General features: G+C 43.6%; 2 pseudogenes; both read left to right on the top strand.

Annotated features, from left to right (window-relative positions):
* The first annotated feature begins 47,028 nt into the window (after positions 1-47,028).
* Positions 47,029-48,729, top strand: LOC144829994 (18S ribosomal RNA; annotated as a pseudogene).
* A 14,266-nt stretch (positions 48,730-62,995) lies between these two features.
* Positions 62,996-64,696, top strand: LOC144829993 (18S ribosomal RNA; annotated as a pseudogene).
* The last annotated feature ends 7,393 nt before the right edge of the window (positions 64,697-72,089 follow it).

The raw sequence follows: 72,089 nt of genomic DNA, 5'->3' as shown, positions 1-72,089 counted from the left end.
CAAGTTGTTGAGCATGTCCTGAAAGGATTAGGGATCAAACAGAAATTCCATGCAGTCTTCCACCCGCAATCAGCAGGATTAGTGGAGAGGTTCAACGCTACACTAAAGCTGAAATTAGCAAAAATACTTGCTTCCACGTCTTTGAAATGGCCAGACGCACTACCCTTGGCATTGTTGTCCATAAGATCGGTGCCACATTTACGATCTGGACTAACACCATAAGAAGTAGTATTTGGGAGACCGATGAACATTTGGGGAATTCCTAAGCCACGCCCTGTACATGATGTACCATGTGTTCTGATGAATAATTATTTGGCACAGTTAACAGTTTGATCTCTACTCATCAACAGGTTCGAGAAGCTCTTCCAGACAGATCTACAGGTGAGGCCCACGAACTCCGTCCTGAGACCATGTGATGGTCAAGGTCTTCGAGCGGTCGAACAGTTTGGAGCCGATGTGGCGAGGACCAGAGCAAATGCTCCTTGTGACGAGGACAGCAGTTCGAGTGACAAACAGGAAGAACTGGGTCCATAGCACTCACTGTAACCGAGTGTTGCCTTCCTTGGTGGAACCTGCTGTGCCGACTGATCATTGAGAGCTCTTGGAAACGGAGAAGGGCCATGCTATCTCACCTGACGAATCTGAGGGAGTCTTCCCGGACCACACGATTTCTGGAGCATTGCGATACCAACTGAGACCAAGGAAAGAGCCTGCATTGTCGAAAGGGACTGGTTGAGCTACCACCCTGGGTTGGTGAAACGGAGTGCCGATGTAGCAAGGGGGGGTATCAGTCTTGAAAAGCGACATCCGTCTTGACCATCGGTGAAGAAATCAACGACTGCCCAGGGATAAGAGCTCCAACAAATGTTTTGTTTTTTTACGACAAAATAATCATGTCTGCTGAAAGATCAAAAGTTGCTAAGATCTGCAATAAGAAAATAATTTGTGCTATAGTGTTTGTTGTTGCTATGGTGGCTATGGCAGCAATAACTTTGTTAAGAAAGTGGCTCTTGCTCGACAATTGCTGATTACCACTACTTCTGCACCAGTTGAGCATCACTATTTCATACTTCCTTATCATGAGCAGAAGCATCAATCCTACCTAAACAATACATTTATCCAGATGTTGCATGATACACATAATGCCACGAATACTACTGACTATTGGGTGTGTGGGATGATACCTGCGCACCAAAAGAAAGGAGGAACACCTTTTATTTCTCTTCCTTTCTCTCATAATGGTTCTTGTCAAGCCTGGTTTGCACTTTTGTTTGCCTCTGAAAGGGCCAACATTACAGAGATGACAGTAGGACAGATCAATTATCACCTTAATAAAGAATGTTATCCTGATGAGAATGGTTACCCTCAATCTAGAGGAACAAAATGGGAATGGGAGGAATACCAACCTGACAATATTTCTATGCCACATGTCTTCACAAATACAAGGACTATGAAGAACAATGGACCTTTTGTGATTTCTGTGTCAAAAGCTAAAGCAGGCTTATGTATTAGTAATGTTGGGAGAATTCCAGTGGGGAGAAGTGCATGTACTGTAATTCTGACAATTGAAGGTACCAATAACAGCAGTTTTACGTCTTCGCATAATACATACTTCGTTTGTGGTAATAAGGGATACTACCAACTACCTGTGGGGTGGTCTGGGGTCTGCTATGTGTCCTTTCTGTTGCCCCCTGTGTTTCTGGCACCTGCATTGTATCATCTCAAATTCAAGTTATGCAATGACATTTCCAAAAACAGAAATAAGAGGACAATAAGTATGGATGAATTTGACCAAACTGACAATATGTCGACTTTAACTTGGGTTTATTTTTTTTTGTGGGTGCTGCATTGAACAGCAGGAAGATAAGGCGATTGACTTGTGTTGTAGAAGCTGTTACCAATCAGACAGCAATGGCACTTGGGAACATTACAGAAGAGCTACGAGTTGCGAGGATTGTAGCACTCCAGAATCGTATGGTACTTGATGTGATTTTGGCTGATCGAGGTGGTGCATGTCAGATCATCGGCAGCAGCTGATGTGTTTTCAATCCGGATCACTCGCCTTCAGTATATGATGCAATCTCTAAACTATATAAGATTGCTGCGGAGATTCACCCAGAGACTGGTACATGGACCTTTTCGAACTGGTTGTGGACACTCTTTATTACTTGGGGCTGAAAGCTACTGACAATGCTATGTATACTATTGGTGATACTATTTACATGCAGTATATGTATACAATGTGGTCCCATGCTTTGCTCTATTTGCATCACTGCTTGTACACCTGCTAAAAGAAATGTTGAAGAAATTAAAGGACAACAAATGCTAAATAAAGAGGTCACTGAAATGATGAGCATCGATGTACAGGATGCATATCTAGATTACCCCAGATGAACGAATGTCTTCAGCTAAAGCTAAAAGGGTCAACTGTTTGGCCGCGATTGGGTGAGCATTAGCAGAAGCCATCCTGTATTTAGAGGCTATCTTGTCCGTTTTGTGGAATCCATTTTGTATTTCTGGCAGCCATTTTGTTTACCATGTGCTACCACGTGTATGCCATGTGCTCTGTCCTACCTTGCTGTTGTCTGCTCTTGAAATCTACCTAGAGACAGGTTATATTTAGCCTCTTCCACTTTGCACGTGCTCAGTTGAGCTTGCAGCTGTCCATGCAGCTGCTGTTAGTCTGTAAATGTCAGGATGTGTTCACCAGAATTAGCAACTGTTAGCTCCTCCCACTTGTTGACTGTGCATTTTCTGTATGACCTTATATGTGCCTAAAACTTACTTCTTGTACTTGTACCGCCTTTTTTTGAGCCCGTGTGCGGGTATAAAAGGACCACACAGTAGCTCCTTCAATTCAGAGTGCTACTTCTTACATTGCCAAAGGGTGTTGTGTGAATGTAGTTCCACCTCATGAGGTTAATACACTTTGTATTTTCTATTCCAGTTTCTGTGCCAACTTCTATCCTATTGGTCTGAGGACTTGTGCAGAGAAGGGCGAACCCCTTGCACTGGTAGGCCATGCTGAGGCTCACCACCACAGCCGGTGTGCGTTCCGACCGCAAAATTCGTAATCGGGCTGTCGGACTGTAAACCGGCTGAGTCAGTCAGAAGGGCTCCGACGCGATCGAATGGATTCCAACTATTGGGTGGAGGCCTTCCGCTCGACATCGTAATGAACCCCTTAGTGTTTAACCGTTCCTTTGCCTCCTCAATTTACATCTAGCGGATCTCATGCCTGCTAAACCATATGAGCATATTTAAACATGTAAAAACTTTTCCCCAGCCTATTGATTTCTCCAGAGAGACAATAATACATATGGCAACATTGCTCCCACAAACAGGCGAAAACAATTAAACAACAAAATTGACCTTGAGTATGCAAGAATACATTAAAACATCCAGCTCATAGATACACATTCTAGAAGTGGGGCATTTCAATATTTCTACTAAAACTAGAACAATACCCACTTATACCCAGTCAAGCTGAAAACATCACGGAAGATAAGTATTACTGTGATAGATATTAAATTCAAAATGTCAGAAATATAAAGGAAATTTGAGAATTGAAAATGCAGAAATTCAAACCCAAAGATCATAACATATATCCACATGACAAGTAATACAAAACTTGTCTGCGATAAAAAAAACAATAAACAACAAAAAAAAGATTGGACATTACTGGTAGCAGCTCTACAAAAAAGGAGATCACTGAGTGGATGGCTCTGCATCCCTCAAGACAAAACATAGTTCCTAACATTTAAGTATGCATAAAAGGATTGAAGCCAACAATCAAGTGAAAATGAACACAACAAAAAAAAAATTGACATTACTGGTAGCATCTCTACAAAAAAGGACATTACTAAGTGGATGGCTCTGCATCTCTCAAGACGAAAAATAGTTCCTAACATTCAAGTATGCATAAAAGGATTGAAGTCAACAATCAAGAAAAAGCAGGATGGACACAACCCAATAAGCATCAGAATGTATCAATATATTCCTCAACTACCAATGTATTATGCCTCCAGAGTTCTGAAAAAATTATTCCATAATGCTCCTAGGTTTCGAAACCTTTGGAAATCCAGCAATTATTACATCCTTGAAAGGAAGACCTCAAGGGATTTTTTCCACTTCGGTAGCAATAAGACTCCAAACAAAACTAGTGGAAATGTATACATGACTACTTTGAATATATTCAACCGGAAGAGAAACTTCCGAAAATATTTTTGTGTCTACGTATCTCTAATAATATACACATATTTTTAATTGGGAAGCGAAAAACAGAAACAAAAAATTGCTGACTTATCCAAACTAGTGTCAACTGTCATGCAGTCAAATATTTTAAATACCATATTACTAATGGGTGATTGCAACCTTAACCACAAACAAAACGTATTTTGAAACATTCAAGAGAAATCACATTTATTGTAATGGAAAAATCCATTGGGGGATTCACTTTTACAATCACTGTAAGAAAGTGAATAATTATTTTGAGTGGATATTCTCCCCACTCAACGAATAAAAACACTAGCCTGTCAAGGTGAATCCAAAAACTCACCTGAGCTGAATCCCTGGTAGAAGCAGCATAGCTCAGATAGGCTTAATTTAGGGCAAGGTGTAAAGCATTTATTAAGCTTGGGTAAAAATTTAAATTAATGTGACATAATTCAAGTACCCTCGGGCATTTAGCTTTATGCTTGTTACATGAAATTTCCAAAATTACTCCATTATGTCACTTTGCACAGTTATGTGCCATTTGCACATGCACAGCAGAATGCAGATCAACTGTTGTTCTCAGTGCTTAACCCCTTCCCTGCTAGGCCTCCCCCTGTGCCAAGCCTTTTTTTGGCTATTTGGGGTAGTTCGCGCTTAGGCCCCTGTAACGTCTTGACCACATACGGTATCCACACCAAATTTGCGTGCTTTTTTTCCAACATCATGGGGATTCTTAAGGTACCCAGGGTTTGTGGATTCCCCTGAAAGTGACCCAGAAATTAGCCATAATACAGGTACATTTTGTTTTTTTCTGGAACAATGGAAAAAAAGGGCTAAAGATAAAAGCGTCTGTTTTTCCCCTGCAAATGGTATAAAAAATGGGTTGTGGTGCTAAAATCACCATCATCCCAGCTTTCAGGGACAATCATACTTTTGTCAGAAAACCAAAATGTTTTACACAGTTTTAGCATTTTTCTGGGACATGGCCTATTTTTGCTATTTTTGTGCTTTCAACCTCTTTCCAGTAATGGTAGAAATTGGTATGAAATCAATAATGGATCCTGGAAAGCTATATATTTTGGAAAAGTAGACAAAATTCCAAATTCAGCAAGGGGTAATTTGTGTAGATCCTTCAAGGTTTCTTTATAGAAACTAACCGTTGAATATAGGAAAAATCGAAAAGTAGTTGAAAAAAACAGCCATTTGTGTTAATGTTTTCACGTGTAACTTCTAATTATGACAGCTGTTTTGGAGCAACATACGGGTACATCCGCTGGACCTTTCGGATTGTGGGGATATATATGACTTGTAGGTTCACCAATAACCCAATTAACCCAGAGCCAATAACTCAGCAGCATCATGCTCTTTTTTTTTTATTATGTACCAGGTATATAGCAATTAATTTGGGAAAATATATACATGGAAATATCGGTGTGAAAGACACCTATGTATTATTGAAATTGGAACAAAATATAGAGTTTAGAAACAGTAGATATTTGCACATTTCCGAAAATGTGAGTACCTGTTAGACTTGGGGGTTTCTAGTTGGCACAGGTAGGTACTTGTGACAAATAGCGACCCTTGCCTCTAGTCAGGATAAGGGGATTTCACTCCTAAAATAACCCCTGCTCACCCCCTCGGTAGCTTGGCATGAGCAGACAGGCTTATCTCAGAGGCAGTGTGTAAAGCATTTGTGACCACATACAGTAACCCAGTGACAACACTACAGATGGACACCACACCAGGTTTTATATAAAAAATAAGTATACCTTATATAGAGTTACCACAAGACCGTAAACGACAAAAATACACAATACTGTTACTTTAAGATGGTAGATTTAGCTTTGTTAAGTTCAGTTCTTAAGATGCGACACTTTGCGTCAATGTACCTTAAGTTGTGTTGTGCTTCCACGACAAGCAAGATCGCAGCGAGGGAAATGAGGCAAAGTTCAAGTACAAAAAAATAAAGACGTTAAGATCTTTCAGATGCGGCCCACTTCTCCGGAGATGCGAGAAGTTCTCGGTTCGATGCGTGGACTGCAGCGGCGACACCCTTCTTCCACAATGTGACGGCTGCAGCTCCACTTGCGATACTCTTCTCCCACGATGCGTGAAGCTTCCGCACGATGCGAGAACTACAGCGGCGACATCCATAATGCGACGGCAGCAGCTCTGACAGCGGTGGGCTTCTCTGGGATGCAAGGCACTTTTTATTCAATGCGGAGCAGTGAGACAGTTCCAGTAGCAACACCCTCCTTCAGAGTTGCGACGGCAGGCACAGCGACGGCGACACACTCCACCTCGTTGCGAGACTCTTCTCTCGATGCGGTGCAATGCAACAGCTACAGCTGCGACACCCTCCTTCGAAGTTGCGACGGCAGCAGCAGTGACACGCTTCCTCTTCATTGCGGCACGCTTCTCTCAATGCAGTGCAGTGCGACAGTTCCAGCGGCAACACCCTTCGGAGTTACGACGTCAGGCACAGCGTCGGCGACACGCTTCTTCCTCGATGAGTCGCGCTTCCAGCTCCTTGCAACATAAGGTTTGTCAGAAGGCCCAAAACAGCAGCGTGCACTTCCAAAAGAACTCTGGGGAGTTGGGGGTTGAAGTCTGTTGTCCTTGAGACTTCAGCAGGAGGCAAGCTCTCTTCCAAGCCCTTGGAGATCCTTCACAAATTGAAAGTAAAGTACACAAAGTTCCTTTCTCCTTCCTTTGGCAGTAAGGCAACCAGTGCAGGCCAATCCCCCAAGCAGCACTTCAGCTTGGGAATAGTCTCTCCTCAGTTTTTTCAGGTCCCTTTGCTTAGTAAAGGTTTCTTCTTGTAGTCCAAAGTGATCTAATTTCTTGGGATCAGAGTCCCAATATTTATACCCCAAAATCCTTTGTTCTCTGAGGGGAGAGGGGCCTTTGCCCAGTCCAAACCAGTTCTGAAGCACTCTGTTTACCAGACTTCTCCTTTCCTTTCACAGTGCAGGGCAGAAACATCAGACACACCCCAGGAGGTGGAGCCAGCATTGTGGAAGGCAGGCACAGCCCTATTCAAGGTTCAGGTGCAACTCCTTCCTCCCATCTAGATGCAGATCTCTCTATTCACCACTGGGCCTGTCTCTTGGAATCCGCAGTCCTGTCACTTACAAAACCAGACAAGGAATACACAACCTAGCAGAAACAGGCTTTGGATAGTTAGACACGCAAATTCCTACTTTGTAAAAGTGGTATTTGCAAACACAGAATGTTAAAACCAACTTCTCTAAAAGATGTATTTTATCATTCTGAGTTCAGTCATACTAAACTCGAATTTCTACCATGTTCTCTTATACAGTTAGGATTATAAACATGCAATAATCTAACAGCCAATTCTGGCTTGTGGATAACAGGTAGCCTTGCAGTAATGAAAAACAAAAATGGCTGAAATTCACTATTAGGGCATGCCACACACACCAGGGCTTGTCCTACCTTACACTTACATGCACCTTGTCCCTGGGCCTACTATAGGGGTGACTGATATGAAGAAAAGGGAAGGTTTAGGGACTGGCAAGTGGGTGCACTGGCCCAGTCAGTGTGACAGTACCAGACTGCACACAGGTTCTGCAATGGCAGACCTTAGACACATTTTACAAGGCTGCTTCTGTGGTTGGCACAACTAGTGCTGCAGGCCCACCAGCAGCATTCAGATTTACACACCCTGGGCACACTAAGTGCACTAGACTAGGGTCTGACAAGTAAACCAAATAGCCAAACATGGATCCACTGATTAATACATCAATTTACAATAAGGAGCACTTGCACTGTGGCACTGAATAGCAGTGGCACAGTGCCCAAAGCATCTAATACCTACAAAAATACATGAGGCAACAGCAACAATGGAAGGGAGACCCACACCAATGGTGCCCGGTCTAACAGTACCCATACTAGCATGATACTTATATGTCATTTTTCAAAAGGACTTCTTTTTTATATATTGTCTATCACTGGAAGGCAAAAATGCATTGAAAGTCAATAGGTAATAACAGTTGCTCTACAATTCTGTGTTACCCGATAAAAATGGTACCTCACTTGTGTGGGTAGGCCTAGTGCCCGTGACAAGAAATGGCTCAAAACGCAACGTGGACACACTTTATTTTTACAGTGAAAACTGACCCTTTTTTTGTAAATTGCCTAGCTGTATATTTTGAGCCCTAGCGCAGCTGGCACCTAGGGAAACCAAGCAAACCTATACATTTTTCAAAACTAGACACCCAGGGAAATCAAGGATGGGGTTACTTGACTGTCTCTCACCAGGTTCTATTACCCAGAATCCCTTGCAAACCTAAACATTTGTAAAAAAAAGCACATTTTCCTCACATTTCTGTGATGAGAAGTTCTGGAATCTGCATGGATCCACAAAATTCACCCCGCCCCCCATTCAATCAATCAATCAATCAGTCACTTGTTAAGCGCACTACATACCCGTGGGGGTCTCAAGGCGTGCGGGCGGGGAGGTGGGGGCCGCTACTGATCGAACAGCCAGGTCTTTAGTGTCCTCCTGAAGGTCAGAAGGTCTTGGGTCTGTCGTAGGCTCAGTGGGAGGGTGTTCCATGTCTTGGCGGCGAGGTGGGAGAAGGATCTCCTGCTGGTGGTTGTTCTTCGGATGCACGGGACGGTGGCGAGTGAGAGGTCAGCGGCGCGTAGCTGGCGGTTGGGGGTGTAGAAGGAGAGCCGTCAGTTGAGGTAGGCTGGGCGGGTCTTGTGGAGTGCCATGTGTGTGTGGATGAGGAGCTTGAAGGATATCCTCTTGTTGACGCGGAGCAAGTGCAGGATTCTCAGGTGGGGGGTGATGTGGCCGCGTCATTTTACATCGAGAATCGGTCGTGCCGAGGTGTTTTGGATGCGTTGTAGTCGATTGATGAGCTTTGTCGGGGCTCCCGCATAGAGGGCGTTTCCGTAGTCGAGTCGCTGCCGACGAGGGCCTGAGTGACTGTCTTTCTTGTATCTGTCGAGATCCATCTGTAGATCTTGCGGAGCATGTGGAGGATGTTGTAGCAGGAGGATGAGACGGCGTTGACGTGCTTGGTCATTGAGAACGTTGAGTCGAGGATTATTCCCAGATTGCATGGTTGGTCGGTGGGGGTCAGTGCTGCCCCCAGTGCTGTTGGCCACCAGGAGTCATCCCAGGCTGACGGGTTAGAGCCGAGGATGAGGACCTCCGTCTTGTCTGAGTTCAGCTTCAGACGGCTGATCTTAATCCAGTCGGCGACGGCTTTCATTCCTTCATGGAGGTTGGCTTTGGCGGTGATGGGGTCCTTGGTGAGGGAGAGGATCAGTTGAGTGTCGTGGGCGTAGGAGATTAGGTTGAGGTTGTGCTGTCGGGCAACGTGTGCAAGCGGGGCCATGTAAATGTTGAACAGTGTCGGGCTGAGGGAGGATCCTTGGTACTTGGGACTTCCCCAAAGTCTTCTGAGAAAAATAGTACCTCACTTGTGTGGGTAGGCCTAGTGCCTGCGACAGGAAATGGCCCAAAACGCAATGTGGACACTCCATATTTTCACAGTGAAAACAGACACTCTTTTTGCAAAGTGCAAAGTGCAAAGTGCCTAGCTGTAGATTTTGAACCCAGGATGGGTTGACTTGACTGGCTCTCACCAGGTTCTGTTACCCAGAATCCCTTGCAAACCTAATAATTTGTCCAAAATAACACATTTTCCTCAGATTTCTGTGGTGGAAAGTTCTTGAATCTGCGTGGATCCACAAAATTCCACCAGCCCCGCATTTTACAACGTCTTCTGAGAAAAATGGTACCTCACTTGTGTGGGTAGGCCTAGTGCCCGCGACAGGAAATGGCCCTAGACACAACATGCACACCACTTTTTCATAGAGAAAACAGACCTTTTTTTGCAGAGTACCTAGCTTTAGATTTTGAACCCTATCTCTGCCGGCACCTAGGGAACCTAGCAAACCTATACATTTTTTAAAACGTCACCCAGGGGAAGCCGGGATTGGGTGACTTGACTGGCTCTCGCCAGGTTCTGTTATCCAGAATCCCTTGCACACCTAAAAATTTGTAAAAAAAAACATTTTCCTCACATTTCGGTGGTTGAAAGTTCTGGAATCTGCGTGGATCCACAAAATTCTACTCAGCCTGCATTCCCCAAAGTATTCAGAGAAAAATGGTACCTCACTTGGGTGGGTAGGCCTAGTGCCCGTGACAGGAAATGGCCCAAAATGCAATGTGGACACAACACATTTTCCAGGTGAAAACGGACCCTTTTATTGCAAAGTGCCTAGCTGTAGATTATAAACCCTTGCTCTGCCAGCACCTAGGGAAACCTAACAAACCTATACATTTTTTAAAACTAGACACGCAGGGGAATCCAGGAAGGGGTGACTTGTCTGGCTCTCATCAGTTTCTGTTACCCAGAATCCCTTGCAAACCTCAGAATTTGTCCCCAAATTTTCCTCACATTTATGAGGTGGAAAGTTCTGGAATCTGTGTGGATCCACAAAATTCCACCCAAACCGCTTTCCCCAAAGGACATCAAAATGACATATCACAAAACAAACTGGTTTTGCAAGAGGGGTCACCTGGGTTTTTGGCCCCGGACTCGGCGGCCATCTAGGGAAACCTATCAAACCCACACATTTCTGAAAACTAGACACCCTGGGGAGTCCAGCAAGGTATCACTTTATTCTCAAATTTCCTTGTGGGAAAGTTCTGGAATCTACGTGAATCCAAAAAAGTCCTACCACCCAGCATTCCCCCAGGTCTCCCGATAAAAATGATACCTCACTCACCTGGGAGGTTCAAATACCCGCGACAGGCAAGGGCCCAATAAGTATTGAGGAGACATCAAAATGACCTATCACAAAACAACCTGGTTTTGTAAGGGGAGTCACCAGGGTTTTTGGCCCCGGGCTTGGCGGCCATCTTGAAAAACTACCAAACCCACACATTTCTAAAAACTAAACACTTGGGAGAGTCCAGCGAGGTATGGCTTGCATGGGTCGGCCAACGTTTTCCTACCCAAAATGTCCTGCAAAACTCAAATTTAGCTGACAAAATCTCTTTTTTCTCAAATTTCGGTGTGGCAAAGATATGGAATCTACGTGGATCCAAAAATTTCCTACCACTCAACTTTCCCCCAGGTCTCCAGATAAAGATGATACCTCACTCGCGGGGGTGGGTCAAGTACCGCGACAGGCAAGGGCCCAAAACATATTGAGGAGACATCAAAATGGCCCATCAAAAAACAACCTGGTTTTGCAAGGGGGTCACATGGGTTTTTGGTCCCAGGCTCGGCGACAATTTGGGAAAACTACCAAAACCACACATTTCTGAACTAGACTCAAGAGGGAGTCCAGCGAGGTATGACTTGTGTGGATCCACCAACGTTTTCCAACCGGAAATGCCCTGCAAACCTCAAATTTAGCTGAAAAATAACTTTTTTGTCAAATTTCTGTGTGGAAAAGTACTGGAATACACGTGGATCCACAAATTTCCTACCACCCATCGTTCCCCGAGTTAACTCCATAAAAATGATACCTCACTCGCGTGGGTGGGTCAAGTACCTGCGACAGGCAAGGGCCCAAAATGTATTGAGGAGAAATCAAAATAACCTATCACAAAACAACCTGATTTTGTAAGAAGGATCACCTGGGTTTTTGGCTGCGGCCTCAGTGGCCATCCTGGAAAACGTACACATTTCTGAAAACTAGTCACCTGGAGGAGTCCAGCAAGGTATGGCTTGCGTGGATCCCTCAACGTTTTCCTACCCAGATTGCCCTGCAAACCTAAAATTAAGCTTAAAAAAATAAATGTTCCACATAGTTTTGGGTGGAATCACTGTCCTGGCCCAAATATCCTACCCCACAGCATTCCCCTCAGTCTCCCGGGTAAAGTGATACCTCAATTGTGTGGGTGGGTCAAGGGCTTGTGACTGGGAAGAGCCCAAACATGGGGAATAAGGGTATAGCACCGGGAATTCTAAGCACTACATTAAAAAAATATATGTTTTTTATCAAATTCTGCCTTGGACCCCCACACAAGTGATGTATAATTTTACTCGGGACACTAAGGAGAATGCTGTGGGGTAGGACATTTGTGCCACCACGGTGATTCCACACAAAAATATGTGGAAAATGTATTTTGTTTGGCTAAATTTGAGGTTTGCAGGGGATTCTGGGTAGGGAAACGTTAGGGGATTCATGCAATTCATATCTCATTGGACTGCCCATGGTATCTAGTTTTCAGAAATGTGTGGGTTTGGTAGGTTTCCCTAGATGGCGGCAAGCACAGGGCCAAAACCCCAGGTGCCGCCCACAAAACCAGGTACTTTTGTTATAGGTAATTTTTAAGTCTCCACAGTAAGATTTGAGCCATTTCTTGTTGCAGCCACACAAGTGAGGTACCATTTTTATTGGGAGACTAGGTGGGAACACTGGGTGGTAGGAAATTTGTACCAGCCTGGTGCGCCTACAACTTTCCCACACAGAAATGTGAAAAAAATTGATTTTTTCAACAAAATTTGAGGTTTGCAGGGGATTCTGGGTAGGGAAATGTTGGGGGACTTCCCCAGGTGTCTAGTTTTCAGACATGTGTGCGTTTGGTAGGTTTCCCTACGTGGCCTCTGACCCCGGGGCCAAAAACTCATGGGACCCGCCTTGCAAAACCAGGTTGTTTTGTGATAGGTAATTTTGATGTCGCCTAAATATGTTTTGGTCCCTTGCCTATCGTGGGTACTTGACCCACCCACATGAGTGAGGTATTTTTTCATTGGGAGACCTGGGGGAATGCTGTGTAGAAGGAAATGTGTGCTAACTTCGATTTCCCCTGCACTCTCTTTGAATTTGTCTGCCGTTTCTGCACTTCTGGGCTCGTTTTCGAGTGAAGTATGATGCCACGAGTCTATTGAGGGACCGGAGGGGAGCTGAGGAGAGAGAGACAATGCAGAGCTGAGGCTGGGCAGAGTGGAGTGGAGCGTGGGGAGAGAGGCCAGCCCGTGCAGCGTTCCTGCGAATGTGACCTTGCCGGGATTTTTAGCCTGGACTTCACTGGCTTTTCATTCTTGTTCAGTATCGGTGAGATGTACAGCCTCTTCAACTGAGCTGTTTTCTTGTACCCACAATATTTACTCGGACTTTCTTGGACTCCATTTCGTAAGCAGTGACTGAGTGTATTAAAGGGGCAAACACTGTGGACACTGAGACGCCCTTGAAGCTGGCTAAATAGTTATTAAAGGGGGACACACCAATTTGGCCTTACTTGTTGACGCCGCGTTACTGTCACCGCGTTACAGCTTGCCCGGGTCAGGACCAGTGCTGGTGTTCCGCGCTCCCTTCGCCGCTGCAGCCCAACAGCAGCCGCTGAGTAGGGGAGAGCAAGAGGGCTCAAGAACTACCCTTCCCAGCTGCCCTTGCCCCAGGACCGGAAGTGACAACCCGCAGCAGCGCGCCAGGCGGCGCATTTAATCCAGGCTCCACATCGGTGGAGCAGGGGACACACCAATTTGGCCTTACTTGTTGACGCCGCGTTACTGTCACCGCGTTACAGCTTGCCCGGGTCAGGACCAGTGCTGGTGTTCCGCTCTCCCTTCGCCGCTGCAGCCCAACAGCAGCCGCTGAGTAGGGGAGAGTGAGAGGGCTCAAGAACTACCCTTCCCAGCTGCCCTTGCCCCAGGACTGGAAGTGACATCCCGCAGCAGCGCGCCAGGCGGCGCATTTAATCCAAGCTCCACACCTGCGTTGCGGGAGCACCGTGCTAAGCCTGGGCAAAGGGCGGGCCCTCTAAGGCCCTCAGAGGCCAGAAGAGGCTGGGCTGGGCCACCCCCCCTGGAAGGCATCTTCTATTCTTCCCATCCTCTCCCTGGACTGCAACCAGGTCAGTGATAAAAGCATACTCTGCTGCTCAATCTTTTGCTACACAACTGATTTAGTCTAAAGGCAATCATGGGGAAAAGGACACTGGCTGTGCCCAAGTCAAAAGATGTGCACAAACTGGCTCTACCAATCTCCACCACCCCCCGGCCAAGTTTGACTGCCATTGATAAAATGCTTCAGAAGACCATTGATGTTGTTGCCACCGCCATTCAGAACACTGAAAGGCGTTTTTCGCTTCCATCAAGTCTGCCCCCTCTTCTTCTGAATCGAGACAATTCAATGGATTCCTTACTTGCTGCATCTTATGCAGGGCTTCCAGGCACAGACTCTAATGAGAATTGCATAATTGTAGACACGGCCCCCCTCGGTAAAATTTACCCCTGGTAGCAGGTTATCATCAACTCCCACTATGCTTAGGACTGATATGAACCTTAGCCAAGACTCTTGCGTACCACTGGTAAATGACCAGGCATATTTAGATGGCAACGATTCATGTGCGGATCTTGACATATCAAACACTGAGGGGGACAAAAGTGATAGCATCCCTGTGCGAACTAGGGGCCAAAAAGCTAAAAGAAAACTGAATCACTTAGACACTGAACTATCGCCAAAAACACAGAGAAATAAGGGTGGGCGTAAGCAACGTCGGAGGATTCCTGCCCTTGTAGAGCGAAAAAGGGACAAGGGGGAAGCCCAACCTACCAGAAGTGATACCCCTACCATAGATGCCTGTGTAGCAGTGGGGAAGGAAGAATTTTGGGGGAGGATGGAGACATTATTGTCTACCCTTTTAGGCCCAATTAATCAACAAATCTTAAACATGGATAAGAGATTGAGAATGTTGGATTACCATGTAACAAAATTGGGCATAGGACAGATCACAACAAATAAACCTAATGTGGGGACACTAGGTGGAACTAAGGCCAAAAACAATGGAGTTAACACAAACACAGTTAGCCATAACAAATCAACTCCAACGACCCCCGTACCTAGTACAAGCAAAAGCCAACCTTTGGCAAAACATGCCCCTAATCCTAAAACGAGTAAGGCAGTTAGTCTGGAAGGGACGGACCACAATGCTGATAAAAGCAAAAGGGTCCCAACCCGACAAACTAAGAGTGATGTCCAAAATCGCCCCACAGTTCAATGTGAATTAAACATGGTAACCAACACGAGGAAGATTCCCACTCGCATCAGTCTGCCGCCCGAATGCGGGGCATACGTGCTGGTTTTTGTCAATGTGCCCAAATTGAAGAACGACCAAGAGGAAAATCACACTACTCTTAAAAACAGGATTCTTCATTGGTTATCCATAAATTGTAATTTCCCAATGGAAGGAGCAAGGGAGATTATTCAAACACAAAGAGTTGGGTGGGTGGGCCCCCTGAGAAAAAAGTTTGACGGGGACTGTATAGTTATAAACTTTAGATCCCCTCAATGGGCTCAAACAACCCTTGCTAATGCGCCACTGCCCTCACCGTGGGAATTCAACACACCTTGCTCCCCCTGGGTTACTTCTACACACACCTAGCCCCAAATTCTAACCCCATGAACAACCCGGCTGTGCGTCACCAGGACCCAAATCTTGGTATCAGGGATTTATTCCCATCTCACGAACTGAATCAAGATTTTGGCTCAATGAATGGCCCAGCTCAGCGCTACCAGGCCCCATTTCCGGGACACTTGATGCCACACCCTTACTTCCCCATTATGCCTCCGCACAATCACAGTGAAAGGCCACATTTAAGTTCTAATCCAAACTTGAACTTGCGTCAGAATGAGTTGAGGCCCCTATATAACATCTCAACCTATAACCGGTTTGAACTCGCCTTCTCAAATTTAGAAGATCAGGACTGACTGGGGAAAAGGGGAAGTAATATCGGATGTCAAGATGAAAGCAATGATAATGTGGAACTTTTACCCCCAATATTAACTAACATAAATCAGGAAACAGTAATACACCATCACACTATTACACCCTTAATTACACAAGAGGTTGTGTCTTCTTTACCAACTAGCCCTAAGCGGAGTACAGTTATGAGTGTCATAAGCAAGTCAATTAGACACACCAATCACTGTGACTTGTCCATTCTTAGCTGGAATGTAGCTGGGCTAGAATCAAGACTGTCAAACCCACAATGGGTCCAGCTATTGGATGGTAAAGACATTATTATGTTCCAGGAGACATGGGCTGTTGAGAATTTATATATAGAGGGATATCATTGCTTCAGCGTGACAGCTCCCAAGCCTGATTCAGGACGCGCAGTGGGAGGTCTGTTTATTGGCATCAAGATACTGGCCGGTGGTACAATTAGAGACCTCTCAAGAGGCAACCAAAACATACAGATTTTAGAGTTCAAGCGAAAGACCCGGATTCATTTAGTCAATTTTTATAATAATGATTTTTATTCTATACCAAACATAAACTTTGAAGCACTCTCCAAGACTTTACGGAATTTTGAAACCAGCTTAGAAACTGGGGAGGAAACAGGGATTTTAATTGGGGGGGGACTTTAATGCGAAAATCCCAATGAATTGTAGGATTGAGGATAGAAACCACTCAGATCAAGCCGAACGAAGGGGCATTGAACTAGCCAACATATAAACTGAGTTTACCCTCAGTAACGCTATGGATACAAGCCAGAATCCCAGTACACTTTACGCCCCTACGTTCAGAGGCAGGGATTGCTCCTCTACCATTGATTTTATCTTCATGTCTCCCCACTTATTAGACCGTGTGACAAAATCTACAGTGGTAGAAACATCGTTTGGCGATCACAACCCCCTAACCGTGACTTTAAAATTAGGTCATAGCCAGGTATATGCCAATCTAAACGGCGCAAGAGATATCACACCCACGGGTGATGGCTTACACCTAAAATGGAGGGGCATTGACAGCGGGGCAATATTGGAAGGTGTAAATAGGGATAATCCCCAGTTAATTAATTCTTGCCTAAGTATGGATGGGAACTGTCATAGGATAATTGATGACTTTGGTAAATTGTGCTTAGCCATAAAAACTTCCTTGTCAGTCCCACTACCAAAAGTAGGGAAAGAACCAAGGTGGTTTGATTCCTCTTGCTCCTTAGCAAACAGGGAATTGCGTAAGGCATTAACCACTAAACCAAGGCGCTTAATGGAGGTACAAGCAGCCAGGAAATTTTATAAATTTAAAATAGCTGAAAGGAAGGCTGCAATATTAACAGAACAATGGGAGTCGCTGGTTGTGAGCGCAAATTTGAGAAGCAGCGGCCCTTTTTGGTCAGCTGTTAGAAAAATGCGAGAAATGGGAAAACAACTAACCCCAATTAGCTGCAACATAACCAGCAGCTCCTGGGAGGCCCATTTTTCCAAAATCTACGCTGCTCCATTTGAAGAACTAACTAGCTTTACCCCTGGTCAGCTCCACGGCTTAGAGATAGATCATCATGAGGTGGAGACAGCTATCAAGGAGAGCCTTGGAAACAAGGCTCCAGGCCCTGATGGACTGCCCATAGATATCATTAAGCATAGTCCGGAGCTATGGGCACCAATCCTCCTCAATGTTTTTAATAGCCTGCCAACAGTACCCATGCCAACTACTTGGGCTACTAGTACTATAGTTCCAATTTTTAAAAAGGGCGAGAGGTCGGATCCAGTGAATTACCGCCCGATTTCTCTTTTGGATAACACCTTAAAGATTTTGGGGCTAGTCATTTATAATAGGGTGGTAGAGTGGACTGAAGATACGGGTCTATTGGACCCGTGTCAGATGAGATTCAGGAGCAAGGTGGGGACGGTTGAGCAATGCTTGTACCTGAAATTGATTAATGACAAGTATAGCATCTCTCGATCGTCCCCTATCTTCCTCGCGTTCATGGATCTTTCATCCGCCTTCGATCTAGTGAATAGATCCAGACTATGGGCAATCCTTTTGGATTATGGACTGGATGAGGCCCTTGTTAATTTCCTGGCGTACCTCCACACTGATCTCAAAGCACAAGTTAGGATTGGGATGGATGGAGAAGTCTCAGGACCCATCAACATTGGTAGAGGGGTAAGACAGGGGTGCATTTTAGCACCCCTGTTATTTATCATCTACATTAATGGTGTAGCCAAAACCCTAAAACAAGTGACTAGTGATGTTCCAATAATCCAGGGGCAACCATTGCCAGTTTTATTATACGCAGACGATGCGGTCCTCATGGGACGGACACCAAACGCCCTTCGCTTACTTGTTAAAGGTTTTGTTCAATACATGGAGGGCTTAGACCTGCGTGTTAATTTAAAAAAATCCTTCATTATGCCATGTGGACCCGGGAAACGAAAGCTCAACACTATACACAAAGGGACAGATAAATTAGAATCTGTAAATACATTCCCGTATTTAGGTCTGGTTTTCGCTGCGAACGGCTCATGGAGTGGGCATACGGCCCACGCCATGGGCAAGTTCTCGAAAGCCACCAATTCTATTTTGAGTTTGTCCCGCCCAAAGAAAATAGGTGCCACTAGAGCCATTTTAAAAAATTTTAGGTTACAGTGCTTACCAGTAGCCACATACGGGGCTGAGATTTGGGGATTGAGGAAAAATCCTAGTAAAGAGAGAAGAAGGACGATTTTGTAGGAAAATACTGGGTGCCCCAATTTCATCTTCAGAAGTTATTTGCCACGAGGAACTAAACCTCCCCTATGTATGTGATTTTATTAGATCTAGACCAGTTCTCTTCTGGATTAGGATCTGCAGGAATAACTCAGCCATTTTAACGCAAAACATTATAAAAGACTGTCTTAAATGCGACTATGGCATGTCGATTCCCTGGCTTGCGGGAGTCCTAAAAACACTGAGCTCCGTGAACAGGGAAGATATCTTCTCCGACCCAAGTAGGATTGAACCCAAAGATAAAACTGAGGTCAAACAAACTCTGTATGCACTTTATAATTCCGAATGAATGGAAAGGGAAACCCTCAAATCAACTGTTGCGAGTTACATAAGGAATGATCTAAGTAGGAGACCACTTGCACTATACGTCTCCTTACCCATGACTAACTGGGAGAGATCACCGTTGTTTCGGCTAAGGGCAGGCTCAGTAAAAATTTTGCTGGGCTTTCCCTTGGGCAGATTACAACCCGTGTCCGTGTGATGGTATCAGTAAACAGAATGATTTGCACTTTCTATTCTTCTGTAAATTTTACTTAAAAAATATTAATTGGTTTTTAACTCCTTATTTTAGGAAACAAAGACCCCTTTCGTTAAGGGAGTCTTACACAATGTTACTTTCCCTGGATACAGATGAACTAATTTATCGCACTAGCACTTTCTTGAGACTAATAACACGTGCACGCAAAATGATGGAAAACCCCTGAAAATAGTCTTATGAGAATTGTATCAGATTTTTTAATAATTATGAATTCTGTAAACTTGTATTTGTTATGCAATTGAATTGTTTTTAATGTGGTACTTTTATGAATTTTATGAAATTCGAATAAAGGTCTTTTGAACTTGAACTTGAACTTGTGTGGAACCACGCAGATTCCAGAACTTTCCCACACAGAAATTTGAGAAAAAAGTGATTTTTTTCAGCTAATTTTGAGGTTTGAAGGGGATTCTCAGTAGGGAAATGTTGGGGGACCCACCCAAGCCATACCTTGTTGGACTCCCCAGGGTGTCTAGTTTTCAGACATTTGTGGGTTTGGTAGGTTTCCCTAGATGGCCGCCGAGCCCGGTTCTAAAAACTCAAGGGACCCCCACCCTTGCAAAACTAGGTTGTATTGTGATAGGAATTTTGAAGTTGCCTCAATAGATTTAAGGCCCTTGCCTGTCTTGGGTACTTGACCCAACCACACAAGTGAGGCACCATTTTTCTTGAAAGACTTTGGAGAATTCGGGCTGGGTGGAATTTTGTAGATCCACACAGATTCCAGAACTTTCCACCACAGAAATGAGACGAAAATGTGATTTTTGGACACATTTTGAGGTTTGCAAGGGTTTCTGGGTAACAGAACCAGGTGAGAGACAGACAAGACACCCCATCCAAGATTTCCCTGGGTGTCTGCTTTTCAAAAATGTATAGGTTTGCTAGGTTTCCCTAGGTGTCGGCAGAGCTAGGCTTAAAAATCTACAGCTAGGCACTTTGCAAAAAAAAAGGGTCTGTTTTCACTGTGAAAATGTGTTGTGGCCACATTGCCATTTGGCCTGCTTCCTGTCACGGGGACTAGGCCTACCGCCACAAGTGAGGTACCATTTTTCTCAGAAGACTTTGGGGAATGTAGGCTGGGTGGAATTTTGTGGATCCACGCAGATTCCAGAACTTTCCACCACAGAAGTTTGAGGAAAATGTGTTTTTATTATAAAGTTTGAGGTTTGCAAGGGATTCTGGGTAACAGAACCTGGTGAGAGTCAGTCAAGTCAACCCATCCTTGATTTCCCTGGGTGTCTAGTTTTCAAAAATATATAGGTTTGCTAGGTTTCCCCAGGTGCCGGCAGAGCTAGCGTTCAAAATCTACAGCTAGGCACTCTGCAAAACAATGTCAGTGTTCACTGTAAAATTTGGTGTGTCCACGTTGCATTTTGGGCCGTTTCCTGTTGCGGGGCTAGGCCTACCCACACAAGTGAGGTACCATTTTCCTTGTAAAACGTTGGGGAATGCAGGGAGGGGTACATTTTGTGGATCCATGCAGATTCTAGAACTTTCCACCACAGAAATGCGAGGAAAATGTTTGTTTTTTTACAAGGTTTGAGGTTTGCAAAGGATTCTGGGTAACAGAACCTGGTGAGAGCCACACAAGACACCCTATCTTGAATTCCCTTGGGTGTCTAGTTTTCAAAGATGTATAGGTTTGCTAGGTTTCCTAGGTGCCAGCAGAGCTATGGTTCAAAATGTACAGCTAGGTACTTGCAAAATAGTGTCAGTTTTCACAGTAAAATGTAGTGTGTTCACGTTGTGTTTTGGTCCATTTTCTGCCGCGGGCACTAGCCTACCTACACAAGTGAGGTACCATTTTTCTCAGAAGACTTTGGGGCATGCGGGTGGGTGGAGGTTTGTGGATCCATGCAGATTCCAGAACTTGCCACCACAGAAATGTGAGGAAAATGTGTTTTTTTTTTACACATTTGGAGGTGAAAGCCAGTCAAGTCACCCCATCCTGAATTCCCCTGGGTGTCTAATTTTCAAAGATGTATAGATTTGCTAGGTTTCCCTAGGTGCCGGCAGAGCTAGGGTTCAAAATCGACAACTTGGCACTTCGCAAAAAAAGGGCCCGTTTTCACTGTGAAAATGTGGTGTGTCCACATTGCGTCTTGGGCCATTTCCTGTTGCGTGCACTAGGGCTACCCATACAAGTGAGGTACCATTTTTCTTGGAAGACTTTTGCATTGTTGGAGTGGTTGGAGTTTTGTGTATCCACCCAGATCCCAGAACTTTCCATCACAGAAATGTGAGGAAAATATGTTTTTTTAAACTAAGTATGAGGTTTGCAAGGGATTCTGGGTAACAGAAACTGTTGAGAGGCACACAAGTCACTCCATCCTGGATTCCCTTGGTGTCTGCATTAAACATTTTTACAGGTTTTATAGGTTTTCCTATGTCCCGGCTGGTTAGGGCCCAAAATCCACAGGTAGGCACATTGCTAAAAACAGTCTGTGCCTAGTGGGCTTTCTGCCACCCTGGTGGAAATCGGGGGTTTGCCCCTATATGCCCCCAAGGGGGGCAGAAAGACTGTGAGTATGTTTTAGAGAGTGGGTGGATGAGTATGCCCATTCTGGGCAGCCCCCACCCCCACGCATAAAAAAGCCACAGTAATCGCTGGCGCCTAGTGCACTTTTTCCCCCCCTGGGGGCAGATCAGGGGCCACTGCCCTCATCCACCCCTTTGGGGAGATGTGGGCATTGGCATGCCCATTCTGGGCTGACCTCAACCCTGAATAAAAAAATTAAAGACTCCTGAGGCCTAGAGGGTTTTCTGCCCCCCCCCCCCCCGGGGACAGATAAGGGGCTATAGCCACATATGCCTCTGGGGAGGGGCAGAAAGACTATGGTAATTGTTTTTGGGGTGGGGCATTACCATGCCTATTCTGGGCAACCCCCTCCCCTACATTATTACAAAAATTCCTGGTGCCTTGTGGGCCCTGAGGGCAGATCAGGGGCTATTGCCCCCATCTGCCCTTGGGGAGAGCAGAAAAACTGTTGCATTTTTTTGGGGGGTGGGGGATTTGCCTGCCAATCTTGGGCAGCCCCCAGCCCTACGTCAATAAAAAATCCCCAGAATTCTAATGGGCTTTCTGCTCCTCCCCCGGGGTGGTAGATTAGGGGCTACTGCCCCATATACCCCCCAGCGGAATACCCTAAGGCCATGATCTTCAAAACTAACAAGAGAGCCCGCAATCAAAACAGAGATGCACTGCAAGAAGCCATCATCAAGGAGCCCCAAGTACAGCGGGCTGTGTAACCACCTACAACACGGCCTCCAATCAAGTTGCAAAAATCATCCGCAAACATTGGAAGATCGTCAACTCTGGACCAAGGGAAAGGGACACACCATGCTTTGCATACAAGAGGTCCAACAACCTGAAGGACCAGCTGGTGTCCACACGCCCAAAACCCCAGACTAGAACTGAACCCACCACCATGCTTAATACCTGGGGACTACCTAAAATCACAGGCCACTACCCCTGCAATGACTGCAGTGTGTGCCACTTCACCAGACACACCAAAACCTTGGATCTGGAAGCAGGCAAGACCTGGACCCAGCGTCACCATACTACCTGTAGCTCCAGTAATGTAGTTTACCTCCTGACATGCCCATGTGGCTCACGATACATCGGCATGACTACACGAAAAGTGCGCACCAGACTAGTGGAACATAGAAGCACCATCAGGTGCAAGAAAAACATCAGCAAACTGACTGACACCTTCTACGACATAACCACACTCCCAATGACCTAACCTGGACAGTTCAGCACCACAGGGCATAACAATGAGAAATTTCTGCTCAATAAAGAACAACAATGAATTTACCGCCTTTCCCCCCACAAAGATGGTCTCAATGATTCCAGGGGTGGACCATTGCCGATACCTGCCATTGCCTTGGAGGGAGAAAGAGGGACATAGCGGGACTCCGAAGAGCAGGAGTCTCCGCTCTCACCGGAAGTACAGCGCTCCTCCCCCAGCCACAAGCAGCCTGATAACCACTCACGGCCCCCGCTTCGCGGGAGCCGCTCGCAGCGGTAGACTATTGCCGATATCTGCCATTGCCTTGGAGGGAGAAGGAAGGACATAGCGGGACTCCGAAGACCAACAGTCTCCGCTCTCGCCGGAAGTACAGCGCTCCTTCCCCAGCCACAAGCAGCCTGATAACTGCTCGCGGCCCCCGCTTCACGGGAGCCGCTCGCAGCGGTGGACCATTGCCGATACCTGCCATTGCCTTGGAGGGAGAAAGAGGGACATAGCGGGACTCCGAAGACCAGGAGTCTCCGCTCTCGCCGGAAGTACAGTGCTCCTTCCCCAGCCACAAGCAGCCTGATAACTGCTCGCGGCCCCCGCTTCACGGGAGCCGCTCGCAGCGGTGGACCATTGCCGATACCTGCCATTGCCTTGGAGGCAGAAAGAGGGACATAGCGGGACTCCAAAGACCAGGAGTCTCCGCTCTCGCCAGAAGTACAGCGCTCCTCCGCAGCCACAAGCAGCCTGATAACCGCTCGCGGCCCCCGCTTCACGGGAGCCGCTCGCAGCGGTAGACTATTGCCGATACCTGCCATTGCGTTGGAGGGAGAAAGAGGGACATAGCGGGACTCCAAAGGCCAGGAGTCTCCGCTCTCGCCAGAAGTACAGCGCTCCTCCCCCTGATGCCATCCTGCTACTTCTACACTAGCTGACCCCGCAGCGCGGGACGTGCCCAGGTGAAGCCCGGGCCAAGGGCAGGCCCGTTCTAGCCCGTTACAGACCAGAAGAGACCGGACCGGGCCCACTCTCTATTGCCCACAATAAACCGTGAGTACTACGAGTTCCTATTGTCCTTCATAACCGTGGATTATGGCGGCCCGTCGAGGTATGAAACCTACCACTACAGGGCATGTAACCGGGACTCTGGATCAATTTATTGTGAGGGCTTCTTCGATCCTAGAACGTGAGATAGCCTTTACGGAACGGCGTTTGTCTCAGGACCCGGCCTTCTCAAGGAGATCCTCATTGGGCCAGATAGCACATGCGCGTTCACCGGTCCATTTCCAACTAAAACCTGTTATGGTAGGATCAGCCAGAGGGCAACCCTCTCCTGCAACTAATGCGATAGGTCCAACTAACGAAACGGCTGAACTGGTCTCAACTATGGTTGACAGAGTACAAGATCCTACCATCCCCCGAACCCCTTGCTTGTAAAGAAGGTGCTATCCCTAAAAGGAAACGAGCGGGCGCCACACTACGGGCAGAAAACCCAAGCAGCAGAAAACTAACAGCCACTTTGAATTACCGATTGCGGAGTTAGGCGAGCCAGTATAGCCAGTGGCGCCCCCGAACAGCAATTATGAGCAACTCCATCAAGTTACAACCTCAAACCCTCTTAATGCAGATTCGCTGCTTGAAAAATTGTCGATGGCTATATCACTAATAATGCAGCCACTCGAGCAAAGGCTTATGTCAATCGAAAATAGGCTGGCAAAACTGGAGGATCTAACTGGTAAAAATATTGATCTTGCCAAGGAATTAATAGCCACCACAGCTCATGGCCGAGCACTGCCAATTCCAGAAGGGTCCCCTCGAACCACCTTGCAGCTACCAACTACTTGTTTGATGAATTCACTGGGAGATACCTGTGACCAACGGCCCAGTGCACGGCAAAGTCATTCTTTGCCCAAAGTAGCAGGAACTTTACGACGTCCACCAATGGTGATCCCCAAATCTTTAGATCGACCCAAGGAGGACTATTCTTTTTCGGATCCACTGCGCATTGATCTTCCCCCGGAAAGTGCTCCTAATGTGGTCGTCCTAACAGGGGTCCCCAAACTGGCTACTAACCGAACGGAATCATTCATGGAACTTAAAAACAAATCGATGCACTGGTTGAACACTCATAGACCTTTGCCCAGGAACGTGCGATCACCAATTTTGTTTGCTAGAAGGGTTGGTTGGGTGGGTCCTAAAACTAAAGATGTGGATGGGGATTGTGTAGTTATTAACTTCCAAAACCCTAGGGTAGTGGACTACGTGTGCAGAAGCTACCCTAACAGTGTAGTTTCCAATATTAAAACAACGAAGCTAAGCTACTTTTATCCCTCACCAAATACCTCTCCCACCTATCGTACAAGGATCCCCGCCCAATGGCAGCCACAATGTGATACTTGGCACAACGAAGAGGGTCTGTGGGGTTGGAGTAATGAAGCTCTAGGATTCCCAGTAAATAATAGGTACAGCATCCTAGATCAGGTTGATTGACTAAGGGAGTCCACTAAGTGCCACTCACAGCCCACCCTAGCACAACAGAGGACCAAAAGACTTGGGGGGTCTGTAGGGATAATAGAAACTCCGTCTACAGCTGTGGAAGCCATGAATATTGGGGGAAACCTGTCCCGAGTTTTGAGTGACACAGTGGCCGGGCAAACACATCATGTAGCATCTACGGCTCAATCCCCACTCTCCCCTCTGGTGGCCAAACTGTACGTGCTGAATTCTTTCAACGTGCCCTTTGTAATTATGGGGGTGGTTCCGAGAATCTAAAGCCTCAGGCAGGCCTGGGAAATACGCCGATGTCCCCGGACGAGTCCCTGAAAATTCTTTCCTGGAATATTGCGGGCCTAGCAACCAACATAAATAACCGTGATTGGTGTGCATTTGTAGATCTTCATGGGATCTGCTTATTCCAGGAAACTTGGCCTTTAACCCCCCTACATAGAATGGGATATAATACCTACGTGGAACCAGCCACTAAGGGCTCGAAAGGAAGACCATCAGTTGGGTTGTGCATATGGGTGGGCATACACCTTGGACTCATGGCAAAAAGAATTGATACAAATAGCCCAGATCTCATGTGTATTCGCTGGTGGGCACATGCTCAGTAGAGAGCGATTGCGGCGCATGCGCTGAGAGACTCTTGTGCGTGTGTGAGGTTAGGATGCCCACACACTTCCAATAGTGCGCATGCTAAGTGGTGAGCAAGCGCGGCACGTGCACAGAGTGTAATCTGTCAGTATGACCGCACTATGTAAGCGCCTGGATGGGGCGAAGAGGTGGCAATGTGCAACGCGCAGGGGTGTGTCATGTACACGTAGTGTGGGCAGTTATACCTACAGACCATGTGAGGACTGGAGGGGCCCAATGTGTGTTATATACGTGGGAAGGACATGTACAGAGTACTGCTAATAGGAACTTTTTAGGGTCTGTGTCTAAAGGTTCATAGACTAAGAGAGTTCCACGGTATGGAATCAAGTTCAAGTTCAAAAGACATTATTGCGGTTGGATGTAACCATAAAAGCACATGCATTTAAAAAGAACAGTTATCAAACATTCTTCTTTTCTTTTTTTTTTCTTCAAAAAAAAAAAAAATTACATTCATTTAAAATTGATCCGATTAATTTAAAATACATCAGCAATGCGAATTATCAGAGTAGGAAGGCAAAATTTAAAAACAGTAACATTTTAAGTTATATCTAGATATAAATAAAAGGATAATAAAACGACATTTAGTGTACTAGACGTTTGTCTCAGGGTAAAAGTGTGGATATGAAAATAAAAATATACATAGATATAGTTATTGGGTCAACATGTTTCGCGCATCGAGTGGTCCCTAATGGATCCTATTGCGCTTCTTCAGGACCGAAAAATGTTAATCAAACCAAAAAGTAGGGTTTGAAAACGCAGGTTCTAGGCCTAATGCCTATGAGCCTGCAGTACCTTTGTCATCAAGGTGTCCAGCGTCTTGGCGCTATCCGGTACGTTCAAAGTGTGTACCTAAGCCCAACCTGTAAAGAAAAAGGAGTATCAACACAGAGCAAAACGACTGCACATTTTTGAAATAATTTTCATCAAGATGATGGTGGTTCATGATCCTGGCGTATTTCTAGATCTGAGTTCAATATTTGGCTTATATACATGACTAGTGTTGTGTATATTGCTGGTCTCACATATAAAATCGCCATCTCTCAAGCCTTTGTGGCGACTACCTGAGAATGGCCAGAATTATTCATGGACATACTGTAATGGACATTCTAGTATCAGCTGGTGACGATTGTGTCAACAGAACCTTCAGTCTCACAATGCGTGTCTTAATTTGGCAATGTTAGCAACCATTAATTCATAAAAACGCACGAGTGTGATCTAAAGTGGATTCTCATTAGAACAATGGTGTTCCCAAGCATGGGGCAAGCATGTCGGTGACACAGACAAAACACACACGTATTTATAATTCAACATACCCCAGTAGTCCTAGGTATTAGCCCCCTCGGCAGCCACTTGCCCGAATAGCGAGGGAGTGCTGAAAAAACAGAAGGGAGAGAACCGGTAGTCTTATAATATTATACATTCTCGCATGCCAATGCTGCTGAAGTACAACATCTAGTGACTATGGCCCGCCGTCCTAAGCCCGGTGTATGGGCTCATGAACATTAATTAGCTCGAGTGAATGAGCAGCCTGAAGGGCGGGTCTGTGTAAGCATGCTCCATTCCGTCTGCCGGACAAAAATGTACCGCAAACGGAAAGCAGCAATAGTATCGGTAAATTAATATATTGTGAAGCGGGGACAAGATTCCCCTGCTATAGTACTCACTGTTTGCTCCCTCTGTAAGTGTCATTGACTCCTACCCTCGGCAAAGTGCTGCGCGGTATGGAGCCAGAGCGTCTCCTGACTCGTTCTCTTATGGCGTTCTCTTGCTTACGCGGAGCCGTGTGAGTTGCTCCGGGTGCCCTCAGAGGTCAGGGCGGAAGTGGTCGACGTGTCTGAGACCCGTGAAACGGGGCGGCCATCTTGGAGTGGTGAGCGGTTGTTCTTTCTCGGTTGTGGCATTACAGAAGCATTCTGTGCTATTTGTCGGTTGTGGAGAAAAGTGTAATGTAACTGATCTGAGTGATGATAAATCTATTCTGGCGTAACAGAAGCATTCTGTGCTATCTGCGGTGAGCCAGACACTTAATCAGTCAAAACATTTTAGCCCCTCTAGTTTTAATTAGTAGAATTCACTCATGTTTCAGAGTATGGTTCGTGACGTCTCAATGTGTGTATATTAATTCTGTTCCTTAAAGTATGAAGCAGTGGCTAACATCCCGAGACACCCAAACCCATATAGTCAGATTGGTTAAGTATGGGGTTGATTCGTACAGTGACACTGTAAATACCCCAGTTGTTTAGTGGTAATATACCCATATTATAATGGTGGTACTCAGTGTCGTCTATGGCATCAATAGATGGAGAGATTAAAGCAATTCAACCCAGGGGATGTCCTCATTCAAACCCTCTTTGTCACATTTCAAACGGTAGACCCATCTTTGTTCATACCTGAATAGGGTTTTTGTGGACCACATGGGATTGGAGTCTATCACTGTCCACTTCAAGCTGGTTGCCAAGTGTTTCTTCTCCGCAAAGTGGAGCAACATCTTCGTGTTGGTTTTGCCTGTGCGTATTCGGCTCTTGTGTTCCCCTATTCGGACTTTGACCTGACGTGTCGTCATCCCGATGTATCTCAAACCACACGGGCAGCGGATCATGTAGATGCAGTTAGTGGTGTTACAGTTCGTATGTCTCGTTTGTCGCCATGGCGTTGTCAGTCCAAGGTCTATTTCTTTAGTTGCCTGTGTCTCTGGGCATGAAGTGCACGCCCCACACGGGTAATGACCAAACACAGGGGGCCTTGTCCACAGTGTGGGCTGTTTAGGCGTTGATTGTCTAGGGCGAGTGTGGACCAGCTCATCTTTCAGGTTCCGTGTCCGTTTGAATGCAAAGAGTGGTGATGGTCCTGCCAAGAAGGTGCCGGTTTTCAAAATATCCCAATGTTTCCTAACTATTTTCGTTATGGCATTGGAGCTGGGTGTGAAAGTCGTGACACACGTAAGGACGTCTGTTGTAGGTTTGGCATTTACCTCCAGTAAGGCCTGGCGGGGGTTATTTCTGGCCCTTTAGTGAGCTTGATGTACGATTCTTGTGGGGTAATGACGGTTCTTGAGGTTGGTAGTCAAAATCCCTGCTTGTTTCTCAAATTCACCCAATGTATCACAGTTCCTGCGCAGGCGGAGGAATTGTCCTATAGGTAAGTTGTCCCTTAGTGCCTTGGGGTGGTGGCTCTCGTATATTAAGAGACTGTTCCGATCAGTGGGTTTCCTGTAGTTTGTCGTGTGTAAGCTGCCATTGTCATTGGAGATTAAGAGGTCCAGAAAGGGGATCTCTGTTCGTGATCTAGTACTTGTGAACTTCAAGAAAGGGTCAAGGGTATTGACCCAATCGCAGAACCGGTCGCACACATCCTCCTCTCCTTTCCAGAAGATGATGACGTCGTCGATGAACCGACGCAATAGGAGCACATTCTCTCTGAATGGATTAGATTCTTCCAGTATGTATTTGCCCTCAAAGTCCGCCATGTACAAGCAGGCCAGACTCGGGGCAAATGTACTGCCCATGCTGGTGCCCTGTGTTTGATGATATAGCTGGGTCTTGAATTGAAAAAAGTTTTCTTTCAGTGCAATGGATGCACATTCGCATATGAAGGAGACAGGTGTTTCATATGGCCATGGCATGATGTTGAGCAGAGTGGCATGTAAGACCTCCAGGGTAGCGTCTTGCGGAATATTTGTATATAACGCTTCCACGCCCATGGTGATGAGGAGGTCAATGGTTTCCGGACACGGGAAATCTTCTATGAGATTGAGTACCTCCGTGGTGTCCCTTAAGTATGTTGGAGTTTGACTCACTATGGGCCTCAAGTAGAAATCACAGAATTTGCTCAGGGGCTCAAGAATAGAGTCAATGCCCGAGACAATTGGGCGCCCTGGAGGTGGATTCACACCTTTGTGAATTTTTGGTAGTGTGTAAAAATATGGCACACGTGGATCTGTATGCGTCAAAAAGGCAGCTTCTTGCTTGGAGATCCATCCTTCCAAGGTGGCCTCATGTACAATGCCTTTGATGTGTTTAGTTAAACGTGCGGTCGGGTCCGCGGAGATGGGTTGGTAGTATTTCCTGTTGGACAACTGTCGCGCACATTCTGCATCGTAGTTGATTATATCTTGGATTACAGTGGCACCGCCTTTATCCGCGGGCTTCAAAATGATGGTTGGGTCCTCAGTTAGTGTCTTAAGAATCCTCCTTTCTTCATTTGACAAATTATTGTATGGATGTCTCTGTTCCAGTGCAGCCACGTCCTTCAAGATGCCTTGTTCAAACGTCAGAACTTCCTTGGGCGTCATGGCAGCCGTGGGCGTAAAAGTCGAAGGTCTCTTCAGGCCAGTCTCTGTTGGTTGTGAATCAGGTTTGTTCTCAAAAAAGCTTTAAGTCTAACTTTCCTGAAGAACTGATGTAGTTCCTGTTGTCGGCGGAAAGGATCTTCTTTGGGAGTGGGAACAAAGCCCAGTCCCTTTTCCAATAATCTGGTTTCTCCTGGCGTTAGGGTTCGGGAAGACAAATTGACTACTAGAGTCTCTGTCCCCTCGTCGTGTTCAGTTGTCCCGTCTGACCCTGGTCTTGCCACTGTACTGTTTTCGCTCCTCCTCTTCTTCTCCCTCTTCCTCTGCCCCTCCCTCTGTTGAAAAAAGGGGGGTTCGGGTATTGGTTGTAGAAGAGTTGCATGGGGGGTCCTGGTGGCATGTTCCACATTGGTGGTGGTGCCATCCATTGGCCCTGATATCCTGGTAGCTGGTATGGTGGTTGTGGGAAATGGGCTAACATTGGGCCAGGTTGGTAACTTTGTCCCCCCTTAAACTGGTGTGGCCTCTGGACCCATTGCTGGAGTTACTCGAATTGCTCCCTAGCGATCCTGATCGGTTGGAGCTTACACTGCTTACGTCATCCGAGGTAGTATCTTGATTTGGGGCTACATAGTCATCTTTCGTGTAGGGGTAAATTTTCTCTTGGCTAAACCGCTTTACATCTTTCAGTAATTTTGTTATTTTCTGTTTCGTTAGGAATTCTTTATGTTCGTTCAAGTCTCTGTTTATCTCAGATAATCTGGATTTGAAGGATGTTATTGTGATCCCTGCCTTTAGTCCATTTTCCGCTAGTGTGATCTGGATGAGGAGTTCATCAGACAAGCGTTTGGCCGTGTTAATTATTAAAATGAGCCAATCTCTTGTACATTTCCACGCTATCTTGGACCATTCTATACGGAAGGTCTGGTCCTCTAAGAAGATCCAGGGTGATAGTGAGACTAGGAGGCCGTTAGGTGCAATATTGGCCCCCAAATACTCAGTCATTATTATCCCATGTAGTGCAGTTTTAATCTGGAGTTTTCTCAGGGATTCTAGTTTTTTCCAATCCTCATCTTTGCTGCCTGAAGCAGCACTACCATCGGCCGATAGTAGGGACGGTGCCCTCAGGATGTCAGCCACCATCTCATCATCAAAACTCAAGCCTACATTGTCCATATTCCTACGTTGGTGATTGAGTCCCTATGCTCATAAGAGATTGGTATCCCTCCCACTTCGTGAAGTATGTCAGATAGTGCGGCGTTCCGAAGAGCAAGAGTTTAAAATCTAAAAAGAAGAAAGACAGGGATAGACGTCCCACGGCTGTCCTGCCGTACTTAAATGTATACACAAAAAGAGAGGGGGGACGGGGAGCTTACATAGGAAAACAAAGTAGAAAAAGTAGTGGAGGTCCAGTGCCCTTGCTCCCAAGATAAAGGGTTAAACACACAAGGGGGCATCAGTTCCTCTAGGGGAGTGAACCATAATCTAGTTCGCTCAGTAGTACAGATTGAAGGGAAGAATATTCTGAGTAATGTGGTCGTATGCTCTGTCTGAAAACCATAAGGAAGGGAGAGAGGTGTGAGGTGGGTGGATTCTCCTCGGTGACCTAGTGCCCTCAGAAGACCGTCCGGGCGCCCTGAGTCATCATTGGGCGTTGCTCCTCGTGTGGGTGGCGCTGCAGTCCCTCACGGGCCCCACAAGGGGGCTCTTTTGCGGAGTTCCTTTGGTGGAGATGCCGCAGTTGTGCATGCGGGATTGAGAGATTTTGAAAACCGGCACCTTCTCGGCAGGACCATCACCACTCTTTGCATTCAAACTGACACGGAACCTGAAAGATGCGTTGGTCCACACTCACCCTAGACAATCAACGCCAAAACAACCCACACTGTGGACAAGGCCCCCTGTGTTTGGTCATTACCCGTTTGGGACGTGCACTTCATGCCCAGAGACACAGGCAACTAAAGAAATAGACCTTGGACTGACAACGCCATGGCGACAAACGAGACATACGAACTGTAACACCACTAACTGCATCTACATGATCCGCTGCCCGTGTGGTTTGAGATACATCGGGATGACGACACGTCAGGTCAAAGTCCAAATAGGGGAACACAAGAGCCGAATACGCACAGGCAAAACCAACACGATGATGTTGCTCCACTTTGCGGAGAAGAAACACTTGGCAACCAGCTTGAAGTGGAGAGTGATAGACTCCAATCCCATGTGGTCCACAAAAACCCTATTCAGGTATGAACAAAGATGGGTCTACCGTTTGAAATGTGACAAAGAGGGTTTGAATGAGGACATTCCCTGGGTTGAATTGCTTTAATCTCTCCATCTATTGACGCCACCGACGACACTGAGTACCACCATTATAATATGGGTATATTACCACTAAACAACTGGGGTATTTACAGTGTCACTGTACGAATCAACCCCATACTTAACCAATCTGACTATATGGGTTCGGGTGTCTCGGGATGTTAGCCACTGCTTCATACTTTAAGGAACAGAATTAATATACACACATTGAGACGTCACGTACCATACTCTGAAACATGAGTGAATTCTACTAATTAAAACTAGAGGGGCTAAAATGTTTTGCCTGATTAAGTGTCTGGCTCACCGCAGATAGCACAGAATGCTTCTGTTATGCCAGAATAGATTTATCATCACTCAGATCAGTTACATTACACTTTTCACCACAACCGACAAATAGCACAGAATGCTTCTGTTATGCCAGAATAGATTTATAATCACTCAGATCAGTTGCATTACACTTTTCTCCACAACCGAGAAAGAACAACCGCTCACCACTCCAAGATGGCCGCCCCGTTTCACGGGTCTCAGACATGTCGACCACTTCCGCCCTGACCTCTGAGGGCACCCGGAGCAACTCACACGGCTCTGCGTAAGCAAGAGAACGGCATAAGAGAACGAGTCAGGAGGCGCTCCGGCTCCATACCGCGCAGCACTTTGCCGAGGGTAGGAGTCAATGACACTTACAGAGGGAGCAAACAGTGAGTACTATAGCAGGGGAATCTTGTCCCCGCTTCACAATATATTAATTTACCGATACTATTGCTGCTTTCTGTTTGCGGTACATTTTTGTCCGGCAGACGGAATGGAGCATGCTTACACGGACCTGCCCTTCAGGCTGCTCATTCACTCGAGCTAATTAATGTTCATGAGCCCATACACCGGGCTTAGGACGGCGGGCCATAGTCACTAGATGTTGTACTTCAGCAGCATTGGCATGCGAGAATGTATAATATTATAAGACTACCGGTTCTCTCCCTTCTATTTTTTCAGCACTCCCTCGCTATTCGGGCAAGTGGCTGCCGAGGGGGCTAATACCTAGGACTACTGGGGTATGTTGAATTATAAATATGTGTGTGTTTTGTCTGTGTCACCGACATGCTTGCCCCATGCTTGGGAACACCATTGTTCCAATGAGAATCCACTTTAGATCACACTCGTGCGTTTTTATGAATTAATGGTAGCTAACATTGCCAAATTAAGACACGCATTGTGAGACTGAAGGTTCTGTTGACACAACCGTCACCAGCGAATACTAGAATGTCCATTACAGTATGTCCATGAATAATTCTGGCCATTCTCAGGTAGTCGCCACAAACGCTTGAGAGATGGCGATTTTATATGTGAGACCAGCAATATACACGACACTAGTCATGTATATAAGCCAAATATTGAACTCAGATCTAGAAATATGCCAGGATCATGAACCACCATCATCTTGATGAAAATTATTTTAAAAATGTGCAGTCGTTTTGCTCTGTGTTGATACTCCTTTTTCTTTACAGGTTGGGCATAAGTACACACTTTGAACGTACCGGATAGCGCCAAGACGCTGGACACCTTGATGACAAAGGTACTGCAGGCTCATAGGCATTAGGCCTAGAACATGCGTTTTCAAACCCTACTTTTTGGTTTGATTAACATTTTTCGGTCCTGAAGAAGCGCAATAGGATCCATTAGGGACCACTCGATGCGCGAAACATGTTGACCCAATAACTATATCTATATATATTTTTATTTTCATATCCACACTTTTACCCTGAGACGAACGTCTAGTACTATAGACGTCCCCCTATTATTTTGTTTATATAGGGACATTCCAGGGTCCACCTCTTTTAATTGGCTATCCAGACCCTTGAATAAACTAATTGACGGGTACTGTCTGGTCATTTTAAATTTGCACTCACCTTACACATTTTTGCACTTGGCCCTCAGACCCGCATGCACAACTGCGGCATCTCCACCAAAAGAACTCCGCAAAAGAGCCCCCTTGTGGGGCCCGTGAGGGACTGCAGCGCCACCCACACGAGGAGCAACGCCCAATGATGACTCAGGGTGCCCGGACGGTCTTCTAAGGGCACTAGGTCACCGAGGAGAATCCACCCACCTCACACCTCTCTCCCTTCCTTATGGTTTTCAGACAGAGCATACGACCACATTACTCAGAATATTCTTCCCTTCAATCTGTACTACTGAGCGAACTAGATTATGGTTCATTCCCCTAGAGGAACTGATGCCCCCTTGTGTGTTTAACTGTTTTGAAACAATACCACATATTAACCATTGAAGGATATTGATGTGGTTTATTGTTTTATAGAGCTTGCATTACTACATTTTATAGGCAAGCCTTTTTTGCTCCAAAATGTTTGCCTGGCTATTTCTAATTTTGTTTTGTGCACTAGTTTATTGTCTCCTTCTCTCACTTTCTTCCTCATGTGGGGTACAGGATTGTGCCCCTCTATAACTGTGTCTATTCTTGAAAACAAATTGAATTAAAATCACTTGTCCGGCTGGACATTGGAAAATCATACATAGTACTCATTGTGGTCTATATATCACTAGTGTTCTGGAAATATTCTTTATTAGCACAGGACCGTTGTTTCTTGTAATAATTGTTTTTAACCGCTGACGGAGGCCCAGGCTATTAAAATGTAATTCACCCTCGGGTACTGGGTCCACCGTTTAGCCGTTTTAACTTCAGCGCACAATTCACCACACTGCACTCTCAGGAAAATACCTGCTCCGCTGTAATCAGGTTTCAAAGCACACCCGGGACTCATTAGGAGTCACTAGGTGGGCCTGATGATGAAGCATGCCACCAACTAGGTTGGTGGATGAGGGCTTCATAAAAAAACCAATAGGTGCCTGCTGACAATACAGTTCAGAGTCCTATAATATGGTCACACCCAAACTAGTCCTTGTTGATAAACATAGGTATCAAGAAAAGACACTTTACAGCATCTCCGGCCAAGCACTCAGAAGGGCATCTGTTCTTATTGTTAGTGTTTCCTTGAAAAATGGAGGTAGAAGGGTATTATGGTGATCAGTGTAAAGGTCTATGTTATGGATTCTGAACTGATAGCAAATCTCCTGAAATGTAGGAAGACAGGGGGAGAAAGGAAGCACCTGACACAGAAGATATGCCTCAACATTGTCCACCCCTTGAATATGGACTCCCCATTTAACAGAAGATTCTTCTCTGTCCATAGGTTAAGCTGCAAAGGGAGGAGGTTCAATATATAGGACTACGTTCTAAACCAACAATTTTGATAAGTTTCCAATCCAGTATTGTCAGCACATATTCCAACCGATGAATCCTGGACTATCTGTCAAAGAATTGAACAGCCATCCAAATGCCCTGTTTTCTTCCCATTTGGAAGACTAAATCTGTTCCTTCCTAAACCAAAAGCACTGAGCTGATTTGAATGCCAGAAATGTCCCTCAACCTAGACTGCTAGCTTCTGTCATCAATATTGTTTGGAAAAGAAAACATGATTTCAGTTTTCAGATCTGATGGAAGTAACCACTATTTAAAATGACCCAAATTAGTATGAGACATTAGGATGAAAGTCAAGGAGTTACAAACAGGGTTGCTGCCTGGAGCAAAGTGGGCTGTACCATAAAATATGAGTGCAGTCAGTTCCTTCACTCTCCATATCTTCCTAATTTAGTCCTCCTTGATAGTGGATAAAAACCGTGCCCATGTTTGTATGTATTGCAGGCTCTTTAGATGTCTAGAGTTGGGATTTCAACCAATTGCTTTGAAGTCTGATATCCTGTAAAACTACACCAGCAAAGTCTTTCAGAGGCTTTGCAGGGCTGAATCAGGAGATTATCTGGATACGAGTGGTCCCTGATATTGTTGTTGTGGAGAAGAGCTATTACTGGAGCCAAAACCTTTATGAAAACTTGTTACCATCTTCAGACTAAAGGGTAGTAAAGCACTTAAAACTACTAGTGAAGATCCCTTCTGCAACGTTGAAGTTGAGGTGCTTCTGATATAAGTCCTGGACTGGAATGTCAAGTTATGCATCCTGTAATTCTACTTTCATGTGCAAAACATCTTTTTTATAAAAACCAAAGGAATTACCTGTTGATGGCAGCTTATCCTGAAGGGAATTGTCAGAATTAAATTTGTTGACGTACTGATCATATATTACCATCCTGTATTACACCAACGATATTTTAACAAAGCCAAGTATTGAGTGTGATACCGGAAGGACAGCAGTGAAGTTACACAATCCTGTAATGTGCTTTTCTTCACCTGGTCTTTGGTTAAGTAGTTTCAATGAAGTATGAGCCTGGAGGGATTGAGCACAAGTCTATGATGTAGCTCATTGACATAGTTTTCAAGACAGTCTCCTAATCTGACTTGCACCATTCATTCTGAGACAGAACCACCAAGCTTCCCCCTCAGGATCAAAATTTCCATCCATCACAAAAACATTAGAAAAGCTGACATAGTTTTCTCTCAGTTCTTGAAGAAGAACATAGAGTAATCATTATTTGGAGAAATCTTGGGCTGGAACTGAAGTGATTAAAAGAGAATCCCTGTCTCCTATGTAAATGTTTCTGAAAGGGTTTTCTGCTTCTCTCAAAAGATCAGCCCTTGTGATGAAAAGACTGAGGCCCTTATTAAGAGTTTGGTGTTGCTGGGGCGGGACCATACCACTTCCGCACCACCGAACCCATGTAGGAACAGCCCGAAATACGAAGAGGTTCCCTTGAGAAGAGTTACAAACAGGATTTTATCAACGTACTATTCTGAGAATGATGGTTCATACACATATAACACAAACGTATAGCAGTTAAAAAGTCATTTATTATAAATGCAAACACATAACATTAAAATCAATAATTCTGACTAGCTAATCTAATAAGCTAATAAAAAACATGAATGCATAACAATCAATTATGACCTGCACAATTGAACTGAAGGACAGAAGTGTAAAACATAAAATTGTTGAATACAATTTGTACATTCGGACTCCTTTATGCTTTCATCGATCTTGTGTTACTATCAAATCTGTGAATCAACCATCGATGCTGGAGTCTTGAATTGTACCAGGGATGGCGTCAGTACACAAGTTTTCTCCTGTCTGGGCGGCCGGTTCTTTGGTGTTCCTAGGGTGGTGCCTATGAAATAGACACTGCAATGGGAACATCAAAGACAGTACCTGCATGGCACTGACTGCTGCAGTCCATGTGGTGTAGGGACTGCTGTGCATGTACACACGGGGGCACATGTTGTGCCTCCCTATGTTCATCCACATGGCAGGAGGCACAAGGGTTCACTGTAGGGACCCCTTTGTTTCCTCACTACTACACTTTTCATGGCGGTTGTGGCGTGAGGAAACTCGTAATATGTTTGACGGGGCCACAGCGGCCCCACCAAGCATACTGCATCCTCAGGACAGCTGCCCAACCTCCAGGAAATGGTGGTTCCCTGGCGGGTGTGGAGGATGCAGTGGTCCTAGGGAGGCTTGACCATCCTAGTCATAATAAGGCGGTCGTAAGACCGCCACCTTGAGTTTGGCAGTCCGTGGACCCTTATGTCAAAAGTAGAAATCCCGTTGGACTCTTTTCAAAGCATACAGAAATACCTTGCTAACACATACTCACGGCCCAAGCACCAGCACCAAATAGAAACCAAAAACATATTATAAATTCTATCATATAGTTTTATTGTTAGGATCCTTATAAATTCAACATGTATAAAAAAGATTAAAAACCATATGTAACATCAATTTACATATATTAAAAACATTTTAAACACAAACAAATGGGAGAATTTCATCAAACTATTAAATGATCCACAACCCAATGAATTTAGTAAGCACTCCAAGTACATAAAGAATAAAGCTACCAGCCCTGGTTCAATGTCAGATAGTGTTCCTTTTCTCCTACTCAAACCAGGTGTTGTTTGGGTGCTTTCTTAACCAAAGCAGCGCATTTCGGTGGTATTATTTGGTTCTCCACCTTCTTCAGGCTTAAAACTACTATTCAATGTCTTCCAAACCATTCATCAGATAATTAGTATATAGAAGGGATATATATCTCCTCCCCAGTGGCTGCTTCCTTTTTGGTATGGCCGCAATAATATTGCTCAGATTAGGGACATACACGCCATACCTTATGAACCTCATTCTCTCGATGATTCTATGAATCACTGACAGAATATCACCGTAAAAAATATAGACGTCAAAAATACCAAAGCCGAAATATCGATATTAAGAATATCGAAGTCCTATCTAGAGTATGGTAAGTACAAAAATATCGGAAAAAAATATTGTTGTTAAAAATATCGTTTTTTTTAGATGTTAAAAAATAATGTAAAATAAAGTAAATAATACATATATTTAAAATAATCATAGTTAAAAATATGTTTAAAATTATTAGTAATACATATGTTAAAAAAAATTAAACCTATACATATAAAATATAGTATATACTTACTTAATATTTACAATTAATTATTGTAATAACTAATAAATCGTTAACAACATAATATACATTATAAATACATACATACACATACAAAAATATTATAAATAAAAATATAAAAAATATATATAACAAATTAAAAAAAAGTTTAAAATAATTTATACACTACATTAACTAAAACAGTAAATATTGGATTGCGTAGGGGTAAAAATTACTATTCCCACTCCAAAGAATGCAAAAATAGGTAAAGTGTTGGATAGCGTAGGGGTAAAAATTACTATTCCCACTCCTAAGAATGCAAAAATAGGGAAAGTGTTGGATAGCGTAGGGGAAAAAATTACTATTCCAACTCCAGGGATTGCAACAGTAGGGAAAATGTTGGATGGCATAGAGGTAAAAATAACTATTCAACTCCGGAGAGTGCAACAGTAGGGAAAGTGTTGGATAGCATAGATGTTAAAATTACTATTTCAACTCCAGAGAGTTCAAAAGTAGGGAAGTGTGGGATAGCGTGGGGGTAAAAAAATAACTTACTAATAATTACTTTTTTTTAAAAAAATAAACAATAATTGAATTGAATTATTAAATACAATACATTAATTAACAATACCAATGAATAATTACTTAAAAATAATTGCCAATGAATAATTAGTTAACAAATACATTGATGATAAATACAATTAAATAATAATTATTAACAATTAATTGCCAAATAATAAGTAAATAAAAAAATAATTAATTTTCAATACTAAGAAACAATAATTAAAATATAGTTAGCAATTAATAATTAATTACAACTAAATTATTGATAAATAGCTATAAATAATTATTAATCACAATTAATTACCAATTAATAATTAATGAACAATACATTAATTTCCAAAACATAAATATAATAATTATTAAGAAAGTTACTACCAATTAATAATTAATTAACTATACATTAATTATCAATACTCAACAATAAAATAAATAATTATTTAATTACAATTAAGTTACTTTCCACCCTATTGCCCCATAAACTCACAACACACTTCAAAAATAAAGTAATACACTTAATATAATTACCAATTAATCAATTAATAAAAACGAATTACCAATTAATAAAAATTATTTACCAATTAATAATTATTCAACATAAAAATTAATTATTAATACCAACAAATAAAAATAAATAATTACTTAATTCCAATTAAATTACTTCCCAACCTCTTCCCCTATAAACCCACAACACGCTACGGTACTAAAACGCATAACTTACATTAAAACAAATTACTAACGTCTAAAAATGTTATACATAGATGCTAAAACTAGTACAATAATTAACAAAAAATATAAACACAGACATATAAAATATATAATAAATACATAACACTGATATAAATATCGATATTAGTAGCATCAATATTTTTGCTATTGATAATACTAACTTTGATATTAGGAAAAACAATATTTCTTATCTTCAGGTGAAGAATTCTGGTCGTCGATATTCTTGATTTCAATATTGTGTCCCTATGATATTTCCAACTCGATATTATTGTAGGTGAAATTTAAAAACTCGATATTTAGACTGTTTACCGATTCAATACAGACAGGCGAACAAAATGCGAAAGCCAGGGACTACAACCTCATTCATTACGCTTGGTTGTTGATCCGTGTTGTCAAGGCCACTGGAGCTCTGGCCCTCAAAACGATAGAAAGTCCTAATACATGTGGGCTTTGCATAAGGCAGCACCTCGTCAATTCGTGCTTGCAAAATTCCAGGTTGACCTGTCAGGAGTTAAAAGTCTCCTAGTGTGCTCCTTAGTCCTATTCACAAACCTATACCGGATAAGAGATGACGTGTATGCCCTTATTCTATTCTTTTGACATAAGTGTCTATTTTTGGAGTCCTGTCCCCTTGGTTGAGTAGGACCCCTCTCCCATATTTTAGAATTTGTGCCGGGTCCGTGGACCACCAGACTCATAATAAGCCTCTTAGTATGTTTCTCATTCTTAAATGATTTCAACTGACTACAATTTCTTCCCAAATAGATTCCTACTAGAATGTGCACCCTCAGCAGATAACGTTTCTGAAATGCAGTCCTTTTCTATCCCCTCAAATGTAGATGTTGAAAGGCAGCCACTACATATCTTGATGCCATTGCTAATGCTCTCAATTTTTCAAAGGCCACAATTAATTAAAATGTAGCCTTGATGTCAACCTAAAGATTATATGTTTTAACTAAAGGCCATTGCATGAATCTCTGCACTCATGAACAGATTTAGCTCCACAAGCTTTCCAAATAACCCTCAGCTTTTTTTGTCCACAGGATCTGAAATCACAAAATCCTACGCCTGGTTAAATTAGCCAAAAGAGATGCAATTACTAGTGACAAAGTTATTGTACCCCCATAAAAATGGAAATGAGTATGTATCCAGGTCCTTCTATTCCCTCTTGAATAGAACTTGAATCCTGGAGAAACAGCTTTTAAAATAGACAGCCTATGAAATTGACGGAATCGTTCCTCACTGGTGATTGTTATTTCCTTCCTTCCTTCCTTCCCCACGAGGAAGCTTAAGATAAGATGATCTATACAAAATGCTGCTCTTCTGATTAAAAATCTCTACATTGGCTTCTTTTGATGATGTGCTCATAACTCTCTTATTAGAAGGAGGACAAGAGTAATGTCTCTTCTGTGACTGCTGCCCCACATCTTCTTCCAGAAATCAGGATCCAACACAGACAAGTGGGTACAAAACAATATATAGAAAACATGGATCTAATTCGGGAGACGTGAGAAACCCTGAAACCATTTTTCTTTTTTTTCTGACATTATGAATAATCATTTAAAAACCAGATCCTCTTAAACAGCTGAGGATTAACAAGTAGATGTAGATACTAAAAAAAAGAACACAATCTAAAGGCCTCATTTATGTGGCTTCCTGTGCCGCCGGAACATAATTTTGTGTGAATTTCAGTGGAGCAGGAGCCTGCTCCATGTTTACGAGACAGCACTAAGCCACTTTTTTTGCTTAATGCAGTCTTGTAACTATTGTTCCCTTTAACATTATTTTCTGTGTTAAAGGGGTGTGCATTGGGTGTTGCTGGGGGCATTCCCAGCAACATCCATGGCTTTTTGACACTGCTCCAGATTTTTGAGAAACTGTAACTCTGAGGCAGCGCCAACAACTTCCACCTCCCCAGAGGAGGCATAAGAAAGGCACAACAAGGCTAAATATTGGTATTTCTCCTCATTTTTCTGTTTTCTTATAACTGCGCTGCATTCTGCAGCACACATAGAAAGAAGAAAAAGACTCTTGTGATTGTTTTTGTGCAGGAAGGTTTCTTTTACTGCACAAAAATAATCATAGTGCAAAGGTGGCTATGTTGACGCACGGCAGCCATTTTGCGCCAGGACAGGAAAAAAGAACAGGCATACTTCATATCTGATAGATACGCCGCATTCCTGCCCTTTTCTTTTACCGTAGGGCAGCACAGCGCAGCAGGAAGGCCTGCGGCACTGCCCTACGGCAAAACCTTAACATCTCTCCTGCAGACCTAAGTACTACGTCATTCTGGCTTCAATACCTCAATGATACTAAGGAATTACAAATGGATTGCAGTGTTCACCCAACTCCAAACACAAGCCACGTGAACTGCAATTAGTACTAAGAAAACACAACGGGAAGAGTAAATCCATGCCGCCAGAAGCCGGAGTTCCACTCTTCGTGTACGAGATGCACGTTCCTCCAGTATGAGCGTCGCTTTTTCATTAGGATACATAAAGGAATGGATACCAGAAGAAACAGGTAGTGAGAGGGGCGGGAGAAATAATGATAGGGCATAGAGATGGGGAGGTAATGTGAGCTGGACAGCCCGGAAGTGCTAACATGCCACTACAGATGTACCGTTCATAAACATGAAATTTCATTTAAGCTTCTGTTCTGATTTTAGGGCAAGCACCCTCTGGTTACTTCTGCTGCTCAGCGTTTAATTTCCACCACCGCCTGGTACGATCAATTTGTAGGATTGCTTTTCACAAAATGCCTTTTCATCAAGGTCTAAAGATCAATACTTAGTGATTTTTTTAATCTCTGCAGTAGCACAAGCTGTTCTGGACAACTACAAACAAACATGGCGTCTTCCTCGTAATGAATGGAAACAACAGTCACTGCTCTAAGGCAATCATGTATGAACTCGTAGCTAATAACGTGAGTACAACTGTACTTGGTAATTTTTTTCTTTTTTAAACGTATCTTGTCCCTCGGGTAGCGGATTATATAGATGCTGTCAACTGTTGAACATATTTCAAACTGCCAATCAAAATAATTGTAATTCATCAGCTTCCAAGTGGCATTTCTTTCAGCATACGTGTGCTTCCATCTCATCTGCGTTTCGATTTTGCATGCAAATGGCCTATTTTTTTTATTTTTTACCATAGGCCTAGATACGGTAAAAGGCAGAAACGTTTGTTCAGACACATTTCTTAACCAATAAGTTTCTGGCATCTCTGATCAGTTTCTGCTGCACTCCATCGGCAGTATACTTTTTTTTAATGCATCTGGTATTTTACTTCATCAGCATTAAAAGCTGTCATCTGACCTTCTTTTTACTTTTTCTTTGCAAAATGTTATTCATACAAGTGCCGCTTGCAAAAATTAAAACTATATTAACAGGTGTACTTTGTGCTGACATCAAGCAGTGGTCAAATTACTGCTGCCAAACTCGAACGCTACTGACACTGTTTACCGACAATGGGCCTTTTCTACAAAAAAGTGACTCCGCGCAGCACCGAAAGTCATTTGGCTGCGCTGCACTGAGATACTTTCAAAGCACAGGAATGCGTCATATTTACAATATATGTCGCATTCCTGTGCTTTCCCCTGCTCTGGCTTCCAATTGGCTGCAATGCGCCAGCGCAAGCACCCTTGCGCCATGGTGCAAGGGTGTCTGCGTTCTAGGGGAGATTGTTTTTGTGCAGGAAGGGACACCTTCATGCACAAAAACAATCCCTGGAGGTGTTTTCCTCTTTCTATGCCTGCTGCAGAATGCAGTGCGCATAGAAAGAGGAAAAACAAAAAGAATTCTCATTGCGCCTCCCTATGCCTCCACTGGGGAGGAGTAGTATTTTGTCGCATTCCTTGTTTACGCAAGGTTGTAAATCAGGGAATGAAGCAGAAGCCATGAGTGCTGCGGGGGAATAACAACATCAGAAGCCATGGCACGCCCTTTTCACACAAAATGCTGCATGAAAAGGGGCCGTATTTACAAGGACATGAAAAGTCATGCTGGTTAGCTTTACTTTTCTTGGGGCTACAAAATGCGTTGCCAGGGTGTCTCAAAAAGTGAGCACTGTTGGCTTAAAAGTCTTGTAAATAAGACCCAACATATTTTGATACAGCAGACTAACATCTGTTTACTTGTTACCACCAATATCAAGGACAAATCCACAAATGACTGACGTAAAACTGTTTAACCCGTTCTGTGCGGCGGATGGTTTGGTTCTGTCCTCCATAAAGATGGGCGTGTGCAGAGGATGGGAACCTTCCATCCTCTGCACGCAGCCAGGAAATTCCTCTGCTGTGTACATTTTACTGTTTTTATTTTTCACCCTTGGGAGCAGGGGAAGAGCTTCCCCTGCTGCCAGAGACATTATTTTTGTGTAATTATGATCGCCCCCATGGTGGGCTTAAGTTATTACATTGAAAGTGAAATGGAAAAAAGGGTCAGTTTTTGGTGGAAAAATGTGCTGCATTCATGTTGCATTTTGGGTCATTTCCTGTCATGGGTACAAGGTCTACCCACACAAATTTATATCGAGATACTTGGGGGAATACCGGATCCAATACAGTTTGTGGCTCCCACAGATTCCAGAATTTTCCATCACAGAACTATGAAGAAAATATGTTTTGTAGTCAAAGTTTGAGGTCTGCAAGGGATTCTGGGTAGTACAATGTGGTAAGAGCCATGCAAATCAGCCGACCCTGGAATAGCCCTAGGTGTCTAGTTTTCATAAAAGTACAAGTTGGATAGGTTTCCCTAGCTGCCAGCTGAGCTAGGGTCCAAAAACTAGGGGAACACAGAATAGTAGTACAAGTGTTATTACTAATTGTTTTTCTCTGCATTTGCTCCTCTCAAATGTAAGAACATGTGTAAGAAAGAAGTCATTTTGAGAAATGCCCTCTAATTCACATGATAGTATGGGTACCCACAAATTCAGGGATGTGCAAATAACCACTGCTTCTAATCTACTTGACCCAAGTGTGATGTACTTGACCCCAATAAACTGATCTCAAATTGTGTGACCATTGTCAACTCACCAGAATAGTTGAAAAAGCACTAAATATAGCTCAAACTGACAAAATCTGACTTGCCATAGTGAGTGGCAGAGTACATTTTTCCAGGAGCTCCAACTGGGCCCCAGTGCCTGTCGGCCCCGGGGAAGACACACCCACCCTGTGGGGCTGGGTATTGGAGCCCTGACATGGCTCCGGGCACCACTGGGGCCCAGGGTGGGTGCTACCACCTTGGCCTCCATCCTCCAGCCTGCCCACCACCAAGGCCCCAAGACGGGGATCCGTCGGACCTGGGACAGCAACTCCTACTTGGCCCAGTTCAGAAGCTCTGACCAAAACCCTGGTGGGCCCTGGGGTGAGGGCCACAATCCTGGGCTCTCCGTTCACTAGCCCGTCCAGCCTTTTGTGTAGCAAAGCACCTGTGACGGGGTCCCGCAGGCTTGGGAGGCTTCCTCACTGTGGCTTGGTACAGGCAGGCCAGGACTATATTTTCTGGTCTGCCACACCACCAAGGGCCCGGGATGGGGGTCCATCGGGCCCAAGCAGGCCTCACCCACTTTGCTGGCATGTTAATGCTCTTGAGAGCCCCTGGCTGGAGCTCTGTTAGGGCCCCCCCCTCGCAGCCCCGGTTGCTCCGAGCCCCTCGGGCATTTAGTTGTGTGCCATGTTTTCCAATGGGGTGTCCAAATGGCCGGGATACCCTGGAAGTCCTAATGAGGGCTCATTTGCTTCCTCAACCTCAGCCAGGGCTCCAGACGGTGTGTTCTTGCCTTCGGGTCCCTCTGTGACTCAGTGCTCACTGATTACAAGATAAGGGGTAGCCTTCCTCTGGGTTACTAGGGACAGGGTACTCCAGACCCCCTTGCAGTCCAGTCATTTTCATCCGGGTACCCCAAGGGCCCGGGCCAACCTGCCGGGACCCCAGTGGCCCAAGCCCATGCCTGCCTCCCAGCCCTGTCTGATGGGCCTTTCCTACGTGCCTTCCTTCCTCAAGAGTAGGTAGGGACCCAAGTCAACATCTCTGCACAGGTAGTACTTCCCAGGGAGGGTACAGACAATGCTGTATATCTGATCAATTGGACATGCTTTGTCCATTTAGGGATGGACTTCTTGGCCAGCCTCAGCTGTTGTGTCAAACAAAGACCTTCCACCTCATAAGGGAATGTCCAACTTGAGGGCATGCCCTTCACAGAGGACATTCCCCCTACCAAGCAGAGTGAAGGTTGAGCACCCATGACAGCTTGTGCCCCCCAATGGACCTACTAGAATGCAATGGGTCGGGTGGAGCCAAGCCCCGTATGCTGCTTGGCAGTCTGGGCACCTGTGTGCCACACCACCTCCCTTCTTCACCCAGTGCATTTCCGCAGTAGCTTGGAATGTAGGGTGTTTCGCTGCCCGAGCCAGCACCCTTGTATCTCACTCACTCTGCGCCTTCCTTCTGCAGAGATGGCTGGGCCACTCAGAGCCTGTGTGACCACACCTGTCCCCCCAGCAGGCTCTGGAGGGATCTAACGTCAGTCAGGGATTGGCACAAAGCTTCCAAACACTGTCCAGCAGGTGCGGCTACCTGGTTGATCCTGCCAGTATCATATGCTTGCCTCACAGATTAAGACATGCACTTGTCAGTACACATGGCCAGTACAGTGAAACTGCAAATGGCTTATTAAATCAGTTATGGTTGCTTTGTCACTTGGATATCTGTAGTAATTCTAGAGAAAATACATGCCAATGAGCGCTGACATCAGGGAATGCGTGCATTAACAGACCAAGACCAATCTGGGCTCACCCATCCACTTTGGTGACTCTAGATAACCTTGTAACAATCGCACATACCTATGATAGAGACAATGCATTCAGATGTCCTATCAACATTCAATGGTACTTTCTGTGCCTACCATGGTGATCATGGGTAACGGGAATCAGGGTTCAATTCTGGAAAGGGAGCCTGAGAAGTGGCATACCACATCCAAGGAAGGCAGCAGGCGCACATATTACCAACTCCCTACTCGGGAGTTAGCGATGAAAAATAACAATACAGGACTCTTTTGAGGCCCTATAAGTGTAATGAGTAAACTTTAAATTCTTCATGAGGATCCATTGGAGAGCAGGTCTGGTGCCAGCAGTCCTGGTAATTCAAGCTCCAATAGCGTATATTAAAGTTGCTGCAGTTAAAAAGCTTGTAGTCAGATCTTTGAAACAAGCTGGTGGTCTGCCATGAGACGAGCAGCCGCCTGCCCCAACCCCTGCATTTTTGCGTCCCTTTCATGCTCTCGACAGACTGTCCTTGGGGTCAGAAGCACTTACTTTGCAAAATTAGAGTGTTCAAAGCAGGTCAGTTGCCTGAATACTTCAACCAGGAATAATTGAATATTTTGTTGGTTTTTGGAACTGGGAGAATTTGTATTGTGCTGCTAGAGGTGAAATTCTTGAACAGGCACAAGATGAACCAAAGCAAAAGCATTTGTCAAACTTTTTTTCAATAATCAAGACCGAAAGTCGGAGGTTTGAAGACGATCAGATACTGTTGTAGTTACAACAATACATTATGCTGACAAGCGATCTGGCAGTGTTATTCCTATGACCCACCAAGCAGCTTCTGGGAAACCAAAGTCGCTAGGTTCAGGGGTAGTATGGTTGCAAAGCTGAAACTTAAAGGAATAAAATGAAGGGAAGCATACAGCATAATTTGACTCACCACAGGAAACCTGAACTGACCAGAACACAGAAAGGATTGAAAGATTGATACTTCTTTCTCGACTCTGTGGGTGGTGGTGCATGCCCTTCTTAGTTGGTGGAGTGATTTGTCTAGTTAATTCCAATAATAAATAAGACTCCTCATGATAACTAATAACGCGCCCCCCAGTGTTCGGCATTCAACTTCATAGAGGGACTATTGATGTCCAGTCACTTGAGACTGTGCAATAACAGGTCTGTGATGGCCTTAGATGACCGGGCCTGCACGTGCACTGCACTAAATGGATCAGCATGTGTCTAACCTCTGCTGACAGGTGCGGATAACCCCCTTCATGATAGGGATTGGGGATTGTATTTTTGTCCCATGAACGCGGATTTCCCAGTAAGTGTAAGCTTGTGTTGATTTAGTACTTGCCCTTTGTACACACTGTCCGTCGAGGAATAGTGAGGTCCTCGGATCAGACCTGCTGTGGTTGGTAACAGCCTTGGAGAAGTGCCGAAAGCTCGACTACCTAGAGGAAGTAAAAGTTGTAACAAGGTTTCCGTAGGTGAACCTGCAGAAGGATCATTAATGAGCAGCCTGAGCAACTGATGGTGCCAACTCGAAATCCTCGGCTGCCTCCCAGATGAAAAACACCCATAGGCACAGGGCCCTGTGGGGTGGGCTCTTCCACCCGGGGGACCTGACCAACATATGTTTGAGGGACCGGGATGGCACTAGCCCCTCTGAATGAAAGCCCTGCCGAGATGTAACCCATGCTCACCCAGCATGACCCCACGGGGAAACCAAATGACATGGAACCACCCCTGAAGGCCCTGCCATCCCCAGGCTCTCCCGCTCCTGGACCAACCAGGTTTCAGATTAGAGATGAGTGGCCCTTCTCAAGAGTCAGGGCAGCCTGGATGGGAAGAAGCAGGGGCTGCGAAGAGACTCAGGCTCCTCTCTGCGGGGGCATGCAGGATGTGGGAGCCACCTGCTCTTCTGGTGACTCCAACCAGAGCAAGCGGCGGGCTACCCCCAGACTACAGGATGGCATGAATAGGCTCCAGTTACATTATGACGGAGTTTACATTACAATGCTCATATCACACTGGAATCGAAGAAAGTACTAAAGAAGGACTGCCCTGCTGCCCTTAACCCACACAAAGAGAGGCTGCACTGTTGAGAGGACCGCACCTACTGTACTTTTGGCTAGTGAGACTGGAACTGTGCCTGTGGCTTCTGGCTCGTGGAAAAATTTGTTTCCCACCTTAACCCACAGCAGTAACTATAAAGATCAGTCAGCTGATCACCCAGAACCACCTCTGGGGACACAAGATCTAAAGGAGCCCAAACAAACAAGTTGGTAGCCACCACAGAAGTTTGGCCACTACCAGTCGCCAAGTGCAAGCAAGGACACATTTGAGATAGCCAAAAGTTGTACCCATTTCTGACGGACTCTGGAGGGCTTTAAAAGTCCAAATTAATCGTACTCAAGGGACACCAGCCCCACTTAGTATTTCATCCCAACCAAGGTGTAACATGACCAATAGCATAGTATCGGCTGGCCAGCTACTGCAATGTAGAGGAATCACAATCAATATAGCAAATGTTTCTATTCATCACCCCTGGACTAAGGGACCACCACAGAAACACACCTGTCAACCACACCACAGCCGGAGCATCCTTTGCCTGTATCCTCAGCATCAGGACCACTAAATTGATATCTATAGTGGTCATCTTGTAAAGTTTGGAACTTGCTTTAAAAATACTGTGGTGGCCAGGTAACTGTCCAAAGTATCTCTAGACTTTTCCAAGCCAGATTTGGTCACCTAGCCTGGGCCAAAGTCCCCACACTAACTCTGTCAAACTTTTGAAAAGTTTGCAAACTTTTTGTTGACCAATGCTTCTTTGCGGTTACATTTAAAAGTGATAGAATAATTCTAAAAGCTATATCTCTGGAACCCTCTGGTGGATTTTTATGATCAAGGTCTCTAAAAATTTATTGAAAAGACACTATTTTTATAAAGTACTGTTGTGTATCTTTATTGGTGTATGACTTTCTTATTCTGTTGTTTGGTGCTGTTAAATGATTTAAACTAAGTTCATTTACCAAGCCTTACTGCTTGCAGTCACGGCTACCCAGGGTTGAGATAAGGATAAGTAAACAATACTGACTGTACCCAAGATAGTATCTGTGAGTATACTCCATGATAAGGCTCCACAGCCATATCATACAGTACACCCAAATCGTCACACTTTGCAACATTTGTGATGAGTTGTAGAAGTGTTTCTGTCATCACTGCAGCACAGTAACAATACCATTTCTATTTATGTACTCATCTTCAATTTGAACATGTGACTATGGTTGCCTGTGTATACTTTCATGGAACCTTTTGATGATAACAGTAGATGATATACTACTATTACTGCAGACTTGCTTACCTTTCTCTTTCACCTTTGGCCATTTTGGAATTGCTCAAGAGCACAGAGTTACCAGATTGAGCGCACTGTTTTTATTGGCAATAAGAGCGTTTTGGAGAGCGTCACCTGGAGCACATTCATGAGCACGGAGGGACCGATTTGAGCCTACCACCTCCTGGGTGGAGTGTGTGGATGTGCCTTTTCATTGGATGATGGAGAGCATGGAAAGACCGGCTCAAGGGTACCACATGCTCTCACTGGTCGAAACTATGACCTATTCTATTGGATGTCGGGTGGCAGAGGTATAAACTGCAATTCTATTGCAAGAGTGATCTTATCGTTGTGTTCATTGGACAATATTTCTTATTTTTAAAAAAAAATGGATCAGCTGTTCTTGGGAATAAGTCCATTGACATCATGTTATATTGTTGAGTTGTTGGTGTTCCAAATCATTTTCTTTGGTTTACATTTATCTGTGTGCCTGGACTCTGAAGGTATTTATGCTCTATTTCTTTGGGGAGTAAAATATACTTATGTAGTTTGGGCTTCCTATGACATTTTTACAGAATAAAGGAGAACCTCCCATTACATGGACAAGATTACATGGACAAGATGAAAGGAAGAATTTGTTGTTGATAAGGAAGCCATTGATAGAGAACGGAGGATAGGAGCAGAGAGATAAAAAACATTTTGGTCTATTGTCCTAAGTCTGAGTGTCATGTTGTTTTCAGAATTTTATTACAAGTTGACCCATTGGAAAGTCAAGGAGATATTGATGCTTATGAGGAGGCACTATTGAGGATTGAGTATCAATTTAAACCCACTATGAATTGTTAGGTTTACATTTTATACCTGTGCACAGATGGAAGGAGAGTCTTTTAATTAGTTTCTCACTGCATTGAAGGCCCTTTCTATGAAATGCAATTTTGGTCCCATGGTGGATGAGATGATTAGGGATCAAATAATTGTGTATGTCAAAAGTAAAACAATACAGGAACAGTTGTGGGTCATGGGTGATCCAAATTGGAGGATACTATTGCCACTGCTAAGGCATTAGAGCAAACAGAAAAATGGATGACCTTGATAAATAGTAAGAGTATAAATGTCAACAGCCCTGAAGAAGTGTGCAGTGTGAGTAAAACTGCTGTGTGTAGCATGAACAATGCTCACCGTAATAATGGGACCTTTAGGAAGAAAGTCAAGAAGGATGTTGTATGTTACACATGTGCTACTTATAATCATATTGTTTCATTTGCATGGTGTCCTGCAATAGGCAAGGAGTGTAAAAAGTGTTGACGTGTGCATCATTTTGTCTGTGTGTGTAAGGATGTAAAAAAAGAAATGTTACGCCACAGAGAGAGAAAGTTTTATGTATTACTAACAATGAGGATTCCAATTCTGGTTTTGCGTTGTCGGTCAATGATTCCTGTGTTGGTGAGGAACGGTAGCCAATTAGGATACCTCATAAATGTAAAGTTGTGATCGTGGGCATCGCTTTGGAGCTCATGGCTGATTCTGAATCACCCTGGACCATCATCACAAAGAAATACTTAATGGAGAAGTTTGAAAATGTTTTGGATCTTAAGAAACTATGAAGATCTGATATATTTCTGAAAGGTTTGATAGTACCACTATTGAATTAATTGGTTTTGAATGGGTTGAAACTGAATTTAAAGGTACCAGTGCTAACATAAAATTGCATGTGGCTATAAAAAAGAGTCATTGTATTGAGGTTGATGGACCAATGGAAGTTGGGAATAATTCTGAAATCCAGAAGTAAAGAACCAGTGACAGATATTACGGATGTGAGTAAAAAATCTTACATAGTGAGGAAATTCTCAAATGTTTTCAAAGACACTTTAGAGAAGCTGACTGACTTTTCTCATAGAATTAAAATCAAGAAAGGTGCAATGCCTGTTAAACAAAAGCTTAGGGAGGCAATTAATGTAAGATGAGAACTCAAGAACATGTTGAATGAAATGGTGGATGAAGGCACAATTGAAGAGATTGAGTAATCTGACTGGGTGTCTTCAATCGTTTTGGCATGCAAGGTGGATCAAAAGCTAAGATTGAGTGTGGTTTTCAGAACACTAAATGCTAATATTATGGTAGGCTGCAACCCTTACCTAATATTAGTAAATGAGTTTGTATGCTTGAAGGTACTAAAATATCTTACAAATTAGATTTAAGATCTGCCTACCAGTAGATTGAATTTACAGAAGACTCAAAACAATTAACTACATTCCATACACCACTAGGACGTTATCAATTAAAAAGGATGCAGTTTGGATTAGCTTCTGCAGTATCAGTATTCCAAAGGGTTATATTCCATATTTTAAAGGATGTAGACAACTTTGGGGAGGTGTTTACAAGATGACATTTTAATATTTTCAAAGGATGAAAAAGAGCATTTGGAACATATTAATGAAATATGTAAACCACAAGTTAATGCCCTAACATCCTCCATTCACTGGACAATGAAAACGATTAGGAAAATTCTACCTTTTCTATCTACCAGCTGCAGGAAAACGGTGGTGACAGCACTTGTGCTGTCCCGCCTTGATTACTGCAATAGCATCTTTCTGCAAGCTCAGCAGGGGATTCTTAATAAACTGCAGATATCTGCAAAATGCTGCTGCTCGACTGATCACCGGCCTACCGAAATTTGCACCGGTGGCTCAGGAATTGAGGAAATTGCATTGGCTCCCAATACGGAAACGTATTATGTTTAAGGCACTATGTATGGTGTTCAAGGCAATGAATGGATTCGGTCCATCCTTCCTTCAACAACATTTCCAACGTTACATGCCTGGCAGACAGCTAAGATCAGCTAATAAAGGGCTAATTAAGATGGATCGGATTAAGAAAGCTCGATGGGGAGGACGCAGCTTTATCTTCGGAGCCTCCACTATTTGGAACAAACTGCCCTTGCCACTGAAAGAAAGCACTAACTTGCTGAGTTTCAGGAAAAACATCAAAACATGGCTTTTTGACCTGTAAAAATAACAACTTGTTCTATAGTGGAGAAAACATATCGTTTCAGCGCCAGGACACCGCCCGGTAACAGCGCACTTTATAAATGATATAAATAAAAATAAATAAATAAAAGGTTGAAAAAACTTGGTCTGACTCGCAAAACCTCTAGATGAAAATGGTTCCATAATTCTGTGGATTATTTAGGCCATTCCTTGCCTGGTAAATTGAGTTGTGCCCAAGAAATCTATTGTAGATGCTATAATCAGTGTTCCTGCATCCGAAACTATGGAACAACTCCTCTCATTCAAGGGGTGGCGTGGGTATTATAGCAAGTTCATTAGGAATTTTGCCACCAAAATGAAAACTTTGAGGGAATTGACAAGAAAAAATGTGCCATTTGTTTTATCTGAAAAACAGCAACAGGCTTTTCAGTGTGCTAAGTGAGATATTTTGGAGGCACCTACATTGAAGCCTTTCTGTTTAAAAGAAGAATGTATTTTTACTGTGGATGCTAGCATGTATGTAGTTGGTTGTGTGAGTGGTAAAGAAGAGTGGAATGTAGATTTTTTGTCTTAGACCTTAAATGATACTGAGAAGAGGTATGCAGTGATTGAAATAGAATTGTTGGTGTGTGTGTGGGCTGTTGAGCATTTCAGAAATTATGTGTGGGTAAGTCAATTCACATTAAGGACAAATCACAAACTGCTGGTAAATATATTGGGCCCAATTCACAAAGGTAAACTGAGGCGAAAGTCTAACTTTATGACTTTTGGAATTCACAAAGAGCATTTACGAGTAGTAAAGTTAGACTTTTGTCTCAGTTAAACTTAAGTTTTGGTCTTAAGTTTAATTGATATCTAAAAGTTACACTTAAGACCAAAATGTAGGATTAACTGAGACAGAAGTCTAACTTTACTACTCATAAATGCTATTTGAGAATACCGAAAGTCATAAATTTAGACTTTAATCTCAGTGTACCTTTGTGAATCGGGCCATATATCACCTGGTGGGGGGTTGGAACGCCACTGTGCTCTTTCCCATATTAACTTCAAGGCTACAAAAGTAACGTTTTAAAGTTTAATTTGTTTCTGGAAAGTGCAACATGGCCGCTGATTGCTTATCAAGGCTACCTTACTGGTTGGAGGATATGAATGTAAGGAGTGAAGTGGAAATTATAGCTACTATAAAAAATTTAGTTGCTAGGGCTTTTGAGGCTATTTCAGAAAGGTGCGCATAGAGTGAAATGAGAGATACGTTATGGCAACAGATAAGGAATTGTTTGATTGAAGGTTGGCCTAGGAAGGAGTTGATTTCTCAAGAGTTATTACAATTTTGGAAGGTTTCAGGAGCATAGGATGTAGAAGGTGAATAATTATTCAAAGAAAGCAAGTGTGTTCATTTGGTTAATATACAGAAAGTGAGTTTACATAACATGTGTATTTGTAAAGCGCACGTTCACCTATAGGTCTCTTGGCACTGAATAACAGATATTTATTGTTACCCAACTCAATGGTAGTCATTTTATTGACCTCAGATGGATGAAAGGCTGAATTGACCCGCCAGGATTTGAACCTGTGACCATGAGGTCAAACACAGGCCGTTGCAATGGATGCATTAGTCCACTGAGCCACCAGACCCACCTTAGGTCATAAAGAGCATATTGGCATGTCGTTTCGGAAGATACTTATCAGAACGTGTTTTTGGAGGCCAGGTATAGACAGATCACAGACAGGCTAGTAAGATAGTGTGATCAATGTGTTAATGGTGAGAAAACCTTAAAGGTTAAATCAGCACAGTTGAAACCTGTTGCATGGCATTTCTGGCCCATTTTCTTCTTTACCTCAAGAAGCTAGGTTTGCTTTAGTGATGATAGATTATAGATTATAGGAGAGGAAGCCTAAAGAATGGTATGATGGTAAATACATCATTAAATAACCTATGATTATTGTGGGTGATTGGGTGATGATTCTCAAACCATAGTATACTCCACAAAAGGGAGCCCAAGTATGGAAAGGCGATTAAGGTCATTAAGGTGTTTTTCAACAGCGTTGCTATGCATGATGGTAAAGTATGGAATGTAAGAAGGGTTGCTAAATCCAAAAATATGACACATTTAGAAAAAATTAGTTGTGTGGAGAGTTGTAATGTTAGTGACAGATTTTGTTCTAAAGGTTGACAATCCATCAGAGGGAGAAGTTGTGAATGGTTCTGGTGATGAGGGAAGAAGAGTGGACACTGCAGTTGAAGTGACACAACAGAGTGTTAGTGGAAATGTAGTTTTGAGACAGCAAAATGAGGGTGAAGTGGTGAGTAAGCAGATCAATGGCTATAGTGAGCATGTGTGTTATTCAGCGTCTTCCAGGGTGGAGAACAGGGGTAGGAACAGACATGCTCCCAGCATATATTGAGATTTTATTCATAACTGTTAGGATATTACTTGTGAATGGTTTTTCTTTCCTTCTGTATTTTAAGAGGGATGGAGTGTTGTAATGAGTTTACATTCAATTAAGTTTTGTAGTTTGTATAATGTTTATGTTTAATTAAGGGACTCTCTTCATGGTTCCCTGTTAGAAAATATGATGTTTAGATTCACTTCTCTTTTGACTGCCTGGTTGAATGCAGATGTTCTGCTGCACTAATACAGATTTGTCAGCTTTATCCTGGATTTTATTCCTTTGCCACACTGTGACTCCTCTAGTCCATCGAATTACCAATTAATAAAAATTATTTACCAATTAATAATTATTCAACATAAAAATTAATTATTAATACCAACAAATAAAAATAAATAATTACTTAATTCCAATTAAATTACTTCCCAACCTCTTCCCCTATAAACCCACAACACGCTACGGTACTAAAACGCATAACTTACATTAAAACAAATTACTAACGTCTAAAAATGTTATACATAGATGCTAAAACTAGTACAATAATTAACAAAAAATATAAACACAGACATATAAAATATATAATAAATACATAACACTGATATAAATATCGATATTAGTAGCATCAATATTTTTGCTATTGATAATACTAACTTTGATATTAGGAAAAACAATATTTCTTATCTTCAGGTGAAGAATTCTGGTCGTCGATATTCTTGATTTCAATATTGTGTCCCTATGATATTTCCAACTCGATATTATTGTAGGTGAAATTTAAAAACTCGATATTTAGACTGTTTACCGATTCAATACAGACAGGCGAACAAAATGCGAAAGCCAGGGACTACAACCTCATTCATTACGCTTGGTTGTTGATCCGTGTTGTCAAGGCCACTGGAGCTCTGGCCCTCAAAACGATAGAAAGTCCTAATACATGTGGGCTTTGCATAAGGCAGCACCTCGTCAATTCGTGCTTGCAAAATTCCAGGTTGACCTGTCAGGAGTTAAAAGTCTCCTAGTGTGCTCCTTAGTCCTATTCACAAACCTATACCGGATAAGAGATGACGTGTATGCCCTTATTCTATTCTTTTGACATAAGTGTCTATTTTTGGAGTCCTGTCCCCTTGGTTGAGTAGGACCCCTCTCCCATATTTTAGAATTTGTGCCGGGTCCGTGGACCACCAGACTCATAATAAGCCTCTTAGTATGTTTCTCATTCTTAAATGATTTCAACTGACTACAATTTCTTCCCAAATAGATTCCTACTAGAATGTGCACCCTCAGCAGATAACGTTTCTGAAATGCAGTCCTTTTCTATCCCCTCAAATGTAGATGTTGAAAGGCAGCCACTACATATCTTGATGCCATTGCTAATGCTCTCAATTTTTCAAAGGCCACAATTAATTAAAATGTAGCCTTGATGTCAACCTAAAGATTATATGTTTTAACTAAAGGCCATTGCATGAATCTCTGCACTCATGAACAGATTTAGCTCCACAAGCTTTCCAAATAACCCTCAGCTTTTTTTGTCCACAGGATCTGAAATCACAAAATCCTACGCCTGGTTAAATTAGCCAAAAGAGATGCAATTACTAGTGACAAAGTTATTGTACCCCCATAAAAATGGAAATGAGTATGTATCCAGGTCCTTCTATTCCCTCTTGAATAGAACTTGAATCCTGGAGAAACAGCTTTTAAAATAGACAGCCTATGAAATTGACGGAATCGTTCCTCACTGGTGATTGTTATTTCCTTCCTTCCTTCCTTCCCCACGAGGAAGCTTAAGATAAGATGATCTATACAAAATGCTGCTCTTCTGATTAAAAATCTCTACATTGGCTTCTTTTGATGATGTGCTCATAACTCTCTTATTAGAAGGAGGACAAGAGTAATGTCTCTTCTGTGACTGCTGCCCCACATCTTCTTCCAGAAATCAGGATCCAACACAGACAAGTGGGTACAAAACAATATATAGAAAACATGGATCTAATTCGGGAGACGTGAGAAACCCTGAAACCATTTTTCTTTTTTTTCTGACATTATGAATAATCATTTAAAAACCAGATCCTCTTAAACAGCTGAGGATTAACAAGTAGATGTAGATACTAAAAAAAAGAACACAATCTAAAGGCCTCATTTATGTGGCTTCCTGTGCCGCCGGAACATAATTTTGTGTGAATTTCAGTGGAGCAGGAGCCTGCTCCATGTTTACGAGACAGCACTAAGCCACTTTTTTTGCTTAATGCAGTCTTGTAACTATTGTTCCCTTTAACATTATTTTCTGTGTTAAAGGGGTGTGCATTGGGTGTTGCTGGGGGCATTCCCAGCAACATCCATGGCTTTTTGACACTGCTCCAGATTTTTGAGAAACTGTAACTCTGAGGCAGCGCCAACAACTTCCACCTCCCCAGAGGAGGCATAAGAAAGGCACAACAAGGCTAAATATTGGTATTTCTCCTCATTTTTCTGTTTTCTTATAACTGCGCTGCATTCTGCAGCACACATAGAAAGAAGAAAAAGACTCTTGTGATTGTTTTTGTGCAGGAAGGTTTCTTTTACTGCACAAAAATAATCATAGTGCAAAGGTGGCTATGTTGACGCACGGCAGCCATTTTGCGCCAGGACAGGAAAAAAGAACAGGCATACTTCATATCTGATAGATACGCCGCATTCCTGCCCTTTTCTTTTACCGTAGGGCAGCACAGCGCAGCAGGAAGGCCTGCGGCACTGCCCTACGGCAAAACCTTAACATCTCTCCTGCAGACCTAAGTACTACGTCATTCTGGCTTCAATACCTCAATGATACTAAGGAATTACAAATGGATTGCAGTGTTCACCCAACTCCAAACACAAGCCACGTGAACTGCAATTAGTACTAAGAAAACACAACGGGAAGAGTAAATCCATGCCGCCAGAAGCCGGAGTTCCACTCTTCGTGTACGAGATGCACGTTCCTCCAGTATGAGCGTCGCTTTTTCATTAGGATACATAAAGGAATGGATACCAGAAGAAACAGGTAGTGAGAGGGGCGGGAGAAATAATGATAGGGCATAGAGATGGGGAGGTAATGTGAGCTGGACAGCCCGGAAGTGCTAACATGCCACTACAGATGTACCGTTCATAAACATGAAATTTCATTTAAGCTTCTGTTCTGATTTTAGGGCAAGCACCCTCTGGTTACTTCTGCTGCTCAGCGTTTAATTTCCACCACCGCCTGGTACGATCAATTTGTAGGATTGCTTTTCACAAAATGCCTTTTCATCAAGGTCTAAAGATCAATACTTAGTGATTTTTTTAATCTCTGCAGTAGCACAAGCTGTTCTGGACAACTACAAACAAACATGGCGTCTTCCTCGTAATGAATGGAAACAACAGTCACTGCTCTAAGGCAATCATGTATGAACTCGTAGCTAATAACGTGAGTACAACTGTACTTGGTAATTTTTTTCTTTTTTAAACGTATCTTGTCCCTCGGGTAGCGGATTATATAGATGCTGTCAACTGTTGAACATATTTCAAACTGCCAATCAAAATAATTGTAATTCATCAGCTTCCAAGTGGCATTTCTTTCAGCATACGTGTGCTTCCATCTCATCTGCGTTTCGATTTTGCATGCAAATGGCCTATTTTTTTTATTTTTTACCATAGGCCTAGATACGGTAAAAGGCAGAAACGTTTGTTCAGACACATTTCTTAACCAATAAGTTTCTGGCATCTCTGATCAGTTTCTGCTGCACTCCATCGGCAGTATACTTTTTTTTAATGCATCTGGTATTTTACTTCATCAGCATTAAAAGCTGTCATCTGACCTTCTTTTTACTTTTTCTTTGCAAAATGTTATTCATACAAGTGCCGCTTGCAAAAATTAAAACTATATTAACAGGTGTACTTTGTGCTGACATCAAGCAGTGGTCAAATTACTGCTGCCAAACTCGAACGCTACTGACACTGTTTACCGACAATGGGCCTTTTCTACAAAAAAGTGACTCCGCGCAGCACCGAAAGTCATTTGGCTGCGCTGCACTGAGATACTTTCAAAGCACAGGAATGCGTCATATTTACAATATATGTCGCATTCCTGTGCTTTCCCCTGCTCTGGCTTCCAATTGGCTGCAATGCGCCAGCGCAAGCACCCTTGCGCCATGGTGCAAGGGTGTCTGCGTTCTAGGGGAGATTGTTTTTGTGCAGGAAGGGACACCTTCATGCACAAAAACAATCCCTGGAGGTGTTTTCCTCTTTCTATGCCTGCTGCAGAATGCAGTGCGCATAGAAAGAGGAAAAACAAAAAGAATTCTCATTGCGCCTCCCTATGCCTCCACTGGGGAGGAGTAGTATTTTGTCGCATTCCTTGTTTACGCAAGGTTGTAAATCAGGGAATGAAGCAGAAGCCATGAGTGCTGCGGGGGAATAACAACATCAGAAGCCATGGCACGCCCTTTTCACACAAAATGCTGCATGAAAAGGGGCCGTATTTACAAGGACATGAAAAGTCATGCTGGTTAGCTTTACTTTTCTTGGGGCTACAAAATGCGTTGCCAGGGTGTCTCAAAAAGTGAGCACTGTTGGCTTAAAAGTCTTGTAAATAAGACCCAACATATTTTGATACAGCAGACTAACATCTGTTTACTTGTTACCACCAATATCAAGGACAAATCCACAAATGACTGACGTAAAACTGTTTAACCCGTTCTGTGCGGCGGATGGTTTGGTTCTGTCCTCCATAAAGATGGGCGTGTGCAGAGGATGGGAACCTTCCATCCTCTGCACGCAGCCAGGAAATTCCTCTGCTGTGTACATTTTACTGTTTTTATTTTTCACCCTTGGGAGCAGGGGAAGAGCTTCCCCTGCTGCCAGAGACATTATTTTTGTGTAATTATGATCGCCCCCATGGTGGGCTTAAGTTATTACATTGAAAGTGAAATGGAAAAAAGGGTCAGTTTTTGGTGGAAAAATGTGCTGCATTCATGTTGCATTTTGGGTCATTTCCTGTCATGGGTACAAGGTCTACCCACACAAATTTATATCGAGATACTTGGGGGAATACCGGATCCAATACAGTTTGTGGCTCCCACAGATTCCAGAATTTTCCATCACAGAACTATGAAGAAAATATGTTTTGTAGTCAAAGTTTGAGGTCTGCAAGGGATTCTGGGTAGTACAATGTGGTAAGAGCCATGCAAATCAGCCGACCCTGGAATAGCCCTAGGTGTCTAGTTTTCATAAAAGTACAAGTTGGATAGGTTTCCCTAGCTGCCAGCTGAGCTAGGGTCCAAAAACTAGGGGAACACAGAATAGTAGTACAAGTGTTATTACTAATTGTTTTTCTCTGCATTTGCTCCTCTCAAATGTAAGAACATGTGTAAGAAAGAAGTCATTTTGAGAAATGCCCTCTAATTCACATGATAGTATGGGTACCCACAAATTCAGGGATGTGCAAATAACCACTGCTTCTAATCTACTTGACCCAAGTGTGATGTACTTGACCCCAATAAACTGATCTCAAATTGTGTGACCATTGTCAACTCACCAGAATAGTTGAAAAAGCACTAAATATAGCTCAAACTGACAAAATCTGACTTGCCATAGTGAGTGGCAGAGTACATTTTTCCAGGAGCTCCAACTGGGCCCCAGTGCCTGTCGGCCCCGGGGAAGACACACCCACCCTGTGGGGCTGGGTATTGGAGCCCTGACATGGCTCCGGGCACCACTGGGGCCCAGGGTGGGTGCTACCACCTTGGCCTCCATCCTCCAGCCTGCCCACCACCAAGGCCCCAAGACGGGGATCCGTCGGACCTGGGACAGCAACTCCTACTTGGCCCAGTTCAGAAGCTCTGACCAAAACCCTGGTGGGCCCTGGGGTGAGGGCCACAATCCTGGGCTCTCCGTTCACTAGCCCGTCCAGCCTTTTGTGTAGCAAAGCACCTGTGACGGGGTCCCGCAGGCTTGGGAGGCTTCCTCACTGTGGCTTGGTACAGGCAGGCCAGGACTATATTTTCTGGTCTGCCACACCACCAAGGGCCCGGGATGGGGGTCCATCGGGCCCAAGCAGGCCTCACCCACTTTGCTGGCATGTTAATGCTCTTGAGAGCCCCTGGCTGGAGCTCTGTTAGGGCCCCCCCCTCGCAGCCCCGGTTGCTCCGAGCCCCTCGGGCATTTAGTTGTGTGCCATGTTTTCCAATGGGGTGTCCAAATGGCCGGGATACCCTGGAAGTCCTAATGAGGGCTCATTTGCTTCCTCAACCTCAGCCAGGGCTCCAGACGGTGTGTTCTTGCCTTCGGGTCCCTCTGTGACTCAGTGCTCACTGATTACAAGATAAGGGGTAGCCTTCCTCTGGGTTACTAGGGACAGGGTACTCCAGACCCCCTTGCAGTCCAGTCATTTTCATCCGGGTACCCCAAGGGCCCGGGCCAACCTGCCGGGACCCCAGTGGCCCAAGCCCATGCCTGCCTCCCAGCCCTGTCTGATGGGCCTTTCCTACGTGCCTTCCTTCCTCAAGAGTAGGTAGGGACCCAAGTCAACATCTCTGCACAGGTAGTACTTCCCAGGGAGGGTACAGACAATGCTGTATATCTGATCAATTGGACATGCTTTGTCCATTTAGGGATGGACTTCTTGGCCAGCCTCAGCTGTTGTGTCAAACAAAGACCTTCCACCTCATAAGGGAATGTCCAACTTGAGGGCATGCCCTTCACAGAGGACATTCCCCCTACCAAGCAGAGTGAAGGTTGAGCACCCATGACAGCTTGTGCCCCCCAATGGACCTACTAGAATGCAATGGGTCGGGTGGAGCCAAGCCCCGTATGCTGCTTGGCAGTCTGGGCACCTGTGTGCCACACCACCTCCCTTCTTCACCCAGTGCATTTCCGCAGTAGCTTGGAATGTAGGGTGTTTCGCTGCCCGAGCCAGCACCCTTGTATCTCACTCACTCTGCGCCTTCCTTCTGCAGAGATGGCTGGGCCACTCAGAGCCTGTGTGACCACACCTGTCCCCCCAGCAGGCTCTGGAGGGATCTAACGTCAGTCAGGGATTGGCACAAAGCTTCCAAACACTGTCCAGCAGGTGCGGCTACCTGGTTGATCCTGCCAGTATCATATGCTTGCCTCACAGATTAAGACATGCACTTGTCAGTACACATGGCCAGTACAGTGAAACTGCAAATGGCTTATTAAATCAGTTATGGTTGCTTTGTCACTTGGATATCTGTAGTAATTCTAGAGAAAATACATGCCAATGAGCGCTGACATCAGGGAATGCGTGCATTAACAGACCAAGACCAATCTGGGCTCACCCATCCACTTTGGTGACTCTAGATAACCTTGTAACAATCGCACATACCTATGATAGAGACAATGCATTCAGATGTCCTATCAACATTCAATGGTACTTTCTGTGCCTACCATGGTGATCATGGGTAACGGGAATCAGGGTTCAATTCTGGAAAGGGAGCCTGAGAAGTGGCATACCACATCCAAGGAAGGCAGCAGGCGCACATATTACCAACTCCCTACTCGGGAGTTAGCGATGAAAAATAACAATACAGGACTCTTTTGAGGCCCTATAAGTGTAATGAGTAAACTTTAAATTCTTCATGAGGATCCATTGGAGAGCAGGTCTGGTGCCAGCAGTCCTGGTAATTCAAGCTCCAATAGCGTATATTAAAGTTGCTGCAGTTAAAAAGCTTGTAGTCAGATCTTTGAAACAAGCTGGTGGTCTGCCATGAGACGAGCAGCCGCCTGCCCCAACCCCTGCATTTTTGCGTCCCTTTCATGCTCTCGACAGACTGTCCTTGGGGTCAGAAGCACTTACTTTGCAAAATTAGAGTGTTCAAAGCAGGTCAGTTGCCTGAATACTTCAACCAGGAATAATTGAATATTTTGTTGGTTTTTGGAACTGGGAGAATTTGTATTGTGCTGCTAGAGGTGAAATTCTTGAACAGGCACAAGATGAACCAAAGCAAAAGCATTTGTCAAACTTTTTTTCAATAATCAAGACCGAAAGTCGGAGGTTTGAAGACGATCAGATACTGTTGTAGTTACAACAATACATTATGCTGACAAGCGATCTGGCAGTGTTATTCCTATGACCCACCAAGCAGCTTCTGGGAAACCAAAGTCGCTAGGTTCAGGGGTAGTATGGTTGCAAAGCTGAAACTTAAAGGAATAAAATGAAGGGAAGCATACAGCATAATTTGACTCACCACAGGAAACCTGAACTGACCAGAACACAGAAAGGATTGAAAGATTGATACTTCTTTCTCGACTCTGTGGGTGGTGGTGCATGCCCTTCTTAGTTGGTGGAGTGATTTGTCTAGTTAATTCCAATAATAAATAAGACTCCTCATGATAACTAATAACGCGCCCCCCAGTGTTCGGCATTCAACTTCATAGAGGGACTATTGATGTCCAGTCACTTGAGACTGTGCAATAACAGGTCTGTGATGGCCTTAGATGACCGGGCCTGCACGTGCACTGCACTAAATGGATCAGCATGTGTCTAACCTCTGCTGACAGGTGCGGATAACCCCCTTCATGATAGGGATTGGGGATTGTATTTTTGTCCCATGAACGCGGATTTCCCAGTAAGTGTAAGCTTGTGTTGATTTAGTACTTGCCCTTTGTACACACTGTCCGTCGAGGAATAGTGAGGTCCTCGGATCAGACCTGCTGTGGTTGGTAACAGCCTTGGAGAAGTGCCGAAAGCTCGACTACCTAGAGGAAGTAAAAGTTGTAACAAGGTTTCCGTAGGTGAACCTGCAGAAGGATCATTAATGAGCAGCCTGAGCAACTGATGGTGCCAACTCGAAATCCTCGGCTGCCTCCCAGATGAAAAACACCCATAGGCACAGGGCCCTGTGGGGTGGGCTCTTCCACCCGGGGGACCTGACCAACATATGTTTGAGGGACCGGGATGGCACTAGCCCCTCTGAATGAAAGCCCTGCCGAGATGTAACCCATGCTCACCCAGCATGACCCCACGGGGAAACCAAATGACATGGAACCACCCCTGAAGGCCCTGCCATCCCCAGGCTCTCCCGCTCCTGGACCAACCAGGTTTCAGATTAGAGATGAGTGGCCCTTCTCAAGAGTCAGGGCAGCCTGGATGGGAAGAAGCAGGGGCTGCGAAGAGACTCAGGCTCCTCTCTGCGGGGGCATGCAGGATGTGGGAGCCACCTGCTCTTCTGGTGACTCCAACCAGAGCAAGCGGCGGGCTACCCCCAGACTACAGGATGGCATGAATAGGCTCCAGTTACATTATGACGGAGTTTACATTACAATGCTCATATCACACTGGAATCGAAGAAAGTACTAAAGAAGGACTGCCCTGCTGCCCTTAACCCACACAAAGAGAGGCTGCACTGTTGAGAGGACCGCACCTACTGTACTTTTGGCTAGTGAGACTGGAACTGTGCCTGTGGCTTCTGGCTCGTGGAAAAATTTGTTTCCCACCTTAACCCACAGCAGTAACTATAAAGATCAGTCAGCTGATCACCCAGAACCACCTCTGGGGACACAAGATCTAAAGGAGCCCAAACAAACAAGTTGGTAGCCACCACAGAAGTTTGGCCACTACCAGTCGCCAAGTGCAAGCAAGGACACATTTGAGATAGCCAAAAGTTGTACCCATTTCTGACGGACTCTGGAGGGCTTTAAAAGTCCAAATTAATCGTACTCAAGGGACACCAGCCCCACTTAGTATTTCATCCCAACCAAGGTGTAACATGACCAATAGCATAGTATCGGCTGGCCAGCTACTGCAATGTAGAGGAATCACAATCAATATAGCAAATGTTTCTATTCATCACCCCTGGACTAAGGGACCACCACAGAAACACACCTGTCAACCACACCACAGCCGGAGCATCCTTTGCCTGTATCCTCAGCATCAGGACCACTAAATTGATATCTATAGTGGTCATCTTGTAAAGTTTGGAACTTGCTTTAAAAATACTGTGGTGGCCAGGTAACTGTCCAAAGTATCTCTAGACTTTTCCAAGCCAGATTTGGTCACCTAGCCTGGGCCAAAGTCCCCACACTAACTCTGTCAAACTTTTGAAAAGTTTGCAAACTTTTTGTTGACCAATGCTTCTTTGCGGTTACATTTAAAAGTGATAGAATAATTCTAAAAGCTATATCTCTGGAACCCTCTGGTGGATTTTTATGATCAAGGTCTCTAAAAATTTATTGAAAAGACACTATTTTTATAAAGTACTGTTGTGTATCTTTATTGGTGTATGACTTTCTTATTCTGTTGTTTGGTGCTGTTAAATGATTTAAACTAAGTTCATTTACCAAGCCTTACTGCTTGCAGTCACGGCTACCCAGGGTTGAGATAAGGATAAGTAAACAATACTGACTGTACCCAAGATAGTATCTGTGAGTATACTCCATGATAAGGCTCCACAGCCATATCATACAGTACACCCAAATCGTCACACTTTGCAACATTTGTGATGAGTTGTAGAAGTGTTTCTGTCATCACTGCAGCACAGTAACAATACCATTTCTATTTATGTACTCATCTTCAATTTGAACATGTGACTATGGTTGCCTGTGTATACTTTCATGGAACCTTTTGATGATAACAGTAGATGATATACTACTATTACTGCAGACTTGCTTACCTTTCTCTTTCACCTTTGGCCATTTTGGAATTGCTCAAGAGCACAGAGTTACCAGATTGAGCGCACTGTTTTTATTGGCAATAAGAGCGTTTTGGAGAGCGTCACCTGGAGCACATTCATGAGCACGGAGGGACCGATTTGAGCCTACCACCTCCTGGGTGGAGTGTGTGGATGTGCCTTTTCATTGGATGATGGAGAGCATGGAAAGACCGGCTCAAGGGTACCACATGCTCTCACTGGTCGAAACTATGACCTATTCTATTGGATGTCGGGTGGCAGAGGTATAAACTGCAATTCTATTGCAAGAGTGATCTTATCGTTGTGTTCATTGGACAATATTTCTTATTTTTAAAAAAAAATGGATCAGCTGTTCTTGGGAATAAGTCCATTGACATCATGTTATATTGTTGAGTTGTTGGTGTTCCAAATCATTTTCTTTGGTTTACATTTATCTGTGTGCCTGGACTCTGAAGGTATTTATGCTCTATTTCTTTGGGGAGTAAAATATACTTATGTAGTTTGGGCTTCCTATGACATTTTTACAGAATAAAGGAGAACCTCCCATTACATGGACAAGATTACATGGACAAGATGAAAGGAAGAATTTGTTGTTGATAAGGAAGCCATTGATAGAGAACGGAGGATAGGAGCAGAGAGGTAAAAAACATTTTGGTCTATTGTCCTAAGTCTGAGTGTCATGTTGTTTTCAGAATTTTATTACAAGTTGACCCATTGGAAAGTCAAGGAGATATTGATGCTTATGAGGAGGCACTATTGAGGATTGAGTATCAATTTAAACCCACTATGAATTGTTAGGTTTACATTTTATACCTGTGCACAGATGGAAGGAGAGTCTTTTAATTAGTTTCTCACTGCATTGAAGGCCCTTTCTATGAAATGCAATTTTGGTCCCATGGTGGATGAGATGATTAGGGATCAAATAATTGTGTATGTCAAAAGTAAAACAATACAGGAACAGTTGTGGGTCATGGGTGATCCAAATTGGAGGATACTATTGCCACTGCTAAGGCATTAGAGCAAACAGAAAAATGGATGACCTTGATAAATAGTAAGAGTATAAATGTCAACAGCCCTGAAGAAGTGTGCAGTGTGAGTAAAACTGCTGTGTGTAGCATGAACAATGCTCACCGTAATAATGGGACCTTTAGGAAGAAAGTCAAGAAGGATGTTGTATGTTACACATGTGCTACTTATAATCATATTGTTTCATTTGCATGGTGTCCTGCAATAGGCAAGGAGTGTAAAAAGTGTTGACGTGTGCATCATTTTGTCTGTGTGTGTAAGGATGTAAAAAAAGAAATGTTACGCCACAGAGAGAGAAAGTTTTATGTATTACTAACAATGAGGATTCCAATTCTGGTTTTGCGTTGTCGGTCAATGATTCCTGTGTTGGTGAGGAACGGTAGCCAATTAGGATACCTCATAAATGTAAAGTTGTGATCGTGGGCATCGCTTTGGAGCTCATGGCTGATTCTGAATCACCCTGGACCATCATCACAAAGAAATACTTAATGGAGAAGTTTGAAAATGTTTTGGATCTTAAGAAACTATGAAGATCTGATATATTTCTGAAAGGTTTGATAGTACCACTATTGAATTAATTGGTTTTGAATGGGTTGAAACTGAATTTAAAGGTACCAGTGCTAACATAAAATTGCATGTGGCTATAAAAAAGAGTCATTGTATTGAGGTTGATGGACCAATGGAAGTTGGGAATAATTCTGAAATCCAGAAGTAAAGAACCAGTGACAGATATTACGGATGTGAGTAAAAAATCTTACATAGTGAGGAAATTCTCAAATGTTTTCAAAGACACTTTAGAGAAGCTGACTGACTTTTCTCATAGAATTAAAATCAAGAAAGGTGCAATGCCTGTTAAACAAAAGCTTAGGGAGGCAATTAATGTAAGATGAGAACTCAAGAACATGTTGAATGAAATGGTGGATGAAGGCACAATTGAAGAGATTGAGTAATCTGACTGGGTGTCTTCAATCGTTTTGGCATGCAAGGTGGATCAAAAGCTAAGATTGAGTGTGGTTTTCAGAACACTAAATGCTAATATTATGGTAGGCTGCAACCCTTACCTAATATTAGTAAATGAGTTTGTATGCTTGAAGGTACTAAAATATCTTACAAATTAGATTTAAGATCTGCCTACCAGTAGATTGAATTTACAGAAGACTCAAAACAATTAACTACATTCCATACACCACTAGGACGTTATCAATTAAAAAGGATGCAGTTTGGATTAGCTTCTGCAGTATCAGTATTCCAAAGGGTTATATTCCATATTTTAAAGGATGTAGACAACTTTGGGGAGGTGTTTACAAGATGACATTTTAATATTTTCAAAGGATGAAAAAGAGCATTTGGAACATATTAATGAAATATGTAAACCACAAGTTAATGCCCTAACATCCTCCATTCACTGGACAATGAAAACGATTAGGAAAATTCTACCTTTTCTATCTACCAGCTGCAGGAAAACGGTGGTGACAGCACTTGTGCTGTCCCGCCTTGATTACTGCAATAGCATCTTTCTGCAAGCTCAGCAGGGGATTCTTAATAAACTGCAGATATCTGCAAAATGCTGCTGCTCGACTGATCACCGGCCTACCGAAATTTGCACCGGTGGCTCAGGAATTGAGGAAATTGCATTGGCTCCCAATACGGAAACGTATTATGTTTAAGGCACTATGTATGGTGTTCAAGGCAATGAATGGATTCGGTCCATCCTTCCTTCAACAACATTTCCAACGTTACATGCCTGGCAGACAGCTAAGATCAGCTAATAAAGGGCTAATTAAGATGGATCGGATTAAGAAAGCTCGATGGGGAGGACGCAGCTTTATCTTCGGAGCCTCCACTATTTGGAACAAACTGCCCTTGCCACTGAAAGAAAGCACTAACTTGCTGAGTTTCAGGAAAAACATCAAAACATGGCTTTTTGACCTGTAAAAATAACAACTTGTTCTATAGTGGAGAAAACATATCGTTTCAGCGCCAGGACACCGCCCGGTAACAGCGCACTTTATAAATGATATAAATAAAAATAAATAAATAAAAGGTTGAAAAAACTTGGTCTGACTCGCAAAACCTCTAGATGAAAATGGTTCCATAATTCTGTGGATTATTTAGGCCATTCCTTGCCTGGTAAATTGAGTTGTGCCCAAGAAATCTATTGTAGATGCTATAATCAGTGTTCCTGCATCCGAAACTATGGAACAACTCCTCTCATTCAAGGGGTGGCGTGGGTATTATAGCAAGTTCATTAGGAATTTTGCCACCAAAATGAAAACTTTGAGGGAATTGACAAGAAAAAATGTGCCATTTGTTTTATCTGAAAAACAGCAACAGGCTTTTCAGTGTGCTAAGTGAGATATTTTGGAGGCACCTACATTGAAGCCTTTCTGTTTAAAAGAAGAATGTATTTTTACTGTGGATGCTAGCATGTATGTAGTTGGTTGTGTGAGTGGTAAAGAAGAGTGGAATGTAGATTTTTTGTCTTAGACCTTAAATGATACTGAGAAGAGGTATGCAGTGATTGAAATAGAATTGTTGGTGTGTGTGTGGGCTGTTGAGCATTTCAGAAATTATGTGTGGGTAAGTCAATTCACATTAAGGACAAATCACAAACTGCTGGTAAATATATTGGGCCCAATTCACAAAGGTAAACTGAGGCGAAAGTCTAACTTTATGACTTTTGGAATTCACAAAGAGCATTTACGAGTAGTAAAGTTAGACTTTTGTCTCAGTTAAACTTAAGTTTTGGTCTTAAGTTTAATTGATATCTAAAAGTTACACTTAAGACCAAAATGTAGGATTAACTGAGACAGAAGTCTAACTTTACTACTCATAAATGCTATTTGAGAATACCGAAAGTCATAAATTTAGACTTTAATCTCAGTGTACCTTTGTGAATCGGGCCATATATCACCTGGTGGGGGGTTGGAACGCCACTGTGCTCTTTCCCATATTAACTTCAAGGCTACAAAAGTAACGTTTTAAAGTTTAATTTGTTTCTGGAAAGTGCAACATGGCCGCTGATTGCTTATCAAGGCTACCTTACTGGTTGGAGGATATGAATGTAAGGAGTGAAGTGGAAATTATAGCTACTATAAAAAATTTAGTTGCTAGGGCTTTTGAGGCTATTTCAGAAAGGTGCGCATAGAGTGAAATGAGAGATACGTTATGGCAACAGATAAGGAATTGTTTGATTGAAGGTTGGCCTAGGAAGGAGTTGATTTCTCAAGAGTTATTACAATTTTGGAAGGTTTCAGGAGCATAGGATGTAGAAGGTGAATAATTATTCAAAGAAAGCAAGTGTGTTCATTTGGTTAATATACAGAAAGTGAGTTTACATAACATGTGTATTTGTAAAGCGCACGTTCACCTATAGGTCTCTTGGCACTGAATAACAGATGTTTATTGTTACCCAACTCAATGGTAGTCATTTTATTGACCTCAGATGGATGAAAGGCTGAATTGACCCGCCAGGATTTGAACCTGTGACCATGAGGTCAAACACAGGCCGTTGCAATGGATGCATTAGTCCACTGAGCCACCAGACCCACCTTAGGTCATAAAGAGCATATTGGCATGTCGTTTCGGAAGATACTTATCAGAACGTGTTTTTGGAGGCCAGGTATAGACAGATCACAGACAGGCTAGTAAGATAGTGTGATCAATGTGTTAATGGTGAGAAAACCTTAAAGGTTAAATCAGCACAGTTGAAACCTGTTGCATGGCATTTCTGGCCCATTTTCTTCTTTACCTCAAGAAGCTAGGTTTGCTTTAGTGATGATAGATTATAGATTATAGGAGAGGAAGCCTAAAGAATGGTATGATGGTAAATACATCATTAAATAACCTATGATTATTGTGGGTGATTGGGTGATGATTCTCAAACCATAGTATACTCCACAAAAGGGAGCCCAAGTATGGAAAGGCGATTAAGGTCATTAAGGTGTTTTTCAACAGCGTTGCTATGCATGATGGTAAAGTATGGAATGTAAGAAGGGTTGCTAAATCCAAAAATATGACACATTTAGAAAAAATTAGTTGTGTGGAGAGTTGTAATGTTAGTGACAGATTTTGTTCTAAAGGTTGACAATCCATCAGAGGGAGAAGTTGTGAATGGTTCTGGTGATGAGGGAAGAAGAGTGGACACTGCAGTTGAAGTGACACAACAGAGTGTTAGTGGAAATGTAGTTTTGAGACAGCAAAATGAGGGTGAAGTGGTGAGTAAGCAGATCAATGGCTATAGTGAGCATGTGTGTTATTCAGCGTCTTCCAGGGTGGAGAACAGGGGTAGGAACAGACATGCTCCCAGCATATATTGAGATTTTATTCATAACTGTTAGGATATTACTTGTGAATGGTTTTTCTTTCCTTCTGTATTTTAAGAGGGATGGAGTGTTGTAATGAGTTTACATTCAATTAAGTTTTGTAGTTTGTATAATGTTTATGTTTAATTAAGGGACTCTCTTCATGGTTCCCTGTTAGAAAATATGATGTT

The sequence above is a fragment of the Lissotriton helveticus genome, chromosome 4_1 (genome assembly GCF_964261635.1).
Source record: "Lissotriton helveticus chromosome 4_1, aLisHel1.1, whole genome shotgun sequence".
Classification (NCBI taxonomy): Eukaryota; Metazoa; Chordata; class Amphibia; order Caudata; family Salamandridae; genus Lissotriton; species Lissotriton helveticus.
This window is presented reverse-complemented; position numbering and strand designations above follow the sequence as displayed.